This window comes from Vigna unguiculata, chromosome 6 (assembly GCF_037176805.1).
Source record: "Vigna unguiculata cultivar grain cowpea cultivar isolate G323 ecotype 2 chromosome 6, ASM3717680v1, whole genome shotgun sequence".
Lineage (NCBI taxonomy): Eukaryota > Viridiplantae > Streptophyta > Magnoliopsida > Fabales > Fabaceae > Vigna > Vigna unguiculata.
Genome location: NC_140797.1, coordinates 31,119,547 through 31,191,635, shown reverse-complemented (window position 1 = coordinate 31,191,635; position 72,089 = coordinate 31,119,547). Strand labels below are relative to the sequence as shown.

The following is a 72,089-nucleotide window of genomic DNA, read 5'->3' as shown; positions in this document are numbered from 1 at the left end:
TGGGTCGGTTGACACTAATAATCGATCGGGCGTGTGAGATTACTTCCAAAAAGAGTTCTTATGAGGTTATCAAACATGCAGCGGAGTGAACTATCCCACTGACACTAGTTGGACTCTCTGTAGGATTTCACCCCAGTCCATCATGGGTCACGTCGACTGATCAACATTCGTGTGAGATTACTTTGAAAAACTATAAATATAAGACAAAGGTATGGTTGTTGGAGTTTTTTTTTTATCTCACATTAATAATAGTATTAACTGCCGTCGTGGATCACACAATTTTTTACTTTAGTAACATAACGCCTTTGACACGTGGATCAAGCAATTGCTGACTTTAGCATCAGAGCATTTTGACATATACTCGTGATTGATTAACGTACATGAGCACTGAACGGACGATAAGAGTAAAGGTTTGGAAACTTGACAAGTTGTTTAAGTGAATGTTCTTGATTACTATATCTGAAACATAAATGTTGCATCTATTAGGTTTGATGGAGAAAATTATTAAAAGAAAACAAATCAAAATAGAACAAATTTTGAATTTATAATTTGAATGTTCTACAATATTATACACATTTATTCACCAAATTTGTTAAACTTATGAGAAGTATATCATCTGGGTTATCCTCTAATGCCACAATGTATAAATATAATATATGTAATAAGTAAATAAATTTATTTTTGTTTTTCGAAGGTTAAAATTATCTGATTAAAGGTACCACCAAGAACAAGTTATATAAAAATATCTATTATCATGTTATTCTAGCTACTTTCTTCATTTCATGGTCTTCATGACCTAAAAGGTGATAATAAATTAGAGAAAATTATCCAAATTTAAAATTTTGGTTGGAGTTTTCAGTAACCACTAGTTCTTTAGTTTCTCACATCTAAATGGTGGAAAGATTTAAGAAAGATTTATGGTTCTAGTGAGGACAAAACTTGGTTTGACAATGTGTGTATTGGAAAGTGGGATCTGGAACTAGGATTTTATTTCGGGAAGACATATGGGTAGGGGATAGATCACTTAAAGAATCTTATCCTAGGTTATATGCCAACTCTAATAAGAAAGAACAAACAATAAGTGAATGTGGGAAATGGGACAACAACAAATGGGAATGGAATTTGGCCTGGAGAAGAGAATAGTTTGAATGGGAAAGACCTCAAATTGAAATGTTCTCAGAATACATTCATAAGATAACTCTTGCTAGGGAAAGAAAGGATTGTTGGATGTGGAATGATGGTGAAGATAAGGTTTATACAGTTAAATCAGCATATCAAAAGTTACAAGCAAGTGAAGCAGATCAACAACACTTCTTCGATTACCTTTGGAGAGTAAAGGTTATCCCCTCTGCGAAGTTTTTTATATGGCGGGTTATTCTAAATGGAATACCAACAAATGTGAATTTAAGACTTAGAGGGGTCAACCTAAACAATGATAATTGTGCTATGTGTGGTGAGCATGAAGAGAGCATAAGTCATTTATTCATTACCTACATAGTTGCTACCAAAGTTTGGAACATGTGCAATAGATGAACAGGGACTTTAGGGGTATGTCATAATCAGGTACAAGCACATTTTGAACATTTCCACCTGTTGGACCTCAACCATAAAGGTAATATGTTATGGAGGGGGGTGTGGATTGCTATAGTGTGGAATCTCTGGAATCAAAGGAATCATGTAGTTTTTAAGAACAAATTACCAGATCCAAATGAAATCTTCAGTATGGCCCAAGTGAAAGTATGGGCATGGTTGAAACATAAAAATGAAAATGTAACTTTTTCTTTTTCTGATTGGTGCTTTTGTCCCTTACATTGCTTAAGATCAATAGGTAGGCACCCATCACACACCTAGGTTGTAGGAATCTTCAGAAGTAGGTATGTACTTAGTCTTGAGGGGTTTTTACCATAGGGAGGCTTTACATTAAAAGGTGTAGCATGGGAGAGTAATAGAGCATTCATGAGTTAGGAAGAATAATATGGTATTTGTAAAAGGATATCTATGTTTTATCACCTAGACTTTGTGGTCTAGAGTGTTTTGTTTTTGCTGCAGGTGTACTGTTCAGTTTCTACCAAGGAAGAATCGCATATGGATACCTTTCATGGATGCAATATAGGCATGTGTGCGGAGGCAAATTTTGTGAAGTGAGCTTTTACTGGAGGATTTATGTTATGTTTTTAGTATCTTAGTTGTTTAATGTGGTAGGTTGTCTGATTATATATATACTATAGTTTGGGGGTAGTTTTGTAGACTTATTGTTTAAATACAAACTTTAAGGTCTTTCATTTATATTTTATATATTTTGGTAATCTTGTAAGTATCTGTGTATAGGGGATAGAATACCCCAAATACTCTATTATATAAATATACATATTTTTGCCGACCAAAATATATATATATATATATATATATATATATATATATATATATATATATATATATATATATATATATAATGTTAATGATACAAGTATACAATGGGATTTAAAACCATGGTGGTTTCTTTATCTTTTGTGATAGTAATTTGAATATATACTTAAGTATAAATTAGTAGTTCATTACTATTTTTATTGTACCTATTTAACATAGTTCATGGTTTTCATAATAATTAGGTGACAAATATTGGGCGTTGAAGTTTTAACAGGAAAGTTGCATACATAGCTCTTTTAGGTATTGTGTTTATAAGATATACAAAAAGAAACAGAATCAAAATTCATTTGAGTTTAGGTGAAAATTAATTTAAGGATGTAGTTTTGTAATCGAAGAAAATTAAATCAACAATTTTTCCTTTTTTTCTTTCTATGCTTTGGTAGTTAATCCAATACTGATGTTTTTGCGAAGTTTCCAACACCAAGTCTTAATTACCTCATTTTTGGGTTAATGTCTTATTTACGTATTATTTCTTGTAAAATTTCGTTATTTATATGATAATCAATTCTATCTTATTTATTAATAATTAAGTGTTATAAAATAAAACTATTAATAAATATAATAGATGGAAGGAGAGAATGAAAAAAGTGAGAATTGAGATCAAGTATTACAAAATGTAATCCATGAAGGATACAAATCAAATAGTTTATATAAATATTTAATATTTAAATTTCATAAAGAGTAATTACTCATATAAGTAATTGTAGCAAATCAATCAATCATATAAATCATGTGAGAGTAATTGTATCAAATCAATAGACAACCATTAATTTATAACATAAAAAATATTGTTTTAAACTTATTTCCATTTGAAAAAAACAAAAATAGTTCCACTATTTTTTCTTATTCATTCTTATTCTTTAAAGTGCATCCGATTAAAGTTAAGATTTGCTGAGAGCAAAGAGACAAATCTCTTTACGCATAAGAAGATAGTTTATCATTAGTGAAAGATTATTTAATTGAGTACATTTTTAAGAAATTATAATTTGTTGAGATATATTTTTCTCTTTTAATGGAAAGTAAATATAAATACTGTTAGAAGTCTCACATCAACTAGAGATAAAGCCAATTCACAATATATAAGTGGATGCAATCCTCACCTTACAAGCCGGTTTTGTGGGGTTGAGTTAGGCTTAAGGCCCACTTCTAATATGGTATCAGAGCCAGGTTAGACTCTATCCTAGCTAGTGAACTTTCTTGGACATTTTGTTCCACCCGATATTGAGTGGGTGCAATCCTCAATAATTAGACAATCTTTTTGTGGTCTTTTGATCCGCAAACAAAAATATATATTCATAAATGTTTCTATACTATGTATAAAATTAGATCTAGCTACAACATTAATGTCCAAAATCAAGAGATCAATAGGAATTAATCTCATGATCAGATCATTCCTGTAATCTGAAATATGAAATTAATTTGAGCTGAGGAAGTTTGATAGTTGGAGTAAAACGTAGTTGCCTTTTTGTCTTAGTTGTTTAATAATTGTCAAGTCAATTATTACAGGCCAACTATGAACGAAGCCAGATCTCAGTTGCCTTATGGTTTTTTTATTAAGCAGTAACAAGCTTTATGTTTTATACTTTTTGCACCAAATAAAAAAGTCCAAAGTGAAATATTTGTTTGGGGCAACAATAGTAAGTTTTTGGTCACATGGAATGTCATAAGATTATTTAGTTCACTATGTTATAAATTTGATGCACATTAAGAAATGTCTTATCTTAAGTTATACGTTTTGTACACACTTCATAATTGTAACACCCCAATTTGGGATGTTACATCTTGGTATCAGAGCCTCGAAAAAACTTTGGGATTGTGGGATGTGAGCTCATCTAGCTTATGATTGGTGATATTGGTATGATGCATGCTTTGGTGAAATGCTAGTCGTGGTGAATGTTATGGTCATGAAGCATGTTATACTTAATAATGTACAAATGTTATTTATAATATGAATTCTCTTATATATGTAGAATCCCATAAGACTATGGTGAGTCGGGTAAAAGGGGGTTATGTTCTATTGTAAGATTTTGGTCTAAGCTTAGCATGAGTGCTTTTACCCAAGGCTTTGTTGAGCGAGTAAAGTTGTTGCTTGTAAGGGAAAGACCCTTTCCAAGAGGCATTGTTACGCAGAAATGGTTGGTTACCGTTGGATATTACTTGGTAGTAATATGTTAATGATTGCATATTTTTATTTTGGGAACATATTTCAGGTTATGTTTGTGGAGTTATACATATGTTAAGATCAAACGAGGTGAGTTTTATTTGAGTAAAATAATGTTATATAATTATTTTAGTGGTTGTTTTGTTTTAATAAATTTAAAAGAAAATAATATAAATTTTGTATATTTTTTAGTTGATTTGCTGTTTATAATTTTTATTTAAAAATATTATGAAAATACATAAGGTACAAAAAGCTACGTGTGAAAGAAATTGGAAAAAAAAATTGTATGTTAAATTAATATTTTTTTCGAATAATATTTTAGTTACGTTAATTCATGGATGATTTTTGTTTTTTGGGTAAGGACATTTTATTTTTTTTGAAATATGAGGTTTTTATTTTATATTAATAGTGAATATTTTATTTGTGCAAATTTATTTGGTGTGGGACTTTCATATTTCATGACTGCAAAATTTTAGGTACGCATGATATTTTACTTTCCTAGTTAAACAATTTTCCAGGACAAACATTTTTGAGTTGGGAAACTGTAAGACTGGAAAAAAGCTTTAGGATTTTTGAGTAAGAGTATACAGTGGATGAGGCTTAACATGGAAGAATTAATTTAATTATTTAATTGAGTTAAGTTGCTGTTTATTTAATTTAATTTTGATTTATGAAAAAATAGTGCGTATAAATTAGTAATGCTCCTTAAATCATGAAAATTAATTAGCTTAGTGGGTAAAGAATATGTTTGATGAGTGGAGGTACATGGGTTCGGCCTATTTCATTCGAGTAATCAAAATTTATTTTTAGAAATTAATAAAAGTGAAATATATTAAAAATGAAAAATATTTTAAAAACATGAAAGTAAAAGAAGGAGAACAGGAAAATATATGTTTAGTTTTGTTGTTAAGTTTTATTATTTTTAGTATTTGTTTTCATATTGTTATTTTATTTTATTTTATTCTATTTTATTTTTTTATTTTAGTATATATATATATATATATATATATATATATATATTTCTAATTTTACCTTTATTGAGAAAATAAAATGCAGCATAGAGATTCAAAATTTGGAGCTTAACAGGCTATCTCATTTTCTTCATTCGGTAAGTGTTCAGTGTTCCAGTCTATACTTTGTTGTAATGCTGCTAGGTGATACACAAAAAAGGGAAATTTTTAGAAGATGGATTGATGATGAATTAATTATAAATAAAAAATTCACATTAAAAAGATTAAATTTTTCTAATTTCTTCAAACTAAAATTGATTTTTCGACGTCAAATAAAATTAATTTTCTCAAAATATTTTCAAACAAATCCGCAACCGCCACTTCCTCTTGAAGTGATTTGATGTTAGAGCACGAGGGTTCTTCTGCCCTAAGAAGAGGGATCACACAAGATAAAAATGGGAAGATACACATTCAATAGGGGAAAAGGTAGAGATGTCAAAATGGGTTGGAACCCGCGAGTTAACCCGGCTCATCACGGGTTCGGATCGGGTTGCGTTGAACTTTTTTTACAAATTTCAATACGGGTTGATTTTTGACCTGGCTCATTTAGAACCCGGTTCATCTGGGTTGAACCCGTGGCGAGCCGGGTTGGCTCACCAACCCGCAGATAAAAGAGTCACACAAGTGTTTTTATTTATTTTTATTAAGTTGGGCTTTACATTTGGATCATGTTAAGTTGTTTTTTTATCCAACACATAAATAATTTGTATTTTTTTATTTTGGTTTGTGTTTCTGGTGTAGAGACCAAGCTCCTACTAAGAACCACTTCAATTTTACTCTTTTTTTCTCTATGTCTCCTCTCTTCGTAATCTGCTGTAACTTCCTCGCCAAGAAATCTTCCTCTTTCCTCGATCGGTTGAAGGTGAAGCGAGAAGGTTTGCAAAGACTGTTGTGCCGATGGGCCGAAGGGGTTCCCTGACAGTTATCTGGCTTCGTAGATCGTGCCTGTCAGTTGGGATGCGAAGCGTCGCGATGTTTGTGTTGATCGTCAAGTGATCGTTTGGCTCAGGTGCTGCCACGTGTCCCAGACCTTTCTATAAATAGGTGTGTGTGGCTGGCGTTATTTTCATGCTTTCTTCTCTCTTTCTACCCGAGTCACCGATTGTCCTTCTCTTTCTATAGGTAATAATGGCTTCTAGTGCATCGAGTTTAGACGGGTCCTCCGGTGGGGCGATCAAGGTATATGTGGGCGACGGGTCGGTCTTCGCCCTGTTCAGTTCGTCCGATGCAGGGACGTCGCTCAGGGGGGTGTCGTCTTCAATAGATTCTTCCATCCAAAGTAATGATGGTCGCCCAACTGAAGAGTCGGCCGACGCAGCGGTAGAGCAGACCAACGCTCCTGCGGAGAGTGGAGACGTGATCAGTATCGACGTCGCTGACAAGGGGGAACAGGCCAATCTGCCGGTGGTGCAGGGATATGAGTGGGCACTATATGAGCCGTGTACGCATGAGATGAGGTTTCGATGGGGGAACGACCTCGGGGACCTGGTGGAGCGGACAAAGGTCTTTGGAGACGAAGTGGAGGACGGGTTCCTCCGGGTGAAGGTCTGCGCGGGCAACGAGAAGGTGTGCCATGGTAAGGAAGGAGCGAAGCTAGATTTTTTCTATGTCTACACTTGCTTCTTCCACGACTTGGGCCTGACTGTGTCGTTCGTCGACTGGCAAATGGCGGTGCTAAGGGAGATCAGGTGTGCTCCTACCCAGATACACCCGAACGTCTGGGCGTCGATGCAGGCCTTCGACGTCCTCTGCCTAGCGGCTGGTTTGACCGCAACCATACCGTTATTCCTGCATTTCTACAAGACCCGACCCACCACATCCAAAGGTTGGGTCTCTTTTCTTGGGGCGAACAAAAGTTTGTTTAGCCTTTACCTTGGTTCGTACAAGGGTTTTAAGATCGGTTTTCTTAAGGTCTCAATTCGCGGTCGAGGCAGGAAATACATTTTTTATGAGGAGGATCGACCGAAGTTCCCCCTCTACTGGACGACGTTGCCCCCACCAGTCGATCCTTGGGCGGAGGACCGATTGACCCCCGCCGAGCGGGCTGACCTTGCCGTCCTCAAAACTCTCCTTGACAAGATCCCACCGAGGCCGCTGATCCAATGTCTTCGCTCTCCAGACTTGCCGAGGGTGGTTTATGGTTAGTTGTTCTGATCTTCCCGATCGTTGTAGAGGTCGCTATTAACTTATGCAATTTTTTGCTTGTTTGCAGATATCATGGCCCGTATGACGATCTTTAACGGCGAATTCATGGCCCGCGCGAAGACTCGTCGAAGGTCAATGATTCGGCGGATGATGTTGCACCTCAACAGAACGTCGAGGTCGGTCCTTCAACGGCTCCTTCCCCTACGACCAACGCACCGACCAGGGCCTCGAGTGTCGGGACTAGGCCTCGGATAGTCGCCATCCCCCCCCTTCACTATTGTTCCTGCCGTCGTAGGGGATAAGGGGAAGAAGACGAAGAAAGACGACTCTCCCGCAAGCCGCTAGTCCAAGAGAAGCAAGAAGGTCGAGGCTTCGGGATCATTGGCCACTGCCTTCCTCGGTAGTGAGGAGGTCTCCTTCCACTTGGGCCCCGCGTGAAGGACATGTTGAAAGACGTGCTGAGGAAGAGGCTTTGCGGACGGCCGGGGAGCTGAACCTAAGGCTGTCCGCGATTTTTGGTATATGAATAGAGATGCCATGGGGATTGGAAACAAGAGTGGGTGGTGGGTTAGAAAGTTGTGGGGATGGTCATAAGGTTGGAGGGGAAGATTGAGTGGTGTTGGTAGGTTCGTTTGGGGTTGAGGATTGGGGCAGATCTAGTGAGTGAAGGATGGATGGAGAGTAAGGGGTAGCGAAGTGGACTTTTTTGTTGTTCTTCACTTGGATTGGGTTTAGCTACGAGGGAGGTGAACGGAAACTCAGATTCGACGAACTTCACATGTCGAGAGGTGTAAATCCTATATGTTTTGGGATCGAGACATAAGTAAGCATGTTGATCTGTTGAGTAACCTATAAAAACACACAAAGTAGACTTTGGCGCAAGTTTATGGTTAGCATATGGTTTAATCTAGAGAAAACACAAACATCCAAAACATTTTTACTTATGATAATCCGGGCTAATGTGGAACAGTTTGGAATAGGGTGACTTGTACCCAAGAATTGGAAATGGGAGGCGATTTATGAGGTAGGCTGCAGTGGTCATGGCATGAGGCCAATAGGTGAGAGGCAAGCCCAAGTGATGAAGAAGAGAGAGACCGATTTCGGCGATGTGATGATTGCGTCGTTATGAAAATCCACTATGTTCAGGTGTATGAGGTGGGGTGGTGTGATGACTTAAACCATGAGTGCTTAAAAAAGGGCGAAGACCAATATATTCGCCTCCATTATCTGTGTACAAGATTTTTATTGTGTGGTGGTAGAAATTTTCATTGAGCAATTTAAATTTGGGAAATATAGTTTGCACATCAGATTTGTGTTTCATTGGATAAAGCCAAATATAACGAGTAAAATGATCAACAAACATGCAATGGTAGTGAAAATTATCAATTGATAAAATAAGGGAAGTCCATACATCTGAAAAAATTATTTCCAATGGATAAGAAGATTTAAGAGTGGATTCATGAAAATGAAGCTTATGACTTTTGCTAATATGGCAGGATGTGCAATCTGATTGTTGGAATTTATTGCAGCCTAGAGAAAAGTGTTGTTGAATAAATTTGAAGATAGAAGATGAAGGATGCCCAAGGCTATGGTGCCATGAGGCAGAGGAATCTGTGCAGACATTGTGGATGGATGGTGAGGTAGCGGGCCAAAGATAAAGTCCATCCACACATGAGCCTTTATGGGTTGTTTGGCCTGTTTGCAAATTCTTCACGTAAAAAGAGTTTGGCAGGAAAACAACAGCAAAGTTAGTTTGTTAGGTAAGTTTATAGACAAAAACGATTTTTTGGTTCAGGGAAGGAACACACAAAATATTAGACAGGGATAAATCATTAAGTAAAAGTGTTCCAGAGTGAGAGATGTTTAAACCTAAACCATTACCCATAAACAGTGAGTCAGGACCAGTGTATGGATGATACCAATTGTTATGATCAAGACAATAAAAGAAAGAATAAATGAGAGAAAAAATTGACACGGAGAATCATCTTGCTTTTTTCTTAATTCTTTTAGAAGCTTCTTCAACCATATCATCTCCTTTGTTGCTTCTAAGATAGCAACATACTCAGCTTCAGTGGTTGAAAGGGAGACTCTCCCTTGAAGTTTGGACTTCTAACTAATAGTTGTACCATCCAACGTAAAAATGTAACTTGTTGTGCTCTTTCTACCATCCAAATCACCTCCCAAATCTACATAAAAAAGCCCTTGTAAAGTGAGATTACTTCTTCTAAAAGACAAATTCATATTTCAAGTGCCATTCAAATATCTCAATATCAACTTCACGCCTTCCCAATGCTCCCTTTCGGGATTTGATAGAAATCTGCTCACAACTCCCACTGCATGTGCTATGTCAGGTCTAGTGCAAACCATAACATACATCAAGCTCTCTACTGCAGATGCATATGACACTTTAGACATGTGACTTTCTTCTTCCTCTATCTGAGAAGATTTCCTATTTTAGAACTTTAAGTGAGTTCCTAAAGGTGTATTCCTAGTTTTAGTATTTCCAACATTAAATCTACTAAGTAATTTTTCTACATATGTTTCCTGATATAAGTTCATAATACCTTCAGATCTGTCCCTCAAAATTCTCATGACAAGAATTTGCTTGGCTGGACCAAGATCCTTCATTTCAAAAAATTTTGACAATTGTTTCTTCAACTTGTCAATTTCTACCATATTAGCACCAGCAATCAACATGTCGTTAACATACAAGGCAATAATGATATAGTTGTTAACATATTTTTTCACGTAACAACATTGATCTTCTTCACATTTGTGAAATCTTGAGTTTCTCATAAACTTATTAAACTTCTTGTACCATTGTCTCGGTGCTTGTTTCAATCCATACAAACTTTTATGAAGCTTGCATACAAAATTCTCTTTGCCTTGTACTTCAAAACCTTTTGGCTGTGCCATAAAGAATTCTTCCTCAAGAGCCCCATGTAGGAATGTAGTTTTCACATCTAATTGCTTCAAATAAAGATTTTCTGCAACTATTATACTCAAGATAACTATGATGGTAGTCATCTTAACAAGGGAGAACATTTATGTGAAGTCAATTCCTTGTCTTTGTTGGAACCCTTTCACTACGAGTGTAGGCTTATATCGTTTGCTACCATCTGGTTCTTCTTATAACCAATAAACCCACCTGTTTTGCAAATCCTTCTTTCCTTCTGGAAGTTTGGTTAAAGACCATGTTTTATTCTTCCGAAGAGACTTTATCTCCTCTTCCATTGCTAACTCCCACTTAATAGATTCATCTCTTTGCATAGCCTCAACAAAATGCTCTGGCTCACTAGCATCAGTCAACAACAAGTAATGCAATGAAGGAGAGTACCTTTGTGGTGCTACAATTGTTCTGCTAGACCTTCTAATTGGAAATTCAGGAGTTACTGACTCTACTATTTGTTCAGGTTCTGACTCATACTCTGACTCAGGCTTTGACTCAAGCTCTACTTCTATATTCTACCTTTTGTTGGCTACATCACTTTTTGAAATTTCTTCTAATGATACCTGCTCTGGCTGTTTATTTGCATTTGCAAATTCTGCAGTCCTGTCTTTATATAACATGTTTTCATTAAAATTAACATTTCTACTGTTGATAATTTTCTTGTTTTGGTCATCCCAAAACCTTTAGCCATACATGTCAGATCCATAACCAATGAAATAGCATTGCTGTGCCTCAGGGTCTAGTTTATCTCTACTATTAGAGTTCAACAAATATATGAAGCACAACAAAAAACTTTCAAATGTGAAAGGTTTACCTCATTTCCAAACCATACTTCTTCAGGTAACTGATAGTCTAAAGGAACTGATGGTCCTTTATTTATGAGATAAGTTGTTGTGCATATTACATCTGGCCAAAATACCTTGGGTAATCTTGATTTGATTCTCATACATCTTGCACTCTCATTTAAGGTTTTGTTTATTCTTTCTACAACACCATTTTTCTCTAGTGTTCCTGGAACTGTCTTGATCATTCGGATCTCGTTCTTTGAACAAAACTCATTGGATTGACTACTGTCAAATTCTCCACCATTATCAGACTTCAAACATTTAACCTTTAAACCTGTTTGAGTCTCAACCTCCTTTTTCCACCTTTTAAACACAAAAAACTCATCATATTTATTTTTAAGAAAATAAATCCATACCTTTCTTGTAGAGTCATCAATGAAGGTTACTTAATATTGTGAACCTCCAAGGAATTTCACTGGAGTTGGCCCCCAAACATTTGTATGTATTAGTTGTAGTCTTTCAACTTTAGACGATTTACTTATTTTGGAGAAGCTAACCTTTTTTCTGCTTTCTAACATCAACATGCTTCAAGTTAGGTATTTTACCTTTTGAGACCATGAGCTTCATTCCTTTCTCACTCATATGCCCAAGCCTCTGATGCCACAAAGAGGAATTGTTGCCAACTTCTGCAACTGATATCATATCCTTATCTGCAATCATGTAAAGAGATCTTTGCTTCTTTCCACGAGCAAAAACAAGATTACCTTTCATTGCCTTCCAATGTCCATCTCCAAAGGTGGTGTAATGTCCCTCATCATCCAACTACCATATAGATATTAAGTGTAACATCCCTACTGGATATTACGGATTTAAATAATAAAATAAAATAAGAAATTAAAATCTCCTTAATTGTAAATCCATTTCCCAAAAACGCGGGAAATTTCAAAACTTTATTTATTTCAATAACAATTCCAAAATCCCTGAATATAATTACTATTACTATTATCAAATAGTCCAGTAATATTAATAATTACAACTTATTTGAAATCATAAAGACAATGTAAAAACTTTGAGAAAATTACCCCTAAGCTAGCCCCGCTCCAGCTCTACGCCTCACCAGATACACCTGCAACACCATCTGCTCACGTATACCACATATACGATCATCGCCAAACACAAGCAGATAGGGTGAGCTAATAGAATAAACATATAAATATAAACACCTTTATATATATCACACAAACACACCAAAGGAATCCCTTCCCTTGATTCCATACCACATGGCCACAACCATGTCAGTTATGTTCTACGTCTTCTAATGAGTACTCCAAGATGTCTTGCTGTCATACCTATCGGCCACAACCGATAGAACACGTGCGGGAAGCCATTGCTACGGATCATACAGTGTAACGCCAGGTGGAGTTCCCAAATACGAACATAGTTCGTAACGTCCCAAGACTACCAAACTCGTCAGCTAACTACTTAGTAGGGTAACCTATCTGGACCCATCCGTACTGGCTACAACTAGCACACTCGCCAACCCGAGCTTAATTCAAGGGTTCCTTGTGTTCATCCGCCATCCCGAGCTCAACTCGAGGGATGCCATTCCGAGCTCAACTCAAGGAATGCCATGTGCTTAACCCCTATCCCGAGCTCAATTCAAGGGATACGTTCTGAGCCACAACTCAAGGAACACCAGCAAACCCACATTTTGGGTATCAAAGAAGCCTTATAGACCACGCAAACAAATACCAGCAAGGACACATCATTCTGCTACCACCAGATCGCTTGGCGCTGCTCATGAGGTGCCAAGCGCTACTGCTTCCAAAATCGCCTGGCGGGGGACATGTATCGCCAAGCGTAAACGCGCCTCTGATGCCCATGCCTGTAGTTATCGCCTGGCAAGACACTCCTCACCGCTAGGCGCCACGCGTTCCAATAGCCATTGGTTTCGAAACTACCGCCTAGCAGCTCCAAAACTTCCGCCATGCGATACATCAGTATAGTGAGTTGTACTGGTTATCCCCTTGTAGCCTGATTTTTTTCCCAAGTTCGTGTAGGTGCTACAACAGAATTTCCACCTCTATTCCCATAACAATTCTCTGTACCCATGTGCTACTTTCATATACATGTAAGGGTATCCCCAACTCCAACCATATTATTCAGCCATTTGCCACAAAGTTATTCCCTTCCAAGGGATCTAAAACAGTTAGGTAACATCCATGTGTTCCCCACCTCAAACCAGTACATGTATATGTTTGTTTATGGTCCTGGTAGCACTTTAATATTTACATTAGCTATGATAGCTCCCTGTATTACCCCTTAACGTCCCATAACTCTTTTATACGCACATACGATCAATTCGCTTACAAGATAAACTATGAAACCAACAATTGTGCATAACATATATCTCTCGTTAATGAAATCCAAATAAAAATGTACACCGTTCAAAGTGAAGAACTACATGTTATGGACCACCTGTCAAAATTTCTCCTAAATCGGACGGTTAACGAACCGGGAAATGCAGTTTTACGAAAAATGCACAAACCAAAAAAAATGGTGGCGCCTAGCACCCACAATCAGGAGCCTTGCGCCTGGCAGTACAAGCCAGCGCCGAGCGGTTGCAGAATTACTAACTACAGTAACAGTTGCACTCCAACTTTCCAGAAGAGATGATAATAAAATTAATGCTTTCACCTCATCATCAAATGTTATCTGCACTGATGTCAACTATGCAATAATTGTATTAAATTCACTAATATGATTAGTAATCGAGTTACCTTCACCCATTTTTAGGTTAACTAGTCTGCGAATCAAATACACTTTATTGGCTGTAGATGGCTTCTTATACATATTTGACAACGCCTTCATCAAATCTATGGTTGTGTTCTCGTTCATGATGTTGAACGCAACATTCTTGGCTAATGTCAACCGGATCACACCCAGTGTTTGCCGATCGAACAACTCCCATTCTGGCTGCGCCATGTTGGTTGGCTTTTGCCCTATTAAGGGTAGATACAACTTCTTTTGATAAAGGTAGTCCTTTATCTGCATCTTCCCGAACCCGAAGTCATTGCCATCAAACTTCTCAATCATCACCTTCCCTTCTTCCAATGTCATTGCTCCTATTGCTTTGACGAAAGCTTCTGCTGCCTTTAATGAAAGCTCCTGCTGCCTTTGACGAAAGCTCATGCTGCTTTTGACCAAAGCTCCCACTACTTCTCTAAACTGAGATTCCCAAGAAGAAAAAGAAACCAAATCTTTTATGATGTGGAAGATCAGACAATGCTGCAACCATAGAGCATACTAAGAAAAATGGCTTTTAATACCAATTGTTAGGAACAAGGCAATAAAGGAAAGAATAAAGGAGAGAAAAAATAGACACGGAGAATTTAACGTGGTTCGGCGTACAATGTGTATGCCTACGTCCACGACTACACTAGGAAGTATTTTTATTTATGATATATCTCAAACTTTACATAGGGTCTCTTATATAGTAAAATAGAGAACCACATCTCACAATCCTAAGTGATGTGGTTCTCTATTTTAATTATTAAGATTGATAAATGTTTGTCCAAATCTAATCAGTCCAATCATAGAAGATTATGCTTTGGAAGCTATTTTTAAAATTGATTAAGTAAATTCTATTAGAGAACTTTTAGTTTGAGTGTTTATTTTTATATCTAGAAATGGTCAATCGTGACTCATTTATTTGTTAGTAATTTATTATTGGACAATTTAGTGATTATATTATGCTAATAGAAGATTATAAAGTTGTGATGAATTATTACTGCATTTTAAACATGTCTAATAATAAGTATGAAAGCTTTAAATGATAGTAAAAAATTATAAGCAATAAAACAATTAGTTCATTATTAAGTTTTATTTTGGCTTAAATATACATTTGGTTCCTATTTTTGTTGTTTTTTTTCAATTTTGTCCCCATTTTCATTTTGTGTTCAATTAGGTCCTCATTTTCATCAAATGTTGCTCAATTTGGTCATTTTCACTAACGGTGTTTAAATAGTTAACGTTTTTGAACAACACATGCAAGGTGTCAGCTCCTAGTTTTTTTGATGTTTTTTAAAATTTTTAATTTTTTTTTAATTTCAAAAAAATTGTCCACATGTCAAGTCACAATTGTGCTACGTCTCAATGCTAGTGCCACATGTCAGTGTGTGGTTGTATTATTTCTTTTTGTTCAATTTAATCTCAATATTGGTTTTTTTGGTTCAATTCAATCCCTATATTCGTTATTTTTGTTTAATTTAGTCCCAAATTTTGTTAAAATGGAACAATTTAATTTTTAAAATTGACATTACTATTTGTTATTTTTGAAATTAAATTATAAATTATAATGTTTAATTATAAATTGAATATAATTCTTAGATTCAAATGTTAAATAGAATATAATTATTTAAATATTATTAAAATTTTAAAAATCTATATTAACATTTGTAAAATTGACATTTAAATCTAAATATTTAATATTTTTATTGCATTTTAGATATTAAAATCTAAAATATTTTATATTTAAATATTAATTTTACAAATATTAGTTTGCTTCTCTAAAATATTTTGAATATAAATTTTAAAAGTATTTAGAATATAAATATTAGAAACAAAATATTTAATAATTATATTCTTATAATATTTTAAATAATTATATTCTATTTAACAATTAAATATAAGAATTTTATTCAATTTATAATTAAATTTAATAATTTATAATTGAATTTAAAAAATTATAAATTCAAATGTCAATTTTAGAAAAAAAAATTAATATAATTTGTATAAAAGATATTAAATTTAATGTAAATTTCATAGTGACAAAGTTTATTTATTTTAACAAAAATTGGGATTAAATTGAACAAAAATAACGAATATAGGGACTAAATTAAACTAAAAATATCTATCCATACCATTCTTCATATTACTTTGATTATTGCAAAGCACATTTCTTGTTAAATATTTTTTATTTTTACGAATGAGTTTGATTCAATTTATTATGCCTATTTTGTGCGTGATTCATAAAATAATACATGCTTAATTTAACCTTCCCTATTAATCACTACAAGAAAAATTATTTTTAACGGGGTTATTTTTGGCATTTTCGGGGGTTTTAACCCCCGCTAAAGGCGTTACCCGCGGTTTGCTTTTCCCTTAGAAAAACCAGCGTCGTTAACATATTATCGACAATTTTGACTAACCCCTGGTAAAGCAACACTTACTAGCGATTTTGAAACCTCTAGTATTTACCGACGGTTTTGAAACTCCTGTATTTACCGGCGGTTCTGGAACCCCTGGTATTTACTGACGGTTCTGGAACCCCTAATATTTACCAACGATTCTGAAATCCCTGATATTTACTGACCGTTCGAGAACCCCGTATAACGGTACTGAAATTCCCTTTTCAATGTTTTTTACCCTTCAATGCAATTCATTATTTGTTGATGTTTTTACTTATTTTTCAAATTCCATTAATTTTATCATTTTCATCCTTCCAGCCATAACATTTGTGATTCTGTTTGCTGAAACTTTTATCCTTGCTAACTTTAGTATTCTTAAGATTAAAATTCCAATTATTATATATAAAGTTATATTCGATAGAAGAAAACCGAAGATATAAAAATATCACGTCTTTTCCACTTAATATTCTATTAGTAGAGGATCAAAATATGATGAATGACAACAAAAAGATCTTGTGGCTATTCTCTTAAGAATTTTTATTTGCTAGAAGGAGATTTGAGGTAAGCAAAAATGCATGTTTAAGCAGAAGCTATGCTAATTCGGCCTCAAACAAGTGAGATTATACATAATGAGTCAAAGTAGTTATCAATGTTAAGATTTAGTACAAGGTACACTTATAAACCTGACTCGTAAGCTGGTCTATCAAGAAATTTTATGGGAGATTGACCTGAAAGCACAAAGCTTGTCTGGCATAATAAGAATGTTCTTGGATGGCCATATTCTGGACAACATTATAGCCAAGCTTTTTAATGTGAGGTAGTACATCATCTCTAAAGTTGGCATATGTGTTGATCTTTGGCTCTTGCACCACATGGTTCACAATATTGTTGATGGTAGAAAAAGAACTGAAAATTTAAATGGACACTTTTCTTGAGCTTTACATATTTATCTCTAATCCTAAAAATGTTCAGTAAAGAACTACGTTTTCTTTTACAAAATTTGCAATGTTGTTGCACATAAACATAACAACTAATTCATTGAGCTTAGCTTTTATGATAAACATAGTACGCAATTACCAATGCTACTTCTGTGAATGGTAAGATAATTGTTGCATTAGTAAATGGCACCCAGGCCCATGTCCGCAGATTGCTGATACATTTGACACGATAATTCCCCATTTTCTACGTAAAACTGCAGGATTTTTTTTGTTGAAAAAACTTCATGAAAGGTAAATGAGAGAAAGAGATAGTTATTCTAAGATAAACCCAAATATAGCTGCAAACCTGCACAAACATGTGGCAAGGAGGAAGTGCCATCATTTTAAGATCAGATGGATTCCAACTGAAAGAATTATCCCTCGATCATCAAGGTTATACTTTATCTTGTTAATAACATCTAGAAGCTGGTCAAATCGTGAGAGTTTATCAAGAAGAAAAGCAAGGCAATGGCAACCACATTGAAAGATTGTATATTGACAAAGAATAAACTATATAGAGTTTCATTTCTGTTCAAACTGAGTCTGAATATATATGTACACATTTCATTCAATTGGTATAAAAAGAGAGATATTTATGTTCATCATTCAATAGGTTATAATCACTACAAGAAATCATGTATATAACGATGTTTTTAATACAACGGTTAATTAAAACTGTCGCTTTTTGCAGTATAATACGTCAGTTTGACAACAACCATAATGTAAATGTATAATATGGCATTTCTAACCACCATCTTTTACATTGTCATATTATTATTTAAAATTATGTCATTTTGAAATGCCACTTTATATAAAACATTATTTTTATAATTTTATGAAATTATTTTCTGTCCCACTTTTGTCTCGATACTCCTTTTTTTTGGTAAAACTTTGTTCCCTCTCTTTTCTATTTCATTTTCCCACTCAACAATTTAATATTTTCTTAACTTTCGAGAGTCACTGACACCTAAATTACTCAAACCCAGATCACTTCACTCTCACTCTTTGCGTTCACTCAGCTCTGCGTTCGCCTCTTTCTCCTTTCTCCTTCATTTCACCCTAAATCACTTCGTTCACTCACATCTCCGTTCACTCACCTCTTCATTCACTCACCTCTTCGTTCACTCACCTCTTTGTTCACTCACCTCTCCATTTCGCCTGTTTCTCCTTTCTCCTTCCTTCTCAATCTGTGTTCGCACCTCCATTTGCGCCTCAGTCCACCATTGCCTCCGTTCGCATTTGCTCATTGGGTTCTTCAACCTCGTTCTGAAGGAGAAAGGTTCGATTGCTCGCATTTGCGCCTCAGTCCACTCCTTTTCTATTTCTGGTATGACATTCATCAAATTAGTGTTGCCTTTTTGAATTTACTCTTGCCTATTTTTGATTTGAGTGACCAATTGTACGATTAGGGTTCGTGCGGTGGATAACGCCAGTTTGACATCGAAGGGTGAGGAACTCGCACCAGTTGTCTCCACCACACTGAAGCTCGAAATACATTCTTCGTAGAACAAAACCACTTCCGGTTCTGCCTCCGAATTTCACTTCCAATATTTTATTTTCTTTTTTTTTGTTGGGTGCTGGTTTTCTGCTTGATTTGTGGTCAAAATACATTTATCATGCCCCTTTTGAGTAGGAAACAATGGATTCAATAATGTTATGGTTTGCATTGCTCCAACTGAAATTAGGGCTATTTAATTCTTCTATTGCTCGATTTTCGTCTGCTAAACTACTAAACTTCCATTACCAATAACTACACCTTATTGATTTCCCCTGCACATGCTTCCCCATTTTAGTTGTCTGAAAGTGTTTTATATATTGGACGATTATGTCATGTGGATTGCAATACATTTTATATATATAATATATTTATTTATTCATTTGTTACCTGTGTTTGCTACATCTGAAAAGTGCATGAAGCATAAGATTGTTTGTGGCATGGTATGATAGTGTTCATTAACTAATATGAAGAATGCAATCACGTTTTTATACTAGACCTTTTTCTTAGTGTTGTGAGGTTTTGAATCATACACCATTCATATCATGTCAATGAAAAGTGATCATTGGCTTATACTTTTCACTTATGTAGAATTAATTACCCTATCTTTAGTTTAGTCCATTTAAGGTTTCTGTTGGAATTTTGAATAATTTGTTTGTGCCCTAGAGAAGGCATTTCTTGTGTTAATATTGATATTAGTTTAGCTTGTTTGGTGCTGGTTATTTTGTTTTTTCCTTCCTGTGATTTTGGAGTATATGAAGATATGTGATCTTAAGCACACTATCCATGATTTGTTTTCTTCTCCATTATAAATGATTGGGTAACCACTCTTCCTATTATCTACTATAAGCTAATATTTTTGACACATGGTTGGTGCAAAAATGTTGGTACATTTAGGTACATGTTTGAATTGCTGATGACATTATTCTTAAATTTCTCATATTTAAGTAGTATAGTTAAATTTTGTGTCTGCCTTGGTGTGGTTCTGCAAAAAATTTGGTTGCTTGGTGCTTGTGATTAGTTATGATTTCAGCATTTTTTCATGTTCTGAAACATGGTTATTTTTTTGTGATCATAATCTGTAATTTTTGACTGAAATTTATTAACAAATACATTTTTTTTTTTGTGGTTCTGCATACTAGTTATTTATGTTGGTACATTATTGGTGTTATTGTTTGTAAGGATCTGCAGCAATTTTTTCTCTCTAATCAGATATTACATGGCATGAACTCCAATTTCATATATACCTTCTCTATTTGTATAGGATAAAACTTGGACAACTTGCAAGTTAAAGCTGCTGCAAACTTTGTCCAGCTTATTTCATAATTTACATTAGTTATAATTTACATTAGTAAATTACTTAAACTTACTGTGTGGATGTCATAATTTATTTCAATTTCACTTACTCATATATACTATATTATTTCTTCATTGCAGGCACCAAATATTGAAAGTGGTGTGCCATCTCCGCATGAAATACTAGGATCAAGTGGTAGAAGCAAAGCACCTTAGACTTAGGACTTCTAATGTTGTCTTTTTTTCTTAGATGCTTGAATATTTTGGTACTCTTAATGTTGTCTTTTTTTTTCAAATGCTTGAATTGGTACTTTGGTGTAGTTATGTTATATTGACAATGAATCAATTTAGTTTATCAATTTCTATTTGATAGTGCTATAATTTTTTATATTTTTTAAATTATCATGAAAAAATAATTTTATCGAATTATGAAAGTATAAGAAATATTAAAAATGAATAAATAATTAAATATTAAAATTACGTCACATGATACATTTGATAATGACGTAATTAATATCAGAATTAATTCTAATTAATTGAACTGGTGACATTTAAAAATGTCATAATATAATGATAATAGTGTCAGTTTAAAGCGTTGTTTTTCACATTATATTTGTCATCCAGTAAAAATATTACATCAATTTTAACTTATGCTTTTTGCCTCTTTAAACCGCCACTTTATACGTTGTATAAAATGACAGTTGTTGCGGCGGTTCATCTATAACTGCTATATTATACCTTGTGACAGCAAGAATTACGACATTTCAGGAAACCCTCACTCAAGTAAATAAAGACAGTTAAAAATGACGTAAATTACAAAAATAAACGTCGGTATTGACATATTTTTTTGTAGTGTCACATCATATGTCAAATACATATTTAACAGTGGAATCACTCAAATTTAGCGAAAAATTTTAAGTATAAAAATAAAAATAAACAAAAACAAAATATTATCAAAATATTAAAGTATGAAATACTGATGTTGAATCTTCTGTGTAATAAGGTTCACTCATTAGTAGACATGTTTTATATCTCAACAGTTTGTATGATTGTGTAATGAGCTATAGGCACCATTAAGTTAACTTATTTAGGTTGCAGATTTACTATTCGTTCATTTGACATAAACCAAGAAGAAAAACAAAGTAGAAAACATGGAATAAGGAACATACATATAAGGTGTATCCCCACCAAACTTCTTTTGATTAACAAATCCAAAGAGAAGCTTGATGTAACCTCCACCACACTCAATCTCATGTTCAAATTTTACAGAATGTTGGAGGACCAATGTTTTGTTCTTGTTGCTAGTGGCTGTTTGATTGTTTCATCCCTTTGTATGATTAAAACCCATAATAATAACACAAAATATCTTTATTAGTCTCTCTGTTAGTAATATCAAGAAAAAGATAACATTTTTATCTCGAGCAAACTCGTTGTATGAAGTATATGAAGGTAAGTAATTTATGACAAAAAATCTTCAAATATATTTCATATTTCACCCAATGCTAACTTATAATAACTACCACATGAACCCACCTTCTATGGAATTTATTTGATTACATGTTTTCTTGGCCGAAGATCTTTCCAAACTTTTCAGCATTCCTGACAAAAAGGTTTGATTAGATAGTTAACCACTATTTAAGAAACTAGTATAAAATATATAAACAATGATGATTTATCATTTTAGAGAAACAGAACACAAAGACAAAGTACATAGTAGTTATCATATATATGTGGACATGATGGTAAAATATGAGATAATTGTCAAAGTTATCTCTTATATATGTATTTGTAAAATATTACACAAAAAAGTAGAATATTATACACATTCAATTAATATATATATATATATATATATATATATATATATATATATATATATATATATATATATATATATTTAGTTGAATGTGCATAAAGTGGCATTAGGAGAAATACTATAAAGTTAACTAATATTGTATCACGTATTAAGATTATTAATTTGTGATATACTACTAAAAATATTCTTTAACCATTTTCAGTTCTACATTTATTCTCAATATGCAGTAGTTTCCAATCAAACTTCATAAAGAGTCTCATTGTATAAAAGTTCTTTTAGGTGTTATTTATGTTTTCACATAAAAAAATTTGAAGGACATAAATATCAGGTAAACCTTCGTTAAAATTAAATATTTTAGTAGTGTTAAGAAATGATTAACCTGTATACAATATCTAATATTTAAAAGCTCCTAGTGAGGAAAGAAAACAAAAGAATAGAGTGAACACTAGAAAGTGGAATGAATATACCTTGCAGTAGCCATGAAACCAAGTTATACATCATTTCCTATCCAGTAATATTGAGGCTGTAAAAAATGAAAATTGATATTAAGAAATCAAAGAGAAAAGGTTTTTGATGCATTATGCCAACACAGCCAAATATCAAACTCACTAAATAACATAAATCTCATTCCTTATTTGAGGAATATTTTTGTGAATTCCGAAGTTTATCCTATAGTAAATAATGCTTGATAAAGAACTGTGAGACAACGAAAAAGGGATACCATATAGATAGAACATTAATTTGGACCTTGGTATTAAGTATACTCATAATTTTTCTAGCATTATTTTAACAAATTCAAGTTTTTCTTGCTAGCAAGCCCTGTATTAAAAAATTTCCTCTTTTGGATGGAGGAGGACAACAAAGCATATATCTACCAAATATTGATGGAATTTCATAACAAATCTTTCCTATTGCTAGTACCACCTATCATAATTTCCCATAATTTCATACCACATCAATAATTTTTAAAATAATTTATAGACAGAACAAGAACATCATTGAAAAGGGAAAACAATCCAAATAAAGTATTGTTACATCTGCAACACTATAGATAATTTAAGCTAATAAAACACTAGATGAGAATCATCTACTTAAGACAATTTGACCTTTTGGATAAAATAAGACAGAGTTAATAAAACCTTACCAAATCGAGTGAGTAATTGCACAACATAAACATCCCCGATTCCATTAACTCCTACAGTTATAAGGAATTTTGTTAACCACTATTGCTACCAAACAGATATGATTGATGAAAAGTGATCACCTTCATGAAGCAGATTAAATTTACTGCTCCTTGTGTTGTCTTCAAGCCTTCAACCACGTTCCAACTAAGAAATATACCAATCATCACAGAAGTAAATACACATATACACAAACTTCAAGCCTTCAACCACTTCCACTATCTTCTCCATAATATGTTCCAACTAATTTATTTTCAGATTTGTGCCTGAACTCCAAAGTTATTTTCTGCACATTTTGTCTTAACAGAGAGGTGAGGTATGTTTGCTAGTGAGGAACTTGGTATTCATGTATTATTTCCTTTCCTAATTTTCTTTAGTCTTATAAGGTACAATAGAACGACATAAGTCTTTAACAAACCCAAACATTCAAAAAGAGCTTGAATTGCTGAATCCAAAACAAAAGAGACCAACAATGATTAACTTAAGAAGTACGTATAAATGAGGACAATACACCCTTTAACAAACAGCTAGAGAAGAAAAGCAGGAAAGGCTTCAAATTAATTTTCATTTCAGAAAGCTCAATTTTCATTTAAAATGCAAAGAATAAAAAAAGTATGTTTTGATAGAGCTAACTGAATTTGTCGGATTGATTAGACGAGAACAAGGGTACTTACATTCATCACCCTACAATGTTGGCAAGGAAGTTAGTAATTCATAATTCTCATGTATTACATAGTTCCATCATTCACCATTAATAACAAAATAAGCAGCTAGAAATATTATGGATTTCCATAAATTACAATATTATGGAAAATCCTATTAATGATTTGAACAAAGACATTTTACTTGCAAGCAAAAATCTGAACTTATGAGAGGCTTCACCAAGAACTTGAGCATCCCATCCTCATTTCACAACATTTATCTCTTCGTGGAGTTTGTTTTGAAAACAATGAATCACAAGTAATAGAAATACACAAACAATAAAAGAAACTACATTAATAAAGATTCATTAAGCTTTTAGGAGAGCATTATAGAAAGTCAAAAACGTTCCTGCAATAATAAGATCAAATATCTGTGCATTACACGAGCTCATACTCTATAATGACTTAATTAAACACTTGAAACAAAGTTAAATAATATTTCAAAATTAAAATTTCAAAATTAAAAAAAAAAACATTTAAGAAAAAAAGAAAGTGATCATGATAATGCTTTATTAATAACTTTAAAAATTAATTAATATTAAGAAATACTTAATGTTTTTTAAATTAAATAATAAAAAGTAAAAGTGTATGATGTTTTTCTTTTAAAAAACTAAAACTTGGCAGTTGTGATAAATGGATATAAAAATGGTTATGAGTGGTTCTGTTTTGTTGAATTGCATGGATTTGGTTGGTTATTATTTCAAACCAATTGTAATGGTCAATGATTAGATGTTTGCATTAGATAATAAAAGTAAGAGTGTATGATAGTTTTCTATTAAGAGATTAAAATTTAGTGGTTTTTATAATCGAATATAAATCTAGTTATGAGTGGATTTGATTTGTTGAATTGGCTCCATTTCGTTTATCATTATTCCAAACCAATTGTAATGGCCAACGATGAGATGTTTGTACGACCGGGCAAGATGAGCAAGGTGTTGAGCCCAATGAACAAGACCTTTTATTCTAATAAAGAAATATTCCTTCGTGAACTTATCAATAATGCTTCAAATGTATGTAATCTTTTAATTAGATTTTACATAGACACATTTTTTTTCTTATAAGTGTTATTGATCATTATATATATATAACAAAACACTTTCTATCATTGACACTGGTATTGGCATGTCCAAAGCAGGTCAGACACTAATATTTCTTGTTCGGTTGCATTTCTGTTACACCCTCATTAATTTTAGCAATGTGTCTATGTTTTTATTTTAGATTTGGAAGATAGTTTGGGAGTTGGGTTTTACTCTGCTTATTTGGTTGCTCACAAGGTTATCGTCACCTCTAAGCATAATGATCATGATCAATATATCTGGGAATCTCTGTCTAATGGCTCTTTCATTGTTACCAAGGACACCAATACCCAACAACCCTCAAGGGGGACCAACATTACCCTCTTCCTCAAGGACAACCAGGTTCACAAATTAACTCATTCACATGTTCTTTTATTCTTTTGTTCACTCATTTTCTTTAACAGTTGGAGTACTTGGAAGAAACCACCATCAAGAATCTCGTTGTCAAAAACTGTCAGCACATTTCCTATCCTATTTACTTATGGAACACCAAAGAGCATTGGCAACTCATTAACATTTGGTTGCACAACCAAGAGAGGGACAAAATAATTATAGCTCAACGACTTGTGAATCACTTACCAAATGATCTTATATTCTCCATTCTTTCTAAACTGTGTTTAAAATCCCTCAAGAGATTTGGATGCTTACAAAGATCATGGACCCTCTTGTTTGAAAATTCTCATTTCATGAACTTATTTCATAATAACTTCATTTGTAATAATCATTCCTCCTATGATGACACATCTCTCCTTTTAAGCCTCACTATAGATCGTACCACCTTATGTTCAGTTTCTGATGAGAGGTTTCAAAATATGGAAAAAATAGATTGGCCAAATTCATTTCAAGAGGATTACTCTTCTTTGTGTTCTATTGTGGGTTCTTATAGTATTAATGGAATTATTTGCATATACTCACATGTTGGAGAAACTATATATTTGTGGAATCCGACAAACAATGAATTTAAGGTCATTCCTCCTAGTCCATTTGAGCCTTTACAATATGGTATCCCTCTTGACCATAAATGTCAAGGATTTGGCTATGACTCTGTTAGAGATGACTATAAGGTGATTAAGCATGTATCTTTAAATGACGCTTTTATTGAAGACTTTTACGATCCCAAATATGCAACTATAGTAGAGATGTATAGCCTAAGAAGGAACTCTTGGAAGAAACTCGAACATGATATCGATTTGCCTGTGTGCTATGAGGATATTGATAAATTCTACTTCGAGGGAATGTGTCATTGGTTGGGTTATCCATGTGAACTTGCGGAAGCATATTTGGTATCATTTGACTTAAGCAATGAGGTTTTCATTATCACCAAGACACCTTTAGACATACCCGAGGAAATATTTTATAATTCTCAAGCAGATTACATATGGAGACACTTATTGATCTTAAATGGGTCAATTGCTTTTATGTTAAATTTTGAACGTACAATTTATCTATATATTTTAGTTGAAGTTGGTAAGAAGGAAACATGGACAAAAATCCATGTTTTTGGACCCACACCTTCCATTGCTTACCCTATTGGAACATGGAATATGGGTAATATACTCTTTTATACTCCGGATGATGATGAACTAGTTTGGTTTAATTTATGTACCCACAAAATTGAGAAGCTTAATTTTAAGGTTAATGAGGATGTTAAATGTAGTAAGGGATTGCAATTAGTAGTTTATAAGGAAAGTCTTGTAAGAATGAATAGTTAATTATGTTTCTCATTTTCATCAAAGTGGTAAATGAATGGTTATCATAATTTTCAATTGTACATATTCAAAATGTTTCATCAATTTCACATTATAATTAAGCATATGATAATTTATGAAACCAAATAATATGAAATTTAATATTTAATTTTCTTTTAAAGGTTTAGTCTTTCTCATTTATAATATGACCTTATTTTATTTCAATTTTCAAAGTGATCTTTTACCTTAAAGCATATGTTATCGCCTAAAAAGGAAAGGAACTTGTTTTGATGATTATAGATAAAACTTATTAATGAACTAATTTTTTTATTGCTTATACTTTTTATTATAATTTAAAGCTTTCATACTTATTATTAGACATGTTTAAAATGCGGTATTAATTCATCACAACGTTATAATCTTCTATTAGCATAATATAGTTACTAAATTGTCTAATAATAAATTACTAAAAGATAAATGAGTCACGATCAACCACTTTTAGATATAAAAATAAACACTCAAACTAAAAAATTTCTACTACAATTTCCGTAATCAATTTAAAAATAGCTTCCAGAGCATAGTTTTCTATAATTGGTAGGGCTGGACATAATTTACTAAACTATAGTTAATTGTACTATATTAAACTAAAATATACTAAACTATTCATAATAATAATTGAACTGTACTATAAAATAGTTCAGTTTTAAGAAACTAAACTTATGTTAAGTTAACTAAGTTAACTATTGAACTATAGTAGATTGAAAGAGCAAAAATACCTCAAATAAAAATATTGGTATTAGGATAAATATTGGTACTAACGTATTTTTTTATGGGTTAAATATGTTTTAGGTCCTTCAAGTTTTAGTGAATTTTGGAATTAGTCCCTCATCAAAACTTTATACCAATTTAGTCCTTCATCTTTCAAAATGTATGAATCTAGTCCTTTTAACCAAATTTTGTTAAGTTTATCTTACGTTTCAAGCACATTTTATGATAGTATTTAAGTTAACATTGAAGCAAAAAATGTGTCAAACAGTGTAAATAATTTAAATACTATCATGAAATGCGCTTGAAACGTCAGATAAACTTAACAAAATTTGGTTAAAAGGAATAAATTCATGCATTTTGAAAGATGAAGGACTAAATTGGTCAAATTTTTTGATGAGGGACTAATTCCAAATTTCGCTGAAACTTGACGGACCAAAGACATATTTAACCCTTTTTTTATTTTAAAATCTTATGTAATATTATTTTTTAGTTTTAAAATATTTATTATGTGGCATCAACTTTTTTAAAGAGATTTTATTTTAAAAAATTCTTAAAATATTAATTTTAGAACTTCATAAACTTTCTATAACATTTTTCACACAAATATTAATTAATACAAATGTTAAAAAAAATATTAATTTTGATTTCAGAAAGCTCAATTTTCATTTAAAATGCAAAGAATAAAAAAAGTATGTTTTGATAGAGCTAACTGAATTTGTCGGAATGATTAGACGAGAACAAGGGTACTTACATTCATCACCCTACAATGTTGGCAAGGAAGTTAGTAATTCATAATTCTCATGTATTACATAGTTCCATCATTCACCATTAATAACAAAATAAGCAGCTAGAAATATTATGGATTTCCATAAATTACAATATTATGGAAAATCCTATTAATGATTTGAACAAAGACATTTTACTTGCAAGCAAAAATCTGAACTTATGAGAGGCTTCACCAAGAACTTGAGCATCCCATCCTCATTTCACAACATTTATCTCTTCGTGGAGTTTGTTTTGAAAACAATGAATCACAAGTAATAGAAATACACAAACAATAAAAGAAACTACATTAATAAAGATTCATTAAGCTTTTAGGAGAGCATTATAGAAAGTCAAAAACGTTCCTGCAATAATAAGATCAAATATTTGTGCATTACACGAGCTCATACTCTATAATGACTTAATTAAACACTTGAAACAAAGTTAAATTATATTTCAAAATTAAAATTTCAAAATTAAAAAAAAAACATTTAAGAAAAAAAGAAAGTGATCATGATAATGCTTTATTAATAACTTTAAAAATTAATTAATATTAAGAAATACTTAATGTTTTTTAAATTAAATAATAAAAAGTAAAAGTGTATGATGTTTTTCTTTTAAAAAACTAAAACTTGGCAGTTGTGATAAATGGATATAAAAATGGTTATGAGTGGTTCTGTTTTGTTGAATTGCATGGATTTGGTTGGTTATTATTTCAAACCAATTGTAATGGTCAATGATTAGATGTTTGCATTAGATAATAAAAGTAAGAGTGTATAATAGTTTTCTATTAAGAGATTAAAATTTAGTGGTTTTTATAATCGAATATAAATCTAGTTATGAGTGGATTTGATTTGTTGAATTGGCTCCATTTGGTTTATCATTATTCCAAACCAATTGTAATGGCCAACGATGAGATGTTTGTACAACCGGGCAAGATGAGCAAGGTGTTGAGCCTAATGAACAAGACCTTTTATTCTAATAAAGAAATATTCCTTCGTGAACTTATCAATAATGCTTCAAATGTATGTAATCTTTTAATTTGATTTTATATTTTTTATTTTTTTTCTTATAAGTGTTATTGATCATTATATATATATACACAGGCTTTGGATAAAATTCAAATTGAGAGGCTTATAGACGAGAACATTTTAGATGATGGGATGATTATAAGATTGGTCCCCCACAAGGGTAACAAAACACTTTCTATCATCGACACTGGTATTGGCATGTCCAAAGCAGGTCAGACACTAATATTTCGCGTTCGGTTGCATTTCTGTTACACCCTCATTAATTTTAGCAATGTGTCTATGTTTTTATTTTAGATTTGGAAGATAGTTTGAGAGTTGGGTTTTACTCTGCTTATTTGGTTGCTCACAAGGTTATCGTCACCTCTAAGCATAATGATCATGATCAATATATCTGGGAATCTCAGTCTAATGGATCTTTCATTGTTACCAAGGACACCAATACCCAACAACCCTCAAGGGGGACCAACATTACCCTCTTCCTCAAGGACAACCAGGTTCACAAATTAACTCATTCACATTTTCTTTTATTCTTTTGTTCACTCATTTTATTTAACAGTTGGAGTACTTGGAAGAAACCACCATCAAGAATCTCGTTGTCAAAAACTGTCAGCACATTTCCTATCCTATTTACTTATGGAACACCAAAGAGCATTGGCAACTCATTAACATTTGGTTGCACAACCAAGAGAGGGACAAAATAATTATAGCTCAACGACTTGTGAATCACTTACCAAATGGTCTTATATTCTCCATTCTTTCTAAACTGTGTTTAAAATCCCTCAAGAGATTTGGATGCTTACAAAGATCATGGACCCTCTTGTTTGAAAATTCTCATTTCATGAACTTGTTTCATAATAACTTCATTTGTAATAATCATTCCTCTTATGATGACACATCTATCCTTTTAAGCCTCACTATAGATCGTACCACCTTATATTCAGTTTCTGATGAGAGGTTTCAAAATATGGAAAAAATAGATTGGCCAAATTCATTTCAAGAGGATTACTCTGCTTTGTGTTCTATTGTGGGTTCTTATAGTATTAATGGAATTATTTGCATATACTCACATGTTGGAGAAACTATGTATTTGTGGAACCCGACAAACAATGAATTCAAGGTCATTCCTCCTAGTCCATTTGAGCCTTTACAATATGGTATCCCTCTTAACCGTAATTGTCAAGGATTTGGCTATGACTCTGTTAGAGATGACTATAAGGTGATTAAGCATGTATCTTTAAATGACGCTTTTACTATTGAAGACTTTTACGATCCCAAATATGCAACTATAGTAGAGATGTATAGCCTAAGAAGGAACTCTTGGAAGAAACTCGAACATGATATCGATTTGCCTGTGTGCTATGATGATATTGATAAATTCTACTTCGAGGGAATGTGTCATTGGTTGGGTTATCCATATGAAGCTGCGGAAGCATATTTGGTATCATTTGACTTAAGCAATGAGGTTTTTATTATCACCAAGACACCTTTAGACATACCCGAGGAAATATTTTATAATTCTCAAGCAGATTACATATGGAGACACTTATTGATCTTAAATGGGTCAATTGCTTTTATGTTAAATTTTGAACGTACAATTTATCTATATATTTTAGTTGAAGTTGGTAAGAAGGAAACATGGACAAAAATCCATGTTTTTGGACCCACACCTTGCATTGCTTACCCTATTGGAACATGGAATATGGGTAATATACTCTTTAATACTCCAGATGATGATGAACTAGTTTGGTTTAATTTATGTACCCACAAAATTGAGAAGCTTAATTTTAAGGTTAATGTGCATGTTACATGTAGTAACGGATTGCAATTAGTAGTTTATAAGGAAAGTCTTGTAAGAATTAATAGTTAATTATGTTTCTCATTTTCATCAATGTGGTAAATGAATGGTTATCATAATTTTCAATTGTACATATTCAAAATGTTTCATCAATTTCACATTATAATTAAGCATATGATAATTTATGAAACCAAATAATATGAAATTTAATATTTAATTTTCTTTTAAAGGTTTAGTCTTTCTCATTTATAATATGACCTTATTTTATTTCAATTTTCAAAGTGATCTTTTACCTTAAAGCATATCTTATCGCCTAAAAAGGAAAGGAACTTGTTTTGATGATTATAGATAAAACTTATTAATGAACTAATTTTTTTATTGCTTATACTTTTTATTATAATTTAAAGCTTTCATACTTATTATTAGACATGTTTAAAATGCGGTATTAATTCATCACAACGTTATAATCTTCTATTAGCATAATATAGTTACTAAATTGTCTAATAATAAATTACTAAAAGATAAATGAGTCACGATCAACCACTTTTAGATATAAAAATAAACACTCAAACTAAAAAATTTCTACTACAATTTCCGTAATCAATTTAAAAATAGCTTCCAAAGCATAGTCTTCTATAATTGGTAGGGCTGGGCATAATTTACTAAACTATAGTTAATTGTACTATATTAAACTAAAATATACTAAACTATTCATAATAATAATTGAATTGTACTATAAAATAGTTCAGTTTTAAGAAACTAAACTTATGTTAAGTTAACTATTGAACTATAGTAGATTGAAAGAGCAAAATACCTCAAATAAAAATATTGGTATTAGGATAAGAATTGGACTTATGTGTTTTATGTCTTACGTTCTATTCTTTCTCTTTCATATTGAAATATTTATTTTATTTTGTCTTAATTTTTTTCTTTACTTTTTCTTTGAGAAAAATATAAAATATTTATAATTAATTTATTAAAAAAATTATAAATTAATTCAATATCTTATTTTATTTTGAATGAATTTTATTATGTAATGTTCTTTTTATGTTATGATTTTACGGAAGTTATTTTTAAGAATTAAATTTTGTGACAGCTAACATTTTTATAATTTTTTATTTATATTAAAGTTTTTTGTAACTTAAATATTGAAATTAGTATAATAAATATAAATATTGGTACTAACGTAATTGGTGTTAATTGGTGTATTGAAGTATGATGCATATTTCAAATATTATTTTCTACGCACTTTCAAATTATAAACTTTAGATTATTATTGTGTAGTACAATCATATGTAATTAGTGCAATTCGATTCAAAACAGTGTAATTGAGTTCAAAAATAGTGCAATTCAATTCAAAATCAATGCAATCCGATTCAAAAATAGTACTATTCAGTTCAAAAAGAGTGAAGTTTATTCAAAATCAGTGCAATTCGGTTCAAAAACGATTCAAAAACAGTGTAGTTAAGTTAAAAATTAGTGCAATTCAGTCCAAAAATAGTGCAGTTCAGATCTTACGTAGTGTAGTTCATAAAACAGTTCAGTTTATAATAGTTTAGTTCAGTTTATATTATAGTGCAGTGTAGTTCAGTGTAGTGCAGTCCAGTTTATTTTTAAGAATAACAGTTCAGTTCAGTTCATCTAAATTGTTTTTCAATTCAGTGCAGTTCATGCGAACAGTTTTTTAGTTCAGTGCAATTTTTGATAATGCAGTGCAGTTTGGTTTATTTTGCCCAACCCTCATAATTGGACTAATTACATTTGAACAAACATGTGCGACAATGACTCTATTTATCCAAATATATAAAAGGAATATATGTAGAACCACAACTGAGTTTGTTTAAAGGCCCACTGTATTGTTTGTTGTGCTGAACCTTCTCCAACATAATCTCTTAATTTCCACTAATTTAGTCAAAGTCAAATATTTTCCCTCTAAAGCATATTAAGTTTGCATTAAGCTTTAAATTTGGATGCTAGGAATGACCAATGATGTACTTTATGTCATTCACACTCAATTAATTGTTTTATTCTAGTCTAGGTTCTAACATTGTGTCTAATGATTAGATACACACAAATATGCAATCAATCAATTCATACAATTGAATAGTAGAAATCACAAAGATTGAAGATATATTATGTCCAACTCCCGTGAATATGGGAGTAAGTTACTCCTATACATTTTGGACTCTAGGAAAAAGTATAATAATGAATATCTCTATCCTCCGGAATGTGTCTATGCTTCCAAAGATCATGTTTCATCCCTCCCCAAAAAGGGAGGTTTCCCAAAAGGGAGTTAAGTTTTAACTTTGTAAAGCCTTAGCAAAAGTTCTCCTTTAAACTGGATGTAACACTTCATCTTACCCTCCACTATTCATCCTTACTAGAATTAGTTTAGTAGAAGAAACATGGTGTAGAATCATGAAAACATCATCTTTCTGGAAAGATATTCAAAAATTTATTATTCTCACTTTAAATTGAATTATTAAATAATATATATATATATATATATATATATATATATATATAGATATATATATTAACAATTTTCTTTGAAATTTCCATCGACCCAACTATCATGTCTTAATTAAACATAAGCTCGGGTTTCCTACCATGATATTTGTACAAAATATTATGAAAAAACTAGTTTAACCATATTTAGTTAGATTTTTTTTCTTAGAATAATAATTTTTTCTTATTCACACAAAATTAAAACTCCAAATTTTATTCAACGAATTTTAGTTTGATTTCACTTGGAACATGCTAGTTTTTTTAGATTTCTCCACAAATGAAAAAAAAAAGTTTTATTAAAAGAGAAATCACTTATATTGAGTTGTATTAAAATATTACTTAAGATGGATATTGTTTTAGGTAATGAGAAAATTAGTTAACAAGTATAGTAATTAAGGAATACACAACATAACATATAAAAAATATGGTTCAATTCAAATTTCTTTAAACTTTAAAGTGCTAAACAATTGAGAAGAGTTAGAGACAAGTACAATGCATAAGATATTTATATTAGTTCACTCAAACCTGAGCTATATCCAATTAGTCAAGGCAACCCAAGCCTGATTTTGCACTATTTCAAAAGATCAAACCCAAAAACTTGAGAAAGATCAAACCTCAGTGGTAGCAAAACCTTGCCTACAAAAACCTCTTTCTCCAAGCTTCAAACACAAAGCTAAAAGCTCCAAGAATGATCTAAGATAAATCTTCAACAGTTGCACATCTGTATGATCACGAAAGAGAGAGTATTCCATTGATTCCAAACAGTCTTCGCGCTCAAAATGGTAAGTGTTACCTCTCTTTCGAGAAAAACAAACTTTGTAGGCAAACTGTTACGAAATTCAACAGGTTTATTTTCAAATCAATCGGTTGATTTTACTTAACTTAAGTGAAATTAGTCAATTACAAAATAAATCAACTGATTGAATATGTATCGGTTAAAACTACTAAAACGAACCTTTTAATTTGTTAAAAAGTCATTCAACAAATTAAAAGACACCATTTAATCTGTTGAAAAACATTTCAACATATTAAAAGACACAACTAAGACCCTATACATCTATACAATGCAAAATGGTCTATAACATGAACACCAATCTTCAAGCTTATTTTCTTCATGAATAAACTAGATAGAGAGCACGCACACAAGCCTTGATCAATACGTGAAACATCAAATCTTCACATCTTCCTCAATTTAAGCATGGTTCCAACATGTTCCAAGGCAATGGCTTCATGTATCTTCATCAAATCTTCAAGCACCAAATCATTAAGGCTATTTGTGCTAACACATGGAAATTCTTCGGATGATTTCATTCGAAGTGGAAATTCTTGGGATAGTTTGATTCTGTAAGATGAGAGAGAAAAGTTATTTTATTATTGCAAAAGGAAAACTATATATAGAGTACAGAGGGTGACTTGTAGAGTCACGTGATATTCCCCCTTAAACTTATGAGGGGTTTTACAGACACCATAAGTTTATCGGTAAAGTGCTGAAAAGAAGAAAAAGATAATGGCTTTGTTAAAATATCTGCGATCTGAAAACGTGATGGCATATGAATGATCTGAATTTGCTTTTGATGAGCCCTGTCACGTACAAAGTGCAAATCCAGTTCAAAATGTTTCGAACGAGCATGGTTAACCAGATTGGCAGCAAGTAAAACTACACCCAAATTATCGGAATAAAGGATGGGTGTTGAAATTTGAACGCGCAGCTCCTTTAATAGCGAAGTAATCCATATAATATCAGTGAGAGCTGCAGCTAAGCTTCTATATTCAACCTCCGTACTACTCCTTGACACAACCTTTTGTTTATTTGATTTCCACAAAACAGCATTCGATCCAAAATATATGCAATACCCTGTTATGGATTTTCGGTCATCTACATCAGTTGCCCAGTCTGAGTCGCAGAAGCCCATGACAGTGAGTTGCTTTGACGGTCGGAGGAGAAGACCATGATTAATGGTGCCGGCAAGATAGCGCAGAATCCTCTTGACTGCCTTCCAATGGTGTTCTTGAGGATTGGTCATGTACTGACATACTTTATTCACTGAGAAAGCTAACTCAGGGCGTGTGATGGTGATATAAAGAAGAGAGCCTACAACAGAACGATAAAGCGTGGGATCTGAAACGGCAGTGGACCCTTCTTGGGTTAGACGTAAGGAAGATATCATGGGTGTGGGTTGAGGACTGGCACCGGTCATGTTGGTTTTGTGTAGAAGGTCACGTATGTATTTGGACTGCGAAAGATGAAGATTGCCTTCTGGAGTCCATGTAGTTTCAATTCCAAGAAAGTAGTGCAATTTACCTAAATCCTTGAGAGCAAAGTTAGTATGGAGAATTTTAATCAAGTTTTGAATGGCTAAGGAAGAACTTCCTGTGATAATAATATCATCTACGTAAATTAAAACAAAAACAGTAGCCACTTTTGAAAACTTTATGAATAAGGATGTGTCACTCTTTGTAGAAGAGAAACCAAGAGTGGTTAGAGTGTTAGCAAGTTTTAAGTACCAGGATCTAGGGGCTTGTTTTAAGCCATATATAGCTTTGTTTAACTTGCAAACAAGATTTTAGTCAGGAGGAGAAAAACCTGGTGGGGGTTCCATGTAAACCGTTTCTTCAAGCTCTCCATTAAGGAAAGCGTTATTGACATCTATCTGATGTATTGGCCATTTATATGAGAGAGCTAGGGAGAGAATGATACGTACAGTGGAAAACTTGATTACGGGGCTAAAAGTTTCATTATAATCGAGACCCTGAGTTTGATGATACCCTTTGGCGACAAGTCTCGCTTTATGCCGTTGAAGCGTACCATCAGCGTTGAACTTATTTCGGAAGATCCATTTACATCCTATGATGGTAGCGTTTGAAGGAGGTGATACAAGAGTCCAAGTGTTATTTTGTTGCAGAGCTTCATATTCCTTTTGCATGGCTTGAAACCATTGTGGTTGAGATAAGGCTGCCTTGACTGTGGTGGGTTCACGTAGAGCATTGTCAGCTTCCACACTAAAGGTCTTTGGTTTGAAAATCCCTGCCTTAGAACGTGTGATCATTGGATGGTTATTTGAGGGAGAAGGTTCTGGGTGTTCGGTAGATGATGTTGCAAAAGATGAAGTAACAGGAGACAAAGCAATATCATTTTGTTCACAAGCAGGGTTATCCAAAGAATCATGTGGGGATGCATTATCAATGAAAGTAGGTATACGAGAATTAAAGTCTTCGGGAGAAGTGACATTATCATGCACATGTTGAATAGGTTGAGTTTTAAAAACAGTTAGTGGAGATGTATGATATATAGTAGAATCAGTAACCAAATCATTTTTGATAAAAGGATTAGAAACCATTTTATATGGAAAACTTTGTTCATTAAAAACAACATGTCTTGATATATAGGTTTTTCCAGTTGGAGATTTACATATGTAGCCTTTGAAGTTAGAAGTATATCCAAGAAACACATACAAAGTAGACCGCAAACTAAGTTTATTGGTGTTGTAAGGTCTTAACATAGGATAGCAGGCACACCCAAAAGTTTTTAAAAATTGATATTCAGGTACTTTGTTAAACAGAAGTTGATAAGGAGATTTATTGTGCAAGACAGGTGTAGGAAGCATATTGATTATGTATACAGCGGAAGTAAAAGCCTCCCCCCAATAACTCATAGGCAAAGATGAGTGAGCTAACATAGATAACCCAACATCAACTATATGTCTATGCTTACGTTCAATAGAACCATTTTGCTCATGAGTGTAGGGACAAGTTAAGCGGTGATGAATACCATATTCACATAAAATCGAATTAAAGCATAAGAACTCTTTGGCATTGTCTGTTTGAATACTTTTTAACTTATGACCAGTTTGGTTTTCTGCAAAAGTTTTGAATAATTTGAAAACAGCCAAGGCTTAAGATTTGGTATTGATTAAATACAACCAGGTATAACGTGTGAAAGCATCTAAAAAGGAGATGTAATAACGAGCACCACAAGTTGCATTAATAGGTGCTGGACCCCATATATCGATGTAAACTAATTGAAGAGGAGTATCATACACAGTATTAGATGTAGAAAAATGGATTTGATGAGCTTTAGCAACAATACATGAGTCACACATAAAAGATTGCTTATTACACGTAATATTACAATCAGTGAGCACACGTTTAACAACAGCCATAGATGCATGGCCAAGTCTTGAATGCCAAAGAGAAAAGGGAGATTGTACAGAGTTACATGTAGTAGTATTAACAGAACACATGTTTATGTTTTTAAGGGATGGAAAAACATATAAACCATCTTTAACATTTCCTTGAAGAATTATCTCCTTGGTTGCCTGATGTTTAACAAAGCATTTGTTAGCATGAAATTCAAAAAAGACATTATTATCTTGAGCACATTTTGAAACACTCATGAGGTTCTTTGTGATTTCAGGGACATGCAAAAGATTGTGAAGAAAAATAGGTGATTGTATGTGTGTGTAAGTTGATAACAAGCAGTGCCTACATGACGAATATTCATACCTGCACCATTACCCAATTTGACAACGTCATTTCCATTGAAAGCTTGTTTCTTGGTGTAGTTATTGACATCATTTGTAATATGGTGAGTAGCTCCACTATCAGGATACCATAGTGGATCATTTATGGTGGAGGGTGCACCCAGAATGGATGAAGTTGTGTCTTCTGTTGAGAAAAACTGAGCAGAGTTAGCATTAATCTGAGGGGATGAACCTTGATCATACCTATGCCAGCAGTCCACGACGCTATGTTCATTCTTTCCACAAATTTGGCATTGCACGCGAGTAGTGGTGTACGTGTTATTGTGTCTAGAGGGATTGCGAGACGAAGATCTTCCACCCCTGGTAGAGCGAAATCTGCCACCTCTGAAAGAATTCGACGGGGGTCTAGAAGAGATTCTTGAATGATCATCAGATGTAGAAGTCATATGAGCTTGCACCATGTGTTGTTCTTGGAGGCGATGTTTCTCAAGCCTTTCTTCTTGAGCCAGCAGTAATGCTTCTACATCTTCCACGGTATATGGATCCAAGCGAGAAGTTAGAGACGTGACGAACCCATCAAATTCCTCAGGTAAGCCATCAAGAATGGCTTCGATATGATCTTCAGTAGTAACAGGTGATCCAACAGCTAAAAGAGTGTCTACTATCTTCTTGATATCAAGAAGATAATTAGCAATCGTTCTATTATTTTTGGGTTGACGTAATTGTACCTTTAACTTTCGAATCTTGGCTTTTGTGTGCGTGGCATAGTACGTGCGCAGCCGACCCCAAACTTGTGCTGAAGTACGAAGGCCCACCATTTTGGTCAAGAGAGGTTGGGTCATAGAGGCCAGGAGCCAAGCAAGAAGAAGCCGGTCTTGTTGACGATGAAGGGCAGTATTTGGAGGAGGAGTGTGGGTTGTTGTATTATCACACGAAACTAAAGATTCATCCAAGAAATATAACAGATCAAGACCTTCCACGGTTGCCAGAACTTGTTGTTGCCAAAGAAGATAGTTGTCTTCATCCAATTTGAGACTAATGGGTGTATTGAAGGTTTGGGGGAGAAGAGAAGATTTTTCTGCAGTGAGGGAAGAAGTAACAGCGGAAGAAGAGGTCATGGTTGAGCAAAAATTTTAGCTCTAGATACCATGTAAGATGAGAGAGAAAAGTTATTTTATTATTGCAAAAGGAAAACTATATATAGAGTACAGAGGGTGACTTGTAGAGTCACGTGATAGATTCCAAGTGAAAATTCTTTGGATGGTTTGATTCCAAGTGAAAATTCTTCATATGGTTTAATTCCAAGGGAAATTCTTGGGATAGTTTGATTCTGAGTGAAAATTTTTGGGATAGTTTGATTCCAAGTAGAAATTCTTAGGATGGTTTGATTTTAAGTGAAAATTCTTGGGATGGTTGAATTCCAAGTGGAAATTCCCTGAATAGTTTGATTCCAAGTGGAAATTCTTGAGACGATTTGATTTCAAGTGATACTCTTTATGGTGGAGTGTGATTGTTGATATAGGCAATGAAGATATGTTTATTTTGATCAGGGTGGAGAATGTTGGGCTGATGAAAGGAACATGTCTTGAAAAGTCCTACATCGCCTCGGATAACGTAGGAGGTGGGTGTTAGTGACTATATAATAGACTCTAAGTCTATGATGTTCCTTGTCCCAATTCAAAGATACTTTGAGCTAGTGTTTGACCTTTCTTACACTCTTGTGGTTAGGGTATTGTGAGGTTTAGTCCAAAAATTCTTCTAATTACTCCTCCACACTGTTGAAGCAAGACTTACGTAAATTCTAATAACCTTTCTACACGCTCTTATAACTTGTGTTTGTTTTCAGGAATAGATTTGAAAGAGTGAATTTAAACAGATTTGAGAAGAAAGAAAGATGAAAATTAGATTGTTTGGATTAAGGGAAAGATAGAGAAATTTGAAGATAAATAAGAAGAAAGTTTATAAAAATTAGTGAATGACAAATAATTTAATTGATAAAAATAATAAATTACTATTTTATCTTACATATAAAAATAATTTAACTTACTAGAAATTTCTTGATTTAAATAAATCAATATATAAATAATAATAAATGAGTTCAAATGTTGCACTTTATTACTTCCAAAACGCGGGAAAATTTAACACAATAATAATAGCATTATAAATTTAAAGGAAACTAAATAGTACTTTTATTACAATTTTCAAAATCTGACAAACAATGAAAACCCTAAGAATTTCCTAACTCAAAATCCCTAGGATAGCCCTCTCTCCATCTCAGGTGTTAGCAGCATCAACTGTATCATAAACTGCTCTCGTGTAAAGAATTACACGATCATCGCCAAGCACAAATAGAAAGGGTGAGCTCAACAGAATATAAGAAACATAATAGGTAAACAATACAATTACACCCAATTATATTCTCATAGTTAGACCCTAATCACATCCTTAATACCCCCAAGGCTTGTAAACTCCAATTTAATCAACAAAGTTAGCCATGGACTCAGGATTCATGATGCTCACACGAACCTTCCCGTTCGTGGTCCAGCCTCTACGAACCTCCCCGCTCGTAGTCCTACTCTACGGACCTGCCCGCCCGTAGTCCAACACATGTGATCCACCAGCTACGTACCTCTCCGCATGCAGCATCTCTCAATTGTGAGCACGGAACATGCAAACTTACCTCGCTCGTATCCTCACAGGAGAGTAATTGAGTATGAACCTCCCCGCTCATACCATCACATGCCAATCACCTTCCATGAACCTACCCGCTCATGGCACAGCATCTCCTGATCCACGTTCTCATAAATGCGTACAAACAATACCCACAAACTGCACTAAACTCGCTTGGGCTAGAAGCCTTAGCTTAAGCGATCAGGCTTGTCTCGCTTAGGCTAAGCTTCCTCGCCTGAGCGAGTGTGCTACAGCAGCTCACTTGCGAAGTCTCGCTTAGGCGAGCCTATTTCGCTTGGGCGAGCCCTTCCTTCGCCTAGAGCATCACTCTCGCCTAGGCGACGAGCTAAACATCACACAAAACAATCACGAGTTCTCGCTTAGGCGAGAACCTCTCGCCTGGGCGAGATGCCCCAAACCCGAGTCTCACAACCCTCAATTTCTCGCTTAAGCGAGATACACTCGCCTGAGAGAGCTAACAAGTCGCCCAAAACCATGGGCCTCCGCCTGAGCGAGTGGCTCGAGCAGAATCAGGGTCACCACTCTGCAATTCTCGCCTGAGCGAGCCTGGCTCGCCTGAGCGAAATCAGCAGATAAGTTCCCTGTTTACGCACACCCAAACACATAAACAAGACCCAAAATCACATTCAACATTACCCAAACACTTCATCACATAACACCAGCATTAAGAACTTGATTCAGACTCCAACTTGACCATAAAATTCGAATTTTTAACCACAACCACGCATACAGCATTTCAAACCTCATTATTGGCATATATTTGCATAAGGATTTCCCATACACATCAAAACCATAAGAAACTCAATTTCACAGTATATTGGCTACGAAAATCTTATGTCTATCATACAATTTATTCATGCCCAACACAGAATGCAAAGATTGTCACCAAATACATATAGATATGAAAAAGAGCTCCCCTAACTTTTGAATCCTTGCTTCAAAAGGTTGTCTAACCTAGGCTTTGGGATACCTAAGAACCCTCCTTTTGCTCTCTCAACCACCACAGTTTTGCTCTCAATCCTAATTCACTTTCCCACTCAAAATTCGTGCTCCCTTCTCACTCTAGGTTTCAGACTTCTAAAACCCTTCAATTTGCCTAATTCTCCCCTTTTATATGGCTCCTAATTGTGGTAAAAAAAATAAAACGAAAAATGGTCCTTTTTAATGTTTATCATTACCTTTTATAGACCATTATAGGTTGTTTCTCCCAACTCCCTTGGGAGCCCATTGTCTCTAGGGCTTTCCCACCCTTTCACATTCAGACCACAAGTATTTTAGCAAAAATAAAGAGATTAATTTGTTCTCAGCAAGGAGGAGAAGATGAAAAGAAGATTGAATGGTATGAATTAAGTTAGGAGGAGAAGTGGTATGGTGTCCAATCACACACCATGCGCCAGCCATATGGTATGTTATGTTTTATGAAATAAGTTTTATAAATTAAGTTATGACAATACATAGCTTATGGCTATTTAATTACACCATGTCACAACCATTTTGGTGTTCATCCATCAACTTAAATGTTTCCTTAGCTCTATTTCTTAATAATATATTCACAGAATGATATTTCTTTTTTGTTTATTTTATTATATAATTGGGACCCTCAATTCATAATACTGCACACAAAAATGGAATGAATTTTATGATGATCAAAATGTGTCCTAAAATAAATTCAAGTACACTAAGACCTTATTAAAATGTACTAATTAATCCGTAAATCTCACTAATACCATTCAAGTTTACTATACACGGATTGTGGCCATCCAATTACAGCATACCACAACCATCTTTGTGCTCATCTACTGGTTTAAATATTTCTTTGGTAAGCTTCTATTTTATGATAATATTATTTCGATATTATATTTAGAAGATGACTTTTATTTATTTATTTTATTAGATTAGCGGAATAGTTCATGAACTTGATCAAGATTGGCCGAATTATCTTTGGAACAACAATTACTTTTGGAATTCAGAATGGATGAAACATGGAACGTGTTCAAATATGCTACCATTTGATTATTTCAGACTCACGTTAGATATATATGCAAGGAATGATCTTCAACAAATACTTGAACATGCAAATATATTACCTGGTAGAACTTACCCTGCGAGGCAAATCATCGCAACTATAAAAACATCACCAATTGGTGTTGAACCACAACTGAATTGTAGAAGTAAGGATTTAGTTGAAATAAGGTTATGCTTGAACAAAAGCCCCATTCCCCATTACATCAAGTGTCAAAACCCACAATTAAATTGTCCTAAGAAAGTAAACTTTCTGTAAAATTTAAATTCAACCTTGTAATAATGCATTTTACAAAAATAAAGTTCTTGGTTTTAAAACATGGTGGTCCTTCTCTAAACTTTTTGAATATGATTTAATTTAATGTTCTTAACTGAAGCATGATCTTGTCAAAAGTATAAGGCTATAATAAGGGAATACTATTATAAGCCTCTTGTTTATGATTTATTTTAAAAATAAAATACTTTACAGTCATACCAATGACATTATTTAAGGTATTATTTCAACTTACGTGTTGTCTAATTTAAAAAAAATAATAATGATGTTATGCCTAAACCAAAACAAATTTATTGAAGTAGTGTATTTATTTATTTTTAATAACCGGAACGACATTATTATTTAAACTATCCCAAAATCATAATATTTGTTCACAAAGTAGAATAAATTTTATGACATGTTCATAATATTCTTCAACTTCTTTAAACAAAATCTAAACCATTGGATTGTTTTTTAACATTTGTTGATAATCTTTAGTTTGAATTCTTTAACATTTGTTCTTATTAATTGTAATCTAAATCATTTAGTTCTTTTATTTTCAATGAAAGCTAACTGAGAGTTGAATACTTTGCTATCTAAATTAGAAAGAAATTGTGAAGTTGTAATCTCTGTGTTATAGCAAATTTTTCCCTAGAAGAAGATTATATCATTAACACTTTAATTAAATTACATTGATTTCTAGGTGTGATTCCTTTTTTGTTCCTTTCTTTCTCGTTTATCGTCTAGCACTTGCAATTTTCTTTATTATTCAATCTATTTATGCGCTAGACACTTTGTAGTGAATTCATCTTAACTAATTCCTAACATTTAGAATAATAAGAAAAAAAATATATTATCAAACCATTATTCAATTATCATAAATGTTTGGGACCTTAAATTCATAATATTGTACATAAAAATGGATTAAATTTTATGACATGTTTTAGTGCTTGCTAAAAGTGGAATGCATATTATGTCATGTTTTATGTACTTCCTCAAAAATGGAATGCATTAAAAGTGTGTAATTGCAAAGCACTTTGGGAAAGTGAATGTAGTTTATATGATAATTAAATTTAACACACTTTAGAGTAATTCAAAAATCTGAAAGCATTTTTATTTTATTTATCGATACCATTCTTCATATTACTTTGATTATTGCAAAGCACATTTCTTGTTAAATATTTTTTTATTTTTACTAATGAGTTTGACTCAATTTATTACGCCTATTTTGTGCATGATTCATAAAATAATACATGCTTAATTTAACCTTCCCTGTTAATCACTACAAGAAAAATTGTTTTTAACGGGGTTATTTTTGGCATTTTCGGAGCTTTTAACCCTGCTAAAGGAGTTATCGTATACACAATCATCGCTAAACACAAGCAGATAGGGTGAGCTAACATAATAAACACTTATTCGTATATAATTCAAATACATAAATCAAAAACACATCAAAGGAATTATATCCTGCCATCCCACATGACCACAACCATGATTGATATCAAATTCACACCAAAGGAATTCCATCCTTTGACCCCACATGGTCACAACCATGGTTTGATATCCAACTACATCAAAGGAATCTCATCATTTCCTCCCATATAGCCACAACCATGTTAACCGTGTTCTACGTTTTCTAGTGAGTACCTCAAGACGCCTTGCTGCCACACCTATCGGCCACAATCGATAGAGCACGTGTAGGAAACCATGCTACGGATCACACACTATAACGCCAAGTGGAGTTCCCAATACGAACGTAGTTCGTAATGTCCCAAGACTACCAAACTCGTCAGCTAATTACTGAGGAGGGCAATCTATCTGGACCCATCCGTACTGGCCACAACCAGCACACTCACACCGACAACACTCGCCAACCCGAGCCACAACTCAAGAGTTCCTCATGTTCATCCGTTATCCCGAGCCACAACTCAAGGGACGTCATTCCAAGCCGCAACTCAAGGAACGCCACATGCTTAACCCCTATCCCGAGCCACAACTCAAGGGATACGTTCCAAGCCACAACTCAAGGAACACCAGCAAGCCCACCTTCGAGATATCCTATAATCCCAGTAGACCATGCATCACGAATCAAAGATAAACCATTATAATACGACAATATCGCTTGACTTGAAATACCCATTAGCACCATTCTTTGCTTAGGATAGAAGCCTTCATTCAAGCACTAAATCCTATCTCGCTTAAGCTAGAATCTCTCGCCTGAGCGGGCACCTTGCATAAAATATCCTCAAACTCTCGCTTGGGCGAGCCTTACACGCTTGGGCGAGACCACCCTTCGCCTAGGAATCCAGTCTCTCGTCTAGGTGACGAGTCAAAATAGTCAACACATCATTCCTCGAATTCTCACTTAGGCGAGGAAATCTCACCTAAGCGAGACGCTCTTTTGCCCAAAGAAAAGGGCTTCACCAAAGTTCGAACCCATACCATGCTCATCATCAATTCAATGCACAACCACTCAAGTAATTTGTGTTTCGTGATAATTCACAAAATTCTATAATTATGTTATCACTCAACATGATCATGCATATTATTAAAAATTAATAATAATAATTAAAACAACACATAATTGGCATACATAAGACTCAAACCCAAGTCCTCTCACACAATAAAATACTCTCAACCATTTGAGCTAGTACTTTTCCACATCACATCAATCAATATTCAATGCCATAAAGGCTCTCACTACCCGTATTTATTAATTAATTAATTAATTTTACGGGTCTTACATAGGTTCTAACATTTTGTCCAATAATTAGATACCCACAAATATGCAATTAATCAATGCATGCATTTAAGAACAGGAATAGAACACAAGAGTATAGAAAAAAGAAATATTGAATAGTAGAAATCACAAAGATTTAAGATACTATGTCCAACCCCCGTGAATACGAGAGTTAGTTACTCCTATAAATTGTGAACTCTAGGAAAAAGAATTATAATGAATGTCTATAGTCTCTAGAATGCATCTCTACCTCCAAAGATCAACTTTTAATTCAACAACGTGAATGATGATATTTTAACCCACTTTTTTCACCTACTTCTAATTCATCGTTTTCATCACTCTTAAATCATCTATTTTAATTTTTTTTAGTGATGGATGTGATAATCTAAGAGTGATTGAAGTGGTGGGTTAAAATTGGATAAAAAAAAGTGGGTTAATATATTATTATCCTTAAAAAAAGTTATCAGATGTCAAAGCACATGCATTTTTATTTTATCAATCGATACCATTCTTCATATTACTTTGATTATTGCAAAGCACATTTTTGTTAAATATTTTTTTATTTTTACGAATGAGTTTGATTCAATTTATTACGCCTATTTTGTGCGTGATACATAAAATAATACATGCTTAATTTAACCTTCCTTGTTAATCACTACAAGAAAAATTATTTTTAACGGGATTGTTTTTGGCATTTCCGGGGTTTTTAACCCCGCTAAAGGCATTACCCGCGGTTTGCTTTTCCCTTAGAAAAACCAGCGTCGTTAACATATTACCGACGATTTTGACTAACCCCTGGTAAAGCAACACTTACTGGCGGTTTTGAAACCCCTGGTATTTACCGGCAGTTTTGAAACCCTTGTATTTACCGGCGGTTCTGGAACCCCTGGTATTTACATGTTTATTTGTTTATTTATATATGGTAGTTTTTAAACCCATATATGTTTATTTGTTTCAATTTAGTACCCGCTCTATTTGTTTCAATTTTGTCCAAATAATTTTTTACAAAATAGAGAAATATTGTGTCTCCCTTAAGACCAAATTTATTATTTATATTTATTATTAAAAATGACTTATAAAATTAAGTATTAAAATTTATATTAAAGTTAATAGTAAAAGTCATGAATAACAAAAGATAAACATGTTATTCAATACTTAATTTTATAAGTCATTTTTAGTAACAAATATCAATATAACATTTATATAAATAATAAATTTTGTCTTAACAGAGATACAATATTTCTCTATTTTAAAAAATATATATATTTTAAAAAAAATTCAAACAAATAGAGTAGGGACTAAATTGAAACAAATAAACATATATGGGTACTAAATTGAAATCAAGACAATGACACTTGGCATGTACCTTGCCACGTGGCGATACCTTGCCACGTGTCACTGACAATACCACGTGTCACATCAAGGATTTGACACGTGGCAAAAAAAATTAAAAATTAAAATTAAAAAATCAAAAAAAAATCAAAAAAACCAGAGGCTGACACGTGGCAGGGTACTACATTGATGCACATTACAAATTTGGGTATTAAATTGAGAAAAACTTAAAAGTGGGTACCATTTTGAAATTTTGGAACCAAACTGGGTATGATTCGAGTAATTAAATAAAACTACCACAAACTGACACATGGCACTAGCATTGACACATGAAACAATTGTGACTTGACACATGAACAATTTTTTTGAAATTAAAAAAATATTAAAAATATTTAAAAATATAAAAACCAGGAGTTGACACGTGGCATGTATTGTTCAAAAATGTTAACTATTTAAACACCGTTAGTGAAAAGGACCAAATTAAACAAAATTTGACAAAAACGAGAACCTAATTGAACACAAAACGAAAGTGAGGACCAAATTGAATAAAAACAACAAAAATAGAAACCAGATATATATTTAAGCCTTTTATCTTTTATCATCAAAACAAGTTCCTTTCTTTTTTAAGGCGATAACACATGCTTCAAGGTAAAAAAAAGATCACTTTGAAATTGAAATAAAACAATATCATATTATAAATGAGAAAGACTAAACCTTTAAAATAAAATTAAATATCAATTTTCATATTATCAATTGGTTTCAGAAATTATCATATACTTAATTATAGTGTGAAATTGATGAAACATTTTGAATATGTACAAGTGAAAATTATGATAACCAGTGGATGAGAATAAGAAACATAATTAACTATTAATTCTTACACGACTTTCCTTATAAGTTGCCCCATAACGTACAACATTCACATCAAGCTTCACATTAAGCTTCTCAATTTTGTGGGTACTTAAATTAAACCAGACTAGTTCATCATCATGGGTATTAAAGAGTATATTGCCCATATTCCACGTTCCAATAAGGTAAACAACACAAGGTATGGGTCTAAAAACATGGAGTTTAGTCCATGCTTCCTTTTTACTAACTTCAGCTAAAATATATAGATCAATTATACCTTCATAATTTGACATTAAAGCAATTGACCCATTTAAGATCAATAAGTGTCTCCATTCATAATCTACTTCAAACTTATAAAATATTTCCTTGGGTATGTCTAAAGGTGCCCAGGTCATAATTAAAACCTCATTGCTTAAGTCAAATGATACCAAACATCTATCATAAAGTTCATAACCCAACCAATGACACATTCCTTCAAAGTACAATTTATCCATATCATCGTAAAACACAGGCACATTAATATCATGTTCGAGTTTCTTCCAAAAGTTACTTTTTAAGCTATACATCTCCAATATGGGTGCATATTTGGAATCATTTAAGTCTTCCATATCAGTATCATCACCAAAAGATAGATATATAATTACCTTATAGTCATCTCTAACACAATCATAACCAAATCCTTGATAGTGACGATCAAAATTGATATCGTATTGTAAAGGCTCAAATGGACTAGGAGGAATAACCTTCAAATCGTTGTTAGTTGGGTTCCACAAACATGAAGTTCATTTATCATGTGAATATATGCAAACAATTCCATTAATAGTAGAAGAACCTAAAATATAAAATATGACATTGTGATCCTCTTAAAGTGGATTGGGCCAACATATTTTTTCCTTATTTTGAAACCACTCATTCGAAACTGAATATAAGGTGGTACTATCTATAGTGACGCTTAAAAGGAGAGATGTGTCATCATAGGAGGAATGATTATTACAAATGAAGCTATTATGAAAGAGGTTCATGAAATGAGAATTTTCAAACAAAAGGGTCCATGATCTTTGTAAGCATCCAAATCTCTTGAGGGATTTCAAATGCAGTTTAGAAAGAATAAAGAATATAAGATCATCTGGTAAGTGATTCATAAGTCTTTGAGCTACAAATTGTTTGTCCCTCTCTTGGTTGTGCAACCAAATGTTAATGAGTTGCCAATGCCCTTTGGTATTCCATAAGTAAATAGGATGGGAAATGTGTTGGCAATTTTTGACAACGAGATTCTTGATGGTGGTTTCTTCCAAGTACTCCAACTGTTAAATAAAATTACTGAACAAAAGAAATAAAAGAAAATGTGAATGAGTTAATTTATAAACCTGGTTTTCCTTGAGGAAAAGGGTGATATTGGTCCCCCTTGAGAGTCGTTGGGCATTGGTGTCCTTGGTAACAATGAAAGAGCCACTACATTGAGATTCCGAGATATATTGATCATGATCATTATGCTTAGAGGTGACGATAACCTTATGAGCAACCAAATAAGCAGAGTAAAACCCAACTCCCAAACTATCTGCCAAATCTAAAATAAAAACATAGACACATTGTTAAAATATAATGAGCATGTAACAAAAATGCAACCAAATGCGAAACATTAGTGCCCGGCCTGCTTTGGACATGCCAATACTAGTGTCGATGATAGAAAGTGTTTTGTTACCCTTGTGGGGCACCAATCTTATAATCATCCTATCATGTAAAATGTTATGGTCCATAAGCCTCTCAACTTGAATTTTATCCAAAGCATGTGTGTATATACAATGATCGATAACACTTATAAGAAAAAAATGTATAAATATAAAATCAAATTAAAAGATTACTTACATTTGAAGCATTATTGATAAGTTCGCGAAGAAATATTTCTTTATTAGAATAAAAGGTCTTGTTCATCAGGCTCAACATTGCTTATCCCACCCGATCGTCCAAACATCTCATCGTTGGTCATTAAGTATTTCTTACCATTAATTAATTAATTTTTAAAGTCATTAATAAAGCATTATCATGATCACTTTTTTTTCTATAATGTTTTATTGATTTTGAAATTTTAATTTTGAAATATTATTTAACTTTGTTTCAAGTTTTTAATTAAGTCATTATAGAGTGAGAGCTCGTGTAATGAATGGATATTTGATCTTATTATAAACTACCAAAAACATTGTAGCATATTAACACACATGTGTGCAAATTATAATACTTTTAAAATGCTACCACTTTAACTTATAAATAAATGTTATTAAAAATATTAATAACATTTTTAAAATATTACCATTTTATTAACTAAATGTGATTAAAAAAATTAGTAACATTTTTATAAATATTTCAGTTTATATGTAAAATATTATTAAAATTCCGTAAAATATACCTAACATTTGATAAAATGTTATTGATAACATTTCTTTATAATTTGGTAATATATTTTTGTGTAACTAATTATATATATATATATATATATATATATATATATATATATATATTAGTTAGGGGTCATTATAACTAAACGGATCCAAAAAAAAAAAATACTAAAAAGTATTAAGAAAATGACAACCAATTGAAATTAGAATTTTTTGGATTAACTTGTATTTTTCTTTGGAAACTAAAAGATTCAAATTAGTTTCGAATATGAAATTTTTGAATTGGTGTAAACCGAATCAAACCAAACCAAAATCAATTATGTAAAGATTATTATATTATACATATTATTTCACTCATGTATGGTATGTGTGTGCTAGAATATAATGTTCCTAACTTTGTTCATGCCTATAAATGTAGAGAAAGAATATGTTGAACATATGAATGAGAAAAAAAAGACTTATATTAATAATATGAATTGTACTGTATGGGTCGGTTGACACTAATAATCGATCGGGCGTGTGAGATTACTTCCAAAAAGAGTTCTTATGAGGTTATCAAACATGCAGCGGAGTGAACTATCCCACTGACACTAGTTGGACTCTCTGTAGGATTTCACCCCAGTCCATCATGGGTCACGTCGACTGATCAACATTCGTGTGAGATTACTTTGAAAAACTATAAATATAAGACAAAGGTATGGTTGTTGGAGTTTTTTTTTTATCTCACATTAATAATAGTATTAACTGCCGTCGTGGATCACACAATTTTTTACTTTAGTAACATAACGCCTTTGACACGTGGATCAAGCAATTGCTGACTTTAGCATCAGAGCATTTTGACATATACTCGTGATTGATTAACGTACATGAGCACTGAACGGACGATAAGAGTAAAGGTTTGGAAACTTGACAAGTTGTTTAAGTGAATGTTCTTGATTACTATATCTGAAACATAAATGTTGCATCTATTAGGTTTGATGGAGAAAATTATTAAAAGAAAACAAATCAAAATAGAACAAATTTTGAATTTATAATTTGAATGTTCTACAATATTATACACATTTATTCACCAAATTTGTTAAACTTATGAGAAGTATATCATCTGGGTTATCCTCTAATGCCACAATGTATAAATATAATATATGTAATAAGTAAATAAATTTATTTTTGTTTTTCGAAGGTTAAAATTATCTGATTAAAGGTACCACCAAGAACAAGTTATATAAAAATATCTATTATCATGTTATTCTAGCTACTTTCTTCATTTCATGGTCTTCATGACCTAAAAGGTGATAATAAATTAGAGAAAATTATCCAAATTTAAAATTTTGGTTGGAGTTTTCAGTAACCACTAGTTCTTTAGTTTCTCACATCTAAATGGTGGAAAGATTTAAGAAAGATTTATGGTTCTAGTGAGGACAAAACTTGGTTTGACAATGTGTGTATTGGAAAGTGGGATCTGGAACTAGGATTTTATTTCGGGAAGACATATGGGTAGGGGATAGATCACTTAAAGAATCTTATCCTAGGTTATATGCCAACTCTAATAAGAAAGAACAAACAATAAGTGAATGTGGGAAATGGGACAACAACAAATGGGAATGGAATTTGGCCTGGAGAAGAGAATAGTTTGAATGGGAAAGACCTCAAATTGAAATGTTCTCAGAATACATTCATAAGATAACTCTTGCTAGGGAAAGAAAGGATTGTTGGATGTGGAATGATGGTGAAGATAAGGTTTATACAGTTAAATCAGCATATCAAAAGTTACAAGCAAGTGAAGCAGATCAACAACACTTCTTCGATTACCTTTGGAGAGTAAAGGTTATCCCCTCTGCGAAGTTTTTTATATGGCGGGTTATTCTAAATGGAATACCAACAAATGTGAATTTAAGACTTAGAGGGGTCAACCTAAACAATGATAATTGTGCTATGTGTGGTGAGCATGAAGAGAGCATAAGTCATTTATTCATTACCTACATAGTTGCTACCAAAGTTTGGAACATGTGCAATAGATGAACAGGGACTTTAGGGGTATGTCATAATCAGGTACAAGCACATTTTGAACATTTCCACCTGTTGGACCTCAACCATAAAGGTAATATGTTATGGAGGGGGGTGTGGATTGCTATAGTGTGGAATCTCTGGAATCAAAGGAATCATGTAGTTTTTAAGAACAAATTACCAGATCCAAATGAAATCTTCAGTATGGCCCAAGTGAAAGTATGGGCATGGTTGAAACATAAAAATGAAAATGTAACTTTTTCTTTTTCTGATTGGTGCTTTTGTCCCTTACATTGCTTAAGATCAATAGGTAGGCACCCATCACACACCTAGGTTGTAGGAATCTTCAGAAGTAGGTATGTACTTAGTCTTGAGGGGTTTTTACCATAGGGAGGCTTTACATTAAAAGGTGTAGCATGGGAGAGTAATAGAGCATTCATGAGTTAGGAAGAATAATATGGTATTTGTAAAAGGATATCTATGTTTTATCACCTAGACTTTGTGGTCTAGAGTGTTTTGTTTTTGCTGCAGGTGTACTGTTCAGTTTCTACCAAGGAAGAATCGCATATGGATACCTTTCATGGATGCAATATAGGCATGTGTGCGGAGGCAAATTTTGTGAAGTGAGCTTTTACTGGAGGATTTATGTTATGTTTTTAGTATCTTAGTTGTTTAATGTGGTAGGTTGTCTGATTATATATATACTATAGTTTGGGGGTAGTTTTGTAGACTTATTGTTTAAATACAAACTTTAAGGTCTTTCATTTATATTTTATATATTTTGGTAATCTTGTAAGTATCTGTGTATAGGGGATAGAATACCCCAAATACTCTATTATATAAATATACATATTTTTGCCGACCAAAATATATATATATATATATATATATATATATATATATATATATATATATATATATATATATATATATATATATATAATGTTAATGATACAAGTATACAATGGGATTTAAAACCATGGTGGTTTCTTTATCTTTTGTGATAGTAATTTGAATATATACTTAAGTATAAATTAGTAGTTCATTACTATTTTTATCTTATTGTACCTATTTAACATAGTTCATGGTTTTCATAATAATTAGGTGACAAATATTGGGCGTTGAAGTTTTAACAGGAAAGTTGCATACATAGCTCTTTTAGGTATTGTGTTTATAAGATATACAAAAAGAAACAGAATCAAAATTCATTTGAGTTTAGGTGAAAATTAATTTAAGGATGTAGTTTTGTAATCGAAGAAAATTAAATCAACAATTTTTCCTTTTTTTCTTTCTATGCTTTGGTAGTTAATCCAATACTGATGTTTTTGCGAAGTTTCCAACACCAAGTCTTAATTACCTCATTTTTGGGTTAATGTCTTATTTACGTATTATTTCTTGTAAAATTTCGTTATTTATATGATAATCAATTCTATCTTATTTATTAATAATTAAGTGTTATAAAATAAAACTATTAATAAATATAATAGATGGAAGGAGAGAATGAAAAAAGTGAGAATTGAGATCAAGTATTACAAAATGTAATCCATGAAGGATACAAATCAAATAGTTTATATAAATATTTAATATTTAAATTTCATAAAGAGTAATTACTCATATAAGTAATTGTAGCAAATCAATCAATCATATAAATCATGTGAGAGTAATTGTATCAAATCAATAGACAACCATTAATTTATAACATAAAAAATATTGTTTTAAACTTATTTCCATTTGAAAAAAACAAAAATAGTTCCACTATTTTTTCTTATTCATTCTTATTCTTTAAAGTGCATCCGATTAAAGTTAAGATTTGCTGAGAGCAAAGAGACAAATCTCTTTACGCATAAGAAGATAGTTTATCATTAGTGAAAGATTATTTAATTGAGTACATTTTTAAGAAATTATAATTTGTTGAGATATATTTTTCTCTTTTAATGGAAAGTAAATATAAATACTGTTAGAAGTCTCACATCAACTAGAGATAAAGCCAATTCACAATATATAAGTGGATGCAATCCTCACCTTACAAGCCGGTTTTGTGGGGTTGAGTTAGGCTTAAGGCCCACTTCTAATATGGTATCAGAGCCAGGTTAGACTCTATCCTAGCTAGTGAACTTTCTTGGACATTTTGTTCCACCCGATATTGAGTGGGTGCAATCCTCAATAATTAGACAATCTTTTTGTGGTCTTTTGATCCGCAAACAAAAATATATATTCATAAATGTTTCTATACTATGTATAAAATTAGATCTAGCTACAACATTAATGTCCAAAATCAAGAGATCAATAGGAATTAATCTCATGATCAGATCATTCCTGTAATCTGAAATATGAAATTAATTTGAGCTGAGGAAGTTTGATAGTTGGAGTAAAACGTAGTTGCCTTTTTGTCTTAGTTGTTTAATAATTGTCAAGTCAATTATTACAGGCCAACTATGAACGAAGCCAGATCTCAGTTGCCTTATGGTTTTTTTATTAAGCAGTAACAAGCTTTATGTTTTATACTTTTTGCACCAAATAAAAAAGTCCAAAGTGAAATATTTGTTTGGGGCAACAATAGTAAGTTTTTGGTCACATGGAATGTCATAAGATTATTTAGTTCACTATGTTATAAATTTGATGCACATTAAGAAATGTCTTATCTTAAGTTATACGTTTTGTACACACTTCATAATTGTAACACCCCAATTTGGGATGTTACATCTTGGTATCAGAGCCTCGAAAAAACTTTGGGATTGTGGGATGTGAGCTCATCTAGCTTATGATTGGTGATATTGGTATGATGCATGCTTTGGTGAAATGCTAGTCGTGGTGAATGTTATGGTCATGAAGCATGTTATACTTAATAATGTACAAATGTTATTTATAATATGAATTCTCTTATATATGTAGAATCCCATAAGACTATGGTGAGTCGGGTAAAAGGGGGTTATGTTCTATTGTAAGATTTTGGTCTAAGCTTAGCATGAGTGCTTTTACCCAAGGCTTTGTTGAGCGAGTAAAGTTGTTGCTTGTAAGGGAAAGACCCTTTCCAAGAGGCATTGCTACGCAGAAATGGTTGGTTACCGTTGGATATTACTTGGTAGTAATATGTTAATGATTGCATATTTTTATTTTGGGAACATATTTCAGGTTATGTTTGTGGAGTTATACATATGTTAAGATCAAACGAGGTGAGTTTTATTTGAGTAAAATAATGTTATATAATTATTTTAGTGGTTGTTTTGTTTTAATAAATTTAAAAGAAAATAATATAAATTTTGTATATTTTTTAGTTGATTTGCTGTTTATAATTTTTATTTAAAAATATTATGAAAATACATAAGGTACAAAAAGCTACGTGTGAAAGAAATTGGAAAAAAAAATTGTATGTTAAATTAATATTTTTTTCGAATAATATTTTAGTTACGTTAATTCATGGATGATTTTTGTTTTTTGGGTAAGGACATTTTATTTTTTTTGAAATATGAGGTTTTTATTTTATATTAATAGTGAATATTTTATTTGTGCAAATTTATTTGGTGTGGGACTTTCATATTTCATGACTGCAAAATTTTAGGTACGCATGATATTTTACTTTCCTAGTTAAACAATTTTCCAGGACAAACATTTTTGAGTTGGGAAACTGTAAGACTGGAAAAAAGCTTTAGGATTTTTGAGTAAGAGTATACAGTGGATGAGGCTTAACATGGAAGAATTAATTTAATTATTTAATTGAGTTAAGTTGCTGTTTATTTAATTTAATTTTGATTTATGAAAAAATAGTGCGTATAAATTAGTAATGCTCCTTAAATCATGAAAATTAATTAGCTTAGTGGGTAAAGAATATGTTTGATGAGTGGAGGTACATGGGTTCGGCCTATTTCATTCGAGTAATCAAAATTTATTTTTAGAAATTAATAAAAGTGAAATATATTAAAAATGAAAAATATTTTAAAAACATGAAAGTAAAAGAAGGAGAACAGGAAAATATATGTTTAGTTTTGTTGTTAAGTTTTATTATTTTTAGTATTTGTTTTCATATTGTTATTTTATTTTATTTTATTCTATTTTATTTTTTTATTTTAGTATATATATATATATATATATATATATATATATATATATATATATATATATATATATATATATATATATATTTCTAATTTTACCTTTATTGAGAAAATAAAATGCAGCATAGAGATTCAAAATTTGGAGCTTAACAGGCTATCTCATTTTCTTCATTCGGTAAGTGTTCAGTGTTCCAGTCTATACTTTGTTGTAATGCTGCTAGGTGATACACAAAAAAGGGAAATTTTTAGAAGATGGATTGATGATGAATTAATTATAAATAAAAAATTCACATTAAAAAGATTAAATTTTTCTAATTTCTTCAAACTAAAATTGATTTTTCGACGTCAAATAAAATTAATTTTCTCAAAATATTTTCAAACAAATCCGCAACCGCCACTTCCTCTTGAAGTGATTTGATGTTAGAGCACGAGGGTTCTTCTGCCCTAAGAAGAGGGATCACACAAGATAAAAATGGGAAGATACACATTCAATAGGGGAAAAGGTAGAGATGTCAAAATGGGTTGGAACCCGCGAGTTAACCCGGCTCATCACGGGTTCGGATCGGGTTGCGTTGAACTTTTTTTACAAATTTCAATACGGGTTGATTTTTGACCTGGCTCATTTAGAACCCGGTTCATCTGGGTTGAACCCGTGGCGAGCCTGGTTGGCTCACCAACCCGCAGATAAAAGAGTCACACAAGTGTTTTTATTTATTTTTATTAAGTTGGGCTTTACATTTGGATCATGTTAAGTTGTTTTTTTATCCAACACATAAATAATTTGTATTTTTTTATTTTGGTTTGTGTTTCTGGTGTAGAGACCAAGCTCCTACTAAGAACCACTTCAATTTTACTCTTTTTTTCTCTATGTCTCCTCTCTTCGTAATCTGCTGTAACTTCCTCGCCAAGAAATCTTCCTCTTTCCTCGATCGGTTGAAGGTGAAGCGAGAAGGTTTGCAAAGACTGTTGTGCCGATGGGCCGAAGGGGTTCCCTGACAGTTATCTGGCTTCGTAGATCGTGCCTGTCAGTTGGGAGGCGAAGCGTCGCGATGTTTGTGTTGATCGTCAAGTGATCGTTTGGCTCAGGTGCTGCCACGTGTCCCAGACCTTTCTATAAATAGGTGTGTGTGGCTGGCGTTATTTTCATGCTTTCTTCTCTCTTTCTACCCGAGTCACCGATTGTCCTTCTCTTTCTATAGGTAATAATGGCTTCTAGTGCATCGAGTTTAGACGGGTCCTCCGGTGGGGCGATCAAGGTATATGTGGGCGACGGGTCGGTCTTCGCCCTGTTCAGTTCGTCCGATGCAGGGACGTCGCTCAGGGGGGTGTCGTCTTCAATACATTCTTCCATCCAAAGTAATGATGGTCGCCCAACTGAAGAGTCGGCCGACGCAGCGGTAGAGTAGACCAACGCTCCTGCGGAGAGTGGAGACGTGATCAGTATCGACGTCGCTGACAAGGGGGAACAGGCCAATCTGCCGGTGGTGCAGGGATATGAGTGGGCACTATATGAGCCGTGTACGCATGAGATGAGGTTTCGATGGGGGAACGACCTCGGGGACCTGGTGGAGCGGACAAAGGTCTTTGGAGACGAAGTGGAGGACGGGTTCCTCCGGGTGAAGGTCTGCGCGGGCAACGAGAAGGTGTGCCATGGTAAGGAAGGAGCGAAGCTAGATTTTTTCTATGTCTACACTTGCTTCTTCCACGACTTGGGCCTGACTGTGTCGTTCGTCGACTGGCAAATGGCGGTGCTAAGGGAGATCAGGTGTGCTCCTACCCAGATACACCCGAACGTCTGGGCGTCGATGCAGGCCTTCGACGTCCTCTGCCTAGCGGCTGGTTTGACCGCAACCATACCGTTATTCCTGCATTTCTACAAGACCCGACCCACCACATCCAAAGGTTGGGTCTCTTTTCTTGGGGCGAACAAAAGTTTGTTTAGCCTTTACCTTGGTTCGTACAAGGGTTTTAAGATCGGTTTTCTTAAGGTCTCAATTCGCGGTCGAGGCAGGAAATACATTTTTTATGAGGAGGATCGACCGAAGTTCCCCCTCTACTGGACGACGTTGCCCCCACCAGTCGATCCTTGGGCGGAGGACCGATTGACCCCCGCCGAGCGGGCTGACCTTGCCGTCCTCAAAACTCTCCTTGACAAGATCCCACCGAGGCCGCTGATCCAATGTCTTCGCTCTCCAGACTTGCCGAGGGTGGTTTATGGTTAGTTGTTCTGATCTTCCCGATCGTTGTAGAGGTCGCTATTAACTTATGCAATTTTTTGCTTGTTTGCAGATATCATGGCCCGTATGACGATCTTTAACGGCGAATTCATGGCCCGCGCGAAGACTCGTCGAAGGTCAATGATTCGGCGGATGATGTTGCACCTCAACAGAACGTCGAGGTCGGTCCTTCAACGGCTCCTTCCCCTACGACCAACGCACCGACCAGGGCCTCGAGTGTCGGGACTAGGCCTCGGATAGTCGCCATCCCCCCCCCTTCACTATTGTTCCTGCCGTCGTAGGGGATAAGGGGAAGAAGACGAAGAAAGACGACTCTCCCGCAAGCCGCTAGTCCAAGAGAAGCAAGAAGGTCGAGGCTTCGGGATCATTGGCCACTGCCTTCCTCGGTAGTGAGGAGGTCTCCTTCCACTTGGGCCCCGCGTGAAGGACATGTTGAAAGACGTGCTGAGGAAGAGGCTTTGCGGACGGCCGGGGAGCTGAACCTAAGGCTGTCCGCGATTTTTGGTATATGAATAGAGATGCCATGGGGATTGGAAACAAGAGTGGGTGGTGGGTTAGAAAGTTGTGGGGATGGTCATAAGGTTGGAGGGGAAGATTGAGTGGTGTTGGTAGGTTCGTTTGGGGTTGAGGATTGGGGCAGATCTAGTGAGTGAAGGATGGATGGAGAGTAAGGGGTAGCGAAGTGGACTTTTTTGTTGTTCTTCACTTGGATTGGGTTTAGCTACGAGGGAGGTGAACGGAAACTCAGATTCGACGAACTTCACATGTCGAGAGGTGTAAATCCTATATGTTTTGGGATCGAGACATAAGTAAGCATGTTGATCTGTTGAGTAACCTATAAAAACACACAAAGTAGACTTTGGCGCAAGTTTATGGTTAGCATATGGTTTAATCTAGAGAAAACACAAACATCCAAAACATTTTTACTTATGATAATCCGGGCTAATGTGGAACAGTTTGGAATAGGGTGACTTGTACCCAAGAATTGGAAATGGGAGGCGATTTATGAGGTAGGCTGCAGTGGTCATGGCATGAGGCCAATAGGTGAGAGGCAAGCCCAAGTGATGAAGAAGAGAGAGACCGATTTCGGCGATGTGATGATTGCGTCGTTATGAAAATCCACTATGTTCAGGTGTATGAGGTGGGGTGGTGTGATGACTTAAACCATGAGTGCTTAAAAAAGGGCGAAGACCAATATATTCGCCTCCATTATCTGTGTACAAGATTTTTATTGTGTGGTGGTAGAAATTTTCATTGAGCAATTTAAATTTGGGAAATATAGTTTGCACATCAGATTTGTGTTTCATTGGATAAAGCCAAATATAACGAGTAAAATGATCAACAAACATGCAATGGTAGTGAAAATTATCAATTGATAAAATAAGGGAAGTCCATACATCTGAAAAAATTATTTCCAATGGATAAGAAGATTTAAGAGTGGATTCATGAAAATGAAGCTTATGACTTTTGCTAATATGGCAGGATGTGCAATCTGATTGTTGGAATTTATTGCAGCCTAGAGAAAAGTGTTGTTGAATAAATTTGAAGATAGAAGATGAAGGATGCCCAAGGCTATGGTGCCATGAGGCAGAGGAATCTGTGCAGACATTGTGGATGGATGGTGAGGTAGCGGGCCAAAGATAAAGTCCATCCACACATGAGCCTTTATGGGTTGTTTGGCCTGTTTGCAAATTCTTCACGTAAAAAGAGTTTGGCAGGAAAACAACAGCAAAGTTAGTTTGTTAGGTAAGTTTATAGACAAAAACGATTTTTTGGTTCAGGGAAGGAACACACAAAATATTAGACAGGGATAAATCATTAAGTAAAAGTGTTCCAGAGTGAGAGATGTTTAAACCTAAACCATTACCCATAAACAGTGAGTCAGGACCAGTGTATGGATGATACCAATTGTTATGATCAAGACAATAAAAGAAAGAATAAATGAGAGAAAAAATTGACACGGAGAATCATCTTGCTTTTTTCTTAATTCTTTTAGAAGCTTCTTCAACCATATCATCTCCTTTGTTGCTTCTAAGATAGCAACATACTCAGCTTCAGTGGTTGAAAGGGAGACTCTCCCTTGAAGTTTGGACTTCTAACTAATAGTTGTACCATCCAACGTAAAAATGTAACTTGTTGTGCTCTTTCTACCATCCAAATCACCTCCCAAATCTACATAAAAAAGCCCTTGTAAAGTGAGATTACTTCTTCTAAAAGACAAATTCATATTTCAAGTGCCATTCAAATATCTCAATATCAACTTCACGCCTTCCCAATGCTCCCTTTCGGGATTTGATAGAAATCTGCTCACAACTCCCACTGCATGTGCTATGTCAGGTCTAGTGCAAACCATAACATACATCAAGCTCTCTACTGCAGATGCATATGACACTTTAGACATGTGACTTTCTTCTTCCTCTATCTGAGAAGATTTCCTATTTTAGAACTTTAAGTGAGTTCCTAAAGGTGTATTCCTAGTTTTAGTATTTCCAACATTAAATCTACTAAGTAATTTTTCTACATATGTTTCCTGATATAAGTTCATAATACCTTCAGATCTATCCCTCAAAATTCTCATGACAAGAATTTGCTTGGCTGGACCAAGATCCTTCATTTCAAAAATTTTTGACAATTGTTTCTTCAACTTGTCAATTTCTACCATATTAGCACCAGCAATCAACATGTCGTTAACATACAAGGCAATAATGATATAGTTGTTAACATATTTTTTCACGTAACAACATTGATCTTCTTCACATTTGTGAAATCTTGAGTTTCTCATAAACTTATTAAACTTCTTGTACCATTGTCTCGGTGCTTGTTTCAATCCATACAAACTTTTATGAAGCTTGCATACAAAATTCTCTTTGCCTTGTACTTCAAAACCTTTTGGCTGTGCCATAAAGAATTCTTCCTCAAGAGCCCCATGTAGGAATGTAGTTTTCACATCTAATTGCTTCAAATAAAGATTTTCTGCAACTATTATACTCAAGATAACTATGATGGTAGTCATCTTAACAAGGGAGAACATTTATGTGAAGTCAATTCCTTGTCTTTGTTGGAACCCTTTCACTACGAGTGTAGGCTTATATCGTTTGCTACCATCTGGTTCTTCTTATAACCAATAAACCCACCTGTTTTGCAAATCCTTCTTTCCTTCTGGAAGTTTGGTTAAAGACCATGTTTTATTCTTCCGAAGAGACTTTATCTCCTCTTCCATTGCTAACTCCCACTTAATAGATTCATCTCTTTGCATAGCCTCAACAAAATGCTCTGGCTCACTAGCATCAGTCAACAACAAGTAATGCAATGAAGGAGAGTACCTTTGTGGTGCTACAATTGTTCTGCTAGACCTTCTAATTGGAAATTCAGGAGTTACTGACTCTACTATTTGTTCAGGTTCTGACTCATACTCTGACTCAGGCTTTGACTCAAGCTCTACTTCTATATTCTACCTTTTGTTGGCTACATCACTTTTTGAAATTTCTTCTAATGATACCTGCTCTGGCTGTTTATTTGCATTTGCAAATTCTGCAGTCCTGTCTTTATATAACATGTTTTCATTAAAATTAACATTTCTACTGTTGATAATTTTCTTGTTTTGGTCATCCCAAAACCTTTAGCCATACATGTCAGATCCATAACCAATGAAATAGCATTGCTGTGCCTCAGGGTCTAGTTTATCTCTACTATTAGAGTTCAACAAATATATGAAGCACAACAAAAAACTTTCAAATGTGAAAGGTTTACCTCATTTCCAAACCATACTTCTTCAGGTAACTGATAGTCTAAAGGAACTGATGGTCCTTTATTTATGAGATAAGTTGTTGTGCATATTACATCTGGCCAAAATACCTTGGGTAATCTTGATTTGATTCTCATACATCTTGCACTCTCATTTAAGGTTTTGTTTATTCTTTCTACAACACCATTTTTCTCTAGTGTTCCTGGAACTGTCTTGATCATTCGGATCTCGTTCTTTGAACAAAACTCATTGGATTGACTACTGTCAAATTCTCCACCATTATCAGACTTCAAACATTTAACCTTTAAACCTGTTTGAGTCTCAACCTCCTTTTTCCACCTTTTAAACACAAAAAACTCATCATATTTATTTTTAAGAAAATAAATCCATACCTTTCTTGTAGAGTCATCAATGAAGGTTACTTAATATTGTGAACCTCCAAGGAATTTCACTGGAGTTGGCCCCCAAACATTTGTATGTATTAGTTGTAGTCTTTCAACTTTAGACGATTTACTTATTTTGGAGAAGCTAACCTTTTTTCTGCTTTCTAACATCAACATGCTTCAAGTTAGGTATTTTACCTTTTGAGACCATGAGCTTCATTCCTTTCTCACTCATATGCCCAAGCCTCTGATGCCACAAAGAGGAATTGTTGCCAACTTCTGCAACTGATATCATATCCCTATCTGCAATCATGTAAAGAGATCTTTGCTTCTTTCCACGAGCAAAAACAAGATTACCTTTCATTGCCTTCCAATGTCCATCTCCAAAGGTGGTGTAATGTCCCTCATCATCCAACTACCATATAGATATTAAGTGTAACATCCCTACTGGATATTACGGATTTAAATAATAAAATAAAATAAGAAATTAAAATCTCCTTAATTGTAAATCCATTTCCCAAAAACGCGGGAAATTTCAAAACTTTATTTATTTCAATAACAATTCCAAAATCCCTGAATATAATTACTATTACTATTATCAAATAGTCCAGTAATATTAATAATTACAACTTATTTGAAATCATAAAGACAATGTAAAAACTTTGAGAAAATTACCCCTAAGCTAGCCCCGCTCCAGCTCTACGCCTCACCAGATACACCTGCAACACCATCTGCTCACGTATATCACATATACGATCATCGCCAAACACAAGCAGATAGGGTGAGCTAATAGAATAAACATATAAATATAAACACCTTTATATATATCACACAAACACACCAAAGGAATCCCTTCCCTTGATTCCATACCACATGGCCACAACCATGTCAGTTATGTTCTACGTCTTCTAATGAGTACTCCAAGATGTCTTGCTGTCATACCTATCGGCCACAACCGATAGAACACGTGCGGGAAGCCATTGCTACGGATCATACAGTGTAACGCCAGGTGGAGTTCCCAAATACGAACATAGTTCGTAACGTCCCAAGACTACCAAACTCGTCAGCTAACTACTTAGTAGGGTAACCTATCTGGACCCATCCGTACTGGCTACAACTAGCACACTCGCCAACCCGAGCTTAATTCAAGGGTTCCTTGTGTTCATCCGCCATCCCGAGCTCAACTCGAGGGATGCCATTCCGAGCTCAACTCAAGGAATGCCATGTGCTTAACCCCTATCCCGAGCTCAATTCAAGGGATACGTTCTGAGCCACAACTCAAGGAACACCAGCAAACCCACATTTTGGGTATCAAAGAAGCCTTATAGACCACGCAAACAAATACCAGCAAGGACACATCATTCTGCTACCACCAGATCGCTTGGCGCTGCTCATGAGGTGCCAAGCGCTACTGCTTCCAAAATCGCCTGGCGGGGGACATGTATCGCCAAGCGTAAACGCGCCTCTGATGCCCATGCCTGTAGTTATCGCCTGGCAAGACACTCCTCACCGCTAGGCGCCACGCGTTCCAATAGCCATTGGTTTCGAAACTACCGCCTAGCAGCTCCAAAACTTCCGCCATGCGATACATCAGTATAGTGAGTTGTACTGGTTATCCCCTTGTAGCCTGATTTTTTTCCCAAGTTCGTGTAGGTGCTACAACAGAATTTCCACCTCTATTCCCATAACAATTCTCTGTACCCATGTGCTACTTTCATATACATGTAAGGGTATCCCCAACTCCAACCATATTATTCAGCCATTTGCCACAAAGTTATTCCCTTCCAAGGGATCTAAAACAGTTAGGTAACATCCATGTGTTCCCCACCTCAAACCAGTACATGTATATGTTTGTTTATGGTCCTGGTAGCACTTTAATATTTACATTAGCTATGATAGCTCCCTGTATTACCCCTTAACGTCCCATAACTCTTTTATACGCACATACGATCAATTCGCTTACAAGATAAACTATGAAACCAACAATTGTGCATAACATATATCTCTCGTTAATGAAATCCAAATAAAAATGTACACCGTTCAAAGTGAAGAACTACATGTTATGGACCACCTGTCAAAATTTCTCCTAAATCGGACGGTTAACGAACCGGGAAATGCAGTTTTACGAAAAATGCACAAACCAAAAAAAATGGTGGCGCCTAGCACCCACAATCAGGAGCCTTGCGCCTGGCAGTACAAGCCAGCGCCGAGCGGTTGCAGAATTACTAACTACAGTAACAGTTGCACTCCAACTTTCCAGAAGAGATGATAATAAAATTAATGCTTTCACCTCATCATCAAATGTTATCTGCACTGATGTCAACTATGCAATAATTGTATTAAATTCACTAATATGATTAGTAATCGAGTTACCTTCACCCATTTTTAGGTTAACTAGTCTGCGAATCAAATACACTTTATTGGCTGTAGATGGCTTCTTATACATATTTGACAACGCCTTCATCAAATCTATGGTTGTGTTCTCGTTCATGATGTTGAACGCAACATTCTTGGCTAATGTCAACCGGATCACACCCAGTGTTTGCCGATCGAACAACTCCCATTCTGGCTGCGCCATGTTGGTTGGCTTTTGCCCTATTAAGGGTAGATACAACTTCTTTTGATAAAGGTAGTCCTTTATCTGCATCTTCCCGAACCCGAAGTCATTGCCATCAAACTTCTCAATCATCACCTTCCCTTCTTCCAATGTCATTGCTCCTATTGCTTTGACGAAAGCTTCTGCTGCCTTTAATGAAAGCTCCTGCTGCCTTTGACGAAAGCTCATGCTGCTTTTGACCAAAGCTCCCACTACTTCTCTAAACTGAGATTCCCAAGAAGAAAAAGAAACCAAATCTTTTATGATGTGGAAGATCAGACAATGCTGCAACCATAGAGCATACTAAGAAAAATGGCTTTTAATACCAATTGTTAGGAACAAGGCAATAAAGGAAAGAATAAAGGAGAGAAAAAATAGACACGGAGAATTTAACGTGGTTCGGCGTACAATGTGTATGCCTACGTCCACGACTACACTAGGAAGTATTTTTATTTATGATATATCTCAAACTTTACATAGGGTCTCTTATATAGTAAAATAGAGAACCACATCTCACAATCCTAAGTGATGTGGTTCTCTATTTTAATTATTAAGATTGATAAATGTTTGTCCAAATGTAATCAGTCCAATCATAGAAGATTATGCTTTGGAAGCTATTTTTAAAATTGATTAAGTAAATTCTATTAGAGAACTTTTAGTTTGAGTGTTTATTTTTATATCTAGAAATGGTCAATCGTGACTCATTTATTTGTTAGTAATTTATTATTGGACAATTTAGTGATTATATTATGCTAATAGAAGATTATAAAGTTGTGATGAATTATTACTGCATTTTAAACATGTCTAATAATAAGTATGAAAGCTTTAAATGATAGTAAAAAATTATAAGCAATAAAACAATTAGTTCATTATTAAGTTTTATTTTGGCTTAAATATACATTTGGTTCCTATTTTTGTTGTTTTTTTTCAATTTTGTCCCCATTTTCATTTTGTGTTCAATTAGGTCCTCATTTTCATCAAATGTTGCTCAATTTGGTCATTTTCACTAACGGTGTTTAAATAGTTAACGTTTTTGAACAACACATGCAAGGTGTCAGCTCCTAGTTTTTTTGATGTTTTTTAAAATTTTTAAATTTTTTTTAATTTCAAAAAAATTGTCCACATGTCAAGTCACAATTGTGCTACGTCTCAATGCTAGTGCCACATGTCAGTGTGTGGTTGTATTATTTCTTTTTGTTCAATTTAATCTCAATATTGGTTTTTTTGGTTCAATTCAATCCCTATATTCGTTATTTTTGTTTAATTTAGTCCCAAATTTTGTTAAAATGGAACAATTTAATTTTTAAAATTGACATTACTATTTGTTATTTTTGAAATTAAATTATAAATTATAATGTTTAATTATAAATTGAATATAATTCTTAGATTCAAATGTTAAATAGAATATAATTATTTAAATATTATTAAAATTTTAAAAATCTATATTAACATTTGTAAAATTGACATTTAAATCTAAATATTTAATATTTTTATTGCATTTTAGATATTAAAATCTAAAATATTTTATATTTAAATATTAATTTTACAAATATTAGTTTGCTTCTCTAAAATATTTTGAATATAAATTTTAAAAGTATTTAGAATATAAATATTAGAAACAAAATATTTAATAATTATATTCTTATAATATTTTAAATAATTATATTCTATTTAACAATTAAATATAAGAATTTTATTCAATTTATAATTAAATTTAATAATTTATAATTGAATTTAAAAAATTATAAATTCAAATGTCAATTTTAGAAAAAAAAATTAATATAATTTGTATAAAAGATATTAAATTTAATGTAAATTTCATAGTGACAAAGTTTATTTATTTTAACAAAAATTGGGATTAAATTGAACAAAAATAACGAATATAGGGACTAAATTAAACTAAAAATATCTATCGATACCATTCTTCATATTACTTTGATTATTGCAAAGCACATTTCTTGTTAAATATTTTTTATTTTTACGAATGAGTTTGATTCAATTTATTATGCCTATTTTTTGCGTGATTCATAAAATAATACATGCTTAATTTAACCTTCCCTATTAATCACTACAAGAAAAATTATTTTTAACGGGGTTATTTTTGGCATTTTCGGGGTTTTAACCCCCGCTAAAGGCGTTACCCGCGGTTTGCTTTTCCCTTAGAAAAACCAGCGTCGTTAACATATTATCGACAATTTTGACTAACCCCTGGTAAAGCAACACTTACTAGCGATTTTGAAACCTCTAGTATTTACCGACGGTTTTGAAACTCCTGTATTTACCGGCGGTTCTGGAACCCCTGGTATTTACTGACGGTTCTGGAACCCCTAATATTTACCAACGATTCTGAAATCCCTGATATTTACTGACCGTTCGAGAACCCCGTATAACGGTACTGAAATTCCCTTTTCAATGTTTTTTACCCTTCAATGCAATTCATTATTTGTTGATGTTTTTACTTATTTTTCAAATTCCATTAATTTTATCATTTTCATCCTTCCAGCCATAACATTTGTGATTCTGTTTGCTGAAACTTTTATCCTTGCTAACTTTAGTATTCTTAAGATTAAAATTCCAATTATTATATATAAAGTTATATTCGATAGAAGAAAACCGAAGATATAAAAATATCACGTCTTTTCCACTTAATATTCTATTAGTAGAGGATCAAAATATGATGAATGACAACAAAAAGATCTTGTGGCTATTCTCTTAAGAATTTTTATTTGCTAGAAGGAGATTTGAGGTAAGCAAAAATGCATGTTTAAGCAGAAGCTATGCTAATTCGGCCTCAAACAAGTGAGATTATACATAATGAGTCAAAGTAGTTATCAATGTTAAGATTTAGTACAAGGTACACTTATAAACCTGACTCGTAAGCTGGTCTATCAAGAAATTTTATGGGAGATTGACCTGAAAGCACAAAGCTTGTCTGGCATAATAAGAATGTTCTTGGATGGCCATATTCTGGACAACATTATAGCCAAGCTTTTTAATGTGAGGTAGTACATCATCTCTAAAGTTGGCATATGTGTTGATCTTTGGCTCTTGCACCACATGGTTCACAATATTGTTGATGGTAGAAAAAGAACTGAAAATTTAAATGGACACTTTTCTTGAGCTTTACATATTTATCTCTAATCCTAAAAATGTTCAGTAAAGAACTACGTTTTCTTTTACAAAATTTGCAATGTTGTTGCACATAAACATAACAACTAATTCATTGAGCTTAGCTTTTATGATAAACATAGTACGCAATTACCAATGCTACTTCTGTGAATGGTAAGATAATTGTTGCATTAGTAAATGGCACCCAGGCCCATGTCCGCAGATTGCTGATACATTTGACACGATAATTCCCCATTTTCTACGTAAAACTGCAGGATTTTTTTTGTTGAAAAAACTTCATGAAAGGTAAATGAGAGAAAGAGATAGTTATTCTAAGATAAACCCAAATATAGCTGCAAACCTGCACAAACATGTGGCAAGGAGGAAGTGCCATCATTTTAAGATCAGATGGATTCCAACTGAAAGAATTATCCCTCGATCATCAAGGTTATACTTTATCTTGTTAATAACATCTAGAAGCTGGTCAAATCGTGAGAGTTTATCAAGAAGAAAAGCAAGGCAATGGCAACCACATTGAAAGATTGTATATTGACAAAGAATAAACTATATAGAGTTTCATTTCTGTTCAAACTGAGTCTGAATATATATGTACACATTTCATTCAATTGGTATAAAAAGAGAGATATTTATGTTCATCATTCAATAGGTTATAATCACTACAAGAAATCATGTATATAACGATGTTTTTAATACAACGGTTAATTAAAACTGTCGCTTTTTGCAGTATAATACGTCAGTTTGACAACAACCATAATGTAAATGTATAATATGGCATTTCTAACCACCATCTTTTACATTGTCATATTATTATTTAAAATTATGTCATTTTGAAATGCCACTTTATATAAAACATTATTTTTATAATTTTATGAAATTATTTTCTGTCCCACTTTTGTCTCGATACTCCTTTTTTTTGGTAAAACTTTGTTCCCTCTCTTTTCTATTTCATTTTCCCACTCAACAATTTAATATTTTCTTAACTTTCGAGAGTCACTGACACCTAAATTACTCAAACCCAGATCACTTCACTCTCACTTTTTGCGTTCACTCAGCTCTGCGTTCGCCTCTTTCTCCTTTCTCCTTCATTTCACCCTAAATCACTTCGTTCACTCACATCTCCGTTCACTCACCTCTTCATTCACTCACCTCTTCGTTCACTCACCTCTTTGTTCACTCACCTCTCCATTTCGCCTGTTTCTCCTTTCTCCTTCCTTCTCAATCTGTGTTCGCACCTCCATTTGCGCCTCAGTCCACCATTGCCTCCGTTCGCATTTGCTCATTGGGTTCTTCAACCTCGTTCTGAAGGAGAAAGGTTCGATTGCTCGCATTTGCGCCTCAGTCCACTCCTTTTCTATTTCTGGTATGACATTCATCAAATTAGTGTTGCCTTTTTGAATTTACTCTTGCCTATTTTTGATTTGAGTGACCAATTGTACGATTAGGGTTCGTGCGGTGGATAACGCCAGTTTGACATCGAAGGGTGAGGAACTCGCACCAGTTGTCTCCACCACACTGAAGCTCGAAATACATTCTTCGTAGAACAAAACCACTTCCGGTTCTGCCTCCGAATTTCACTTCCAATATTTTATTTTCTTTTTTTTTGTTGGGTGCTGGTTTTCTGCTTGATTTGTGGTCAAAATACATTTATCATGCCCCTTTTGAGTAGGAAACAATGGATTCAATAATGTTATGGTTTGCATTGCTCCAACTGAAATTAGGGCTATTTAATTCTTCTATTGCTCGATTTTCGTCTGCTAAACTACTAAACTTCCATTACCAATAACTACACCTTATTGATTTCCCCTGCACATGCTTCCCCATTTTAGTTGTCTGAAAGTGTTTTATATATTGGACGATTATGTCATGTGGATTGCAATACATTTTATATATATAATATATTTATTTATTCATTTGTTACCTGTGTTTGCTACATCTGAAAAGTGCATGAAGCATAAGATTGTTTGTGGCATGGTATGATAGTGTTCATTAACTAATATGAAGAATGCAATCACGTTTTTATACTAGACCTTTTTCTTAGTGTTGTGAGGTTTTGAATCATACACCATTCATATCATGTCAATGAAAAGTGATCATTGGCTTATACTTTTCACTTATGTAGAATTAATTACCCTATCTTTAGTTTAGTCCATTTAAGGTTTCTGTTGGAATTTTGAATAATTTGTTTGTGCCCTAGAGAAGGCATTTCTTGTGTTAATATTGATATTAGTTTAGCTTGTTTGGTGCTGGTTATTTTGTTTTTTCCTTCCTGTGATTTTGGAGTATATGAAGATATGTGATCTTAAGCACACTATCCATGATTTGTTTTCTTCTCCATTATAAATGATTGGGTAACCACTCTTCCTATTATCTACTATAAGCTAATATTTTTGACACATGGTTGGTGCAAAAATGTTGGTACATTTAGGTACATGTTTGAATTGCTGATGACATTATTCTTAAATTTCTCATATTTAAGTAGTATAGTTAAATTTTGTGTCTGCCTTGGTGTGGTTCTGCAAAAAATTTGGTTGCTTGGTGCTTGTGATTAGTTATGATTTCAGCATTTTTTCATGTTCTGAAACATGGTTATTTTTTTGTGATCATAATCTGTAATTTTTGACTGAAATTTATTAACAAATACATTTTTTTTTGTGGTTCTGCATACTAGTTATTTATGTTGGTACATTATTGGTGTTATTGTTTGTAAGGATCTGCAGCAATTTTTTCTCTCTAATCAGATATTACATGGCATGAACTCCAATTTCATATATACCTTCTCTATTTGTATAGGATAAAACTTGGACAACTTGCAAGTTAAAGCTGCTGCAAACTTTGTCCAGCTTATTTCATAATTTACATTAGTTATAATTTACATTAGTAAATTACTTAAACTTACTGTGTGGATGTCATAATTTATTTCAATTTCACTTACTCATATATACTATATTATTTCTTCATTGCAGGCACCAAATATTGAAAGTGGTGTGCCATCTCCGCATGAAATACTAGGATCAAGTGGTAGAAGCAAAGCACCTTAGACTTAGGACTTCTAATGTTGTCTTTTTTTCTTAGATGCTTGAATATTTTGGTACTCTTAATGTTGTCTTTTTTTTTCAAATGCTTGAATTGGTACTTTGGTGTAGTTATGTTATATTGACAATGAATCAATTTAGTTTATCAATTTCTATTTGATAGTGCTATAATTTTTTATATTTTTTAAATTATCATGAAAAAATAATTTTATCGAATTATGAAAGTATAAGAAATATTAAAAATGAATAAATAATTAAATATTAAAATTACGTCACATGATACATTTGATAATGACGTAATTAATATCAGAATTAATTCTAATTAATTGAACTGGTGACATTTAAAAATGTCATAATATAATGATAATAGTGTCAGTTTAAAGCGTTGT

At 33.4% G+C, this 72,089-nt stretch overlaps 2 protein-coding genes across 2 annotated transcripts; both read left to right on the top strand.

Moving 5' to 3' along the window:
- Positions 1 to 25,228: 25,228 nt before the first annotated feature.
- LOC146885786 (uncharacterized) lies at positions 25,229 to 26,921 on the top strand. The gene is made up of 3 exons (XM_085675094.1): positions 25,229 to 25,268; positions 25,352 to 25,551; positions 25,614 to 26,921. Exons 1-3 carry the CDS (start codon positions 25,256 to 25,258, stop codon positions 26,919 to 26,921), a joined length of 1,521 nt encoding a protein of 506 aa, XP_085531220.1. The 5' UTR covers positions 25,229 to 25,255.
- A 2,401-nt stretch (positions 26,922 to 29,322) lies between these two features.
- On the top strand, positions 29,323 to 31,386 carry LOC146885785 (uncharacterized). Its single transcript, XM_085674272.1, has 4 exons — positions 29,323 to 29,452; positions 29,534 to 29,669; positions 29,753 to 29,952; positions 30,015 to 31,386. Exons 1-4 carry the CDS (start codon positions 29,330 to 29,332, stop codon positions 31,323 to 31,325), a joined length of 1,770 nt encoding a protein of 589 aa, XP_085530398.1. The 5' UTR covers positions 29,323 to 29,329; the 3' UTR covers positions 31,326 to 31,386.
- The last annotated feature ends 40,703 nt before the right edge of the window (positions 31,387 to 72,089 follow it).

Coding starts and splice junctions, on each gene's coding strand:
- LOC146885786 (XM_085675094.1), top strand. Junction 25,552..25,613: donor TCTTCCTCAAGGACAACCAG/GTTCACAAATTA, acceptor TTTCTTTAACAG/TTGGAGTACTTGGAAGAAAC.
- LOC146885785 (XM_085674272.1), top strand. CDS start 29,330: ATGGCCAACGATGAGATGTTTGTACAACCGGGCAAGATGAGCAAGGTG. Junction 29,670..29,752: donor TATTGGCATGTCCAAAGCAG/GTCAGACACTAA, acceptor TTTTTATTTTAG/ATTTGGAAGATAGTTTGAGA. Junction 29,953..30,014: donor TCTTCCTCAAGGACAACCAG/GTTCACAAATTA, acceptor TTTATTTAACAG/TTGGAGTACTTGGAAGAAAC.